We start from the raw sequence: 61,450 nt of genomic DNA, 5'->3' as shown, positions 1-61,450 counted from the left end.
AGGGGATGGGGGGGTGTTATTTATGTGAAGGGGATGGGGGGGTGTTTGGGGTGGGGGTGGGTGGGTTATACTTATGTGAAGGGGATGGGGTTGTGTTTGGGGGGGTTGGGATGGGGTGGGGTGGGGGGTTATATTTATGTGGTGGGGTGGGGGGGTGTGTGTGCGGATGGGGGGGTGTTTGGGGTGGGGGGGGTGTGTGCGGATGGAGGGGTGTTTGGGGTGGGGTGGGGTGGGGGGGTGTGTGCGGATGGGGGGGTGTTTAGGGTGGGGGGGGTGCGCGCCGATGGGGGGGTGGTGTTTGGGGTGGGGTGTTTGGGGTGGGGTGGGGGGGTGCGTGCGGATGGGGGGGTGGGGGGGGCTGCGTGCGGATGAGGGGGTGTTTGGGGTGGCGGGGGGGTGCGGGTGGCGGGTGTTTGGGGTGGTCACCTAATCATGCATGGGGAAAAAAAAATACCGTCAAATACCGTGATACCGATATAATTTTGAAAAATACCGTGATATAAATTTTTGGTCATACCGCCCAGCACTACGCTGTACAATAATTCAAATGACAATATTACTAGAAAGAAAGGGCTGGTAATGTGTAGTTATATAGTTATTAATGGCAAAAAAGAACATATTTACTCTTCTACCAGCAAAATATGGAATTCTCTGTTTATCTAATCAAGGCTGTATGTAGGTCCATTTCCACCCTAGGCACCGGACCTTAATGTGCACCTCAGGTTATGGGAGTGACATCACATGCATGTTGTGCGCATGTATTTTTTTATATTTGTTTGAAATTTCACATGGGGCTAGCCATATTCTTCATTTCCTAGGGTGCCACAGCCATGTGACCTGTGCTCTGATAAGCTTCAGTCACACTGCTGCGCTGCAAGTTGGAGTGATATCCCCCACCCCCTTCCCCTGGCAGCCGATCAGCTAGAAAGGGAGCAATGGGAAGGGAGCAAGATAGCAGCTCCCAGTAGGTATCAGAATAGCACTCAATAGTAAGAAATCCAAGTCCGGGTTGGGACTCCTCCAGGTACATGGGAGTAGGAGAAACAATAGGTTAACTGAAAGCAGTTCTAATGTGTAGCGCTGGCTCCTTCTGAAAGCTCAGACTCAGGCACAATGCACTGAGATGGCGCCTACACACCAATATTACAGCTACAAATACATTTGTCGGTTCAAGAATAACATTTTAAATGTACCACAGAGGGCAGTAGCAAGTCGTTACCCTTAGCTCAGACTATTCCATGCTAGAGTAAATTACATTTCTTACATTGTTTGGCTGCAACAAAGGGATATTTATGCCAAGAGTCTCTGGTCTTTTGTTTTTTATTTACATTCCCCAGGATTCTTAGAAAAAATGATTGACAGGAGCTATATGTCAACAAGGGTTTATTGGCTACTTGGCATATATCCCCAGTACGGCTGCCTGGAATAAGGATGAGGTTCATTTTCTATACATTTCCATGAACTGGTTTGAGTAGGTTATTATTATTGTTTATGTTGCTAAACTGCAGTAGTTACTGGGCTTGTTTTGTGTAGCTTTTGCTTTTTAGAACCTTTTACATTTAATTTTTCATTATATCTTGATTTTTCATAACGATCCTTATTATTCCTTGATTCTCATTGTTCCATAATAAAAAAAATAAAATAATTATAAGCAGTTAAAACGTTTAGTGGTTTTTTAAAGGTATTTGTAAATGTAATTGCTATTGAAAGCAGTATTCCTTTCAGTTTCCTGGTTCTGACTCATCAAACAATATAGCAGAAGTCACTTGTCATGCAGGCAGGGCTGTGGAGTCAGTATATAAATCTTTCGACTCTGACAGTAACAGTAACACGAAAAAATAAAAAAGTATAAAAGTAATTAATATACTGTATTATGTTCTGTTTCCCTGCACTGGTAAAAGTTGTGTGTTTGCTTTAAATCCCTCCTATAATTTATATAAATAAGCTGCTGTGTAGCCATGGAGGCAGCCATTCAAGCTGGAAAAAGGGAGAAAGTCACGCGAATGGGGGCGGCCTCGGGGCACCTGGATTGGAGCAGCTCTCAGTACAGGCACTGTAGGATAGGAACCAATCAGCAGCTAGGCTGACGTGCTAGGGAACTGAAGCCTGTCTTTGCTTGTGACTGCAGGGCTGTGATTGGCTCTCCCCCTCCTGCTTTGCTTCTGGCTGGGACCATTAGGACACGCCCTCCCCTCATTAGAAACACAGACAGAGAACCGATAGGATCTATAGGGAGCTCCAATAAAGGGGCCATTTTTAGATATAGGATTCATTTTTAGCCCAAAATGAAAACAGCACCTTATATTATTTATATTTGCCTACAAAATTAGGGCTTTTCCCATTTATCCACTATGTCACCTTTAAAACATTTCCATTCTTTGGTGTTATTGTTCCTTTAATATACTAATGTATTTCCATGTTAATTGAAAGAACATAACATACAAGGCATTTCATCACTGCCAAAGCTCAGTGAACCAAAGAACTTCTAACTGGGAAGCTGACGCATTAACCTATTGGCCATCCAAACCTGGCACTGCCAACATGAATGAGCATACTGTTGAATTTTGGGTCTATATCTATAACTAAACCCATGTCATTGTGACTTTGTTTATTAAAGAAACTAGATACATTCCCTAAACCTACAGTTTAAACAAAAGACAAAAATATGAAAACAATAAAGTTATAATAGCTCAGCAGGGCTTCCCACTAGTGAAACAACTACACACTGGGCTGAGAATTACTTTATTATGACTATTATCTGGGAAATAGGACACTGTAAAGCTGGCCATACACGGGCCAATTGTAGCTGGCAATATCGGCCCATGTAGGGGAAACAATGACTGGCCTGCCCGACCGATATGAAATTGGCCAGATATTGATCGGGCAGGTTAAAAAATTCAGTCGGATCGGGGACCGCATCGGCTCACTGACGCAGTCCCCGAACCGACTGCGCCTATTCCAGTCTTTATAATTTGATCATTTGGCCCCAGGGCCAAACCACCAAATTAGCCTAAATTCCACCGATATCGCCCACCCGTACGTGGAGATATCGGGAGAAGATTCGCTCGCTTGGCAAGTGGATCTTTATGTGTATAGCCACCTTAATATACTGCCGTGGGGGCCAAAGCAGGGGCCACTTGGGGGATGTGGGACCCCTGGGGTGGCAGCTACATTGAGTCCTGCACCCCTCAGTCCGACCCTGGAGTCAGTACCCAAAATGGTATCAGACTCCTAATCTCTGCCTGTAGGTTTCATTAGCTGGAAACTGCTACACTGCTTGAGGCGTGCAGAGATAGACAGACAGATCCTGATTTCAACGGCAGTTACACTTACAATTACATTTTGTACATATTTAATGAATGTACACTGGAAAATTACATTTTTCCCCCCAAAACTATTTTTTATGGGAGTAGTCCCCCCGTAATGGCACCTCGTGCTGCAAAGAGTTCAGCATTCTCATGCACCAAACACTTCCAATATACTGTGTATATGAGCTCTATAACTGCTAGAAGGATAAAGGAAAGCTGACAAAAGTTTATTGCTTCATACTCAAGTTGGACAGCAATTCAGAGCTTGTGTGAGCTTAGGAATAAACAGAGGCTTTTTCTATAGAAGGAGTAGCCATGACAATTCCCGGCGTAATCCTTATTTTTTAGCCAGTTTGACATATTTTGCCCATATAGCTGACAATCTTGATTCTTTAAATCACTCTCTGCAAGTTACAAGCACTTCTGTTCTTGAGATGAAAGAATTGTAGCTTTCCATTACTAAGCCAAGCCACAGATAAAAGTCACAATGACATGGTTAATGTTGCAGAGCCTGTGAATGTTTGGGTTACAAATGTTTAAAGCTTGAACGGTTATTGCTTTTTCTGATCTCTTGAATATCAGGTTGATATGACCCTATCCTCCCAACTTTAATATTCAGCAGAATTATGGTTGAACATGGAATAATAATATCCCACCAAGCATATCTATATATGAAATAAAACTATTGCTGGCTTTTGGATTGTAAGACATTTCTCTATTCATTTACATTGGTCAGCTTGACCAAGAGGATATGTCATAAAAGGTGAGGTGGGATGAACAGCAGTTTATTTCCTGCCTGAATGGACTAGGTGCCCTGGCTGCTAGGCAGAAGAAATCATGCCAGTGAACATGGTCAAAGGGTGTAGGGATTGGCCAGTTTGGGGAAGCGATGTCAATGAATAAACAGTTCCAAGTTGGTATCTATTCTAGAAAAGGCCTCTCCTCCACCTACAATATACAGCTGGTGCCAAAATGGCTGAGGGTAGAGGAGTGCTTGGGTGATATTGCCAGCACCGTGAAGGGGTCAGCCGTAACAAAGTCACAGTACAGGGAGTAAGCATTACCATTAGAGGAGAAAGTTGGCCCCAGAATTCAAGGGATGATACCAAGAAGCAGACAATGTCAAGAACACAGGCAGTAAGAGATTCAGCTCTGTGGGGAAAAAGTCATAGGAAGCAAAAAACACAAAATACAAAACCAGCGCACCTTGATCTGCTATGGCCACATACCTGTCCCCGTGTTCAGTTTTACCAGGTCCTTAAACAGAAAGCAGCCTGCATAAAAATACAGGGTGGGCATCTAATACTGCAAGGACTATGTATAAATGTATAAGGGGATCATATAATAACCTCTCTAATGCTTTATTTACCAGTAGGTCCTTCCAACAGACACGAGGGCACCCACTCCGTTTAGAAGAAGGGAGGTTCCGTTTAAATATTTGGAAAGGATTTTTTACAGTGAGAGCTGTGAAGTTGTGGAATTCTCTCCCCGAATCAGTCGTGCTGGCTGATACATTATATAGCTTTAAGAAGGGGCTGGATGGCTTTTTAACAAGTGAGGGAATACAGGGTTATGGGAGAAAGCTCTTAGTACAAGTTGATCCAGGGACTGGTCCGACTGTCATCTTGGAGTCAGGAAGGAAGTTTTTCCCCTCTGCTGCAAATTAGAGAGGCTTCAGATGGGGTTTTTTTGCCTTCCTTATAGGCATTATGGTTGAAGTGATTTAAACAGCTGTGGACACCCAGATTGCAAATGTGGCCTCTATCATTATTCCCAGATGCAGCACAGGGCCATTCCCAATGCAGTTAATCAGGCTCATGTTGATGCCGCTTTGCAAGAGGTAATTCAATCACTCCTTAAAATTAACATACTTTATAGCAATGCTAAAAGTGGCATTGATGTTTCTGCTACTGTGCCTGGCACTTCTCATAGCGCTGGTGTGTGTCGGAGGCAGGTCGGCATTTGTAATATTACATTGTTAGCTTTCCACTTATCTACGGCAGTGAAGGACCAAAATGTGCCAGCCTCAATTGATGTATTTTCTTTATTGTCTTCTGTTAAAGATGTTATTAAATAAAGAGAAAAAGATGAGAGTGAGAAAGAAAGGAACATTTCTGTGCACAGAAATGTCTGTATGTTGGCAACTATTCTTTTAGTCAATAAACCTCATGTAACTGCCAATACTGTACAAGAATCACATAAATCATATGGAGAAATCACATTTCCTTTATGAGGATACATTTAGAAGGCTAAAGCTTTAGAATGCTGTACACTTGGGCTTTGCTGACATGAGGCAAATAAGATCTATGGTGTTATCCAAGCACTAACTGCATCATGAACGGAGCAAAAGTCAGGAAAATTGGGAGACAAGCCCAGTACATGCTGGTTCTTAAAAGGAAAGTCACAATCGCTGGGGGGGATTGTATTTACTTACCTGATACCCCAGGCTGGTGCTCCTGTTAGTAGAAAACTATACTAGTCAGGGGACCTTCCAGAGAGCACATGGAGCGATCCTCTTCTTCCTGCTTCTCCTTTCTTCGCTACTCTGGGGCAGGCACATGTAAAGTAGAGTGCAAAGGACAGATTTTGGCTTTTTATCCAACTGCACATGTACAGCAACACAAAGAAAGAAGAAGCAGGAAGAGAATGGCTCTGTGATACGCAGTAAAAAGAACTCCAGGAGGTGTGGTTTTCTATTAACAGGAGCACCGACTCGGGGTATCAGTGTTTACAATCACTGATGCTTAATTATTTGCACCCCCACCCCCAGCGATTGCGACTTTCCTTCTCCTTTAATGACGCTTGTTCTAAACGGCAGGTCATAAATATGAGCGCCTCTCTATTCTCGCTTAAGTTCCCTACCAGTATGACAAAGCCTTTTACTGAAAAAACATTACTAATAAGGCAAATGATAAAAAAAAAAACAAAAAACAATATCGCTAATAATTTAATAAAAAGATGAAGAAAAAAATGAATATATTTGTATAAGGTTTTGACGAAGGCTTCATAATCGCAGTGTCTGCTGTAATGCCAGAATGCTTGAAACCTGTACAGGAATTGGACCCGTTTTCTTGGGACCTCAGGTTTTCCAGACAACGAAAGAATCAAGAACTTAGAATTAAAAATCCCAATGAACCAGTCATTTTTTCTTTTGCTCTATTAGCTAATTTATTTTACTATTTTCTGTATCATGCCACTAAATAATTTGAAATAACCTTCCTAAATGAATTCCAGACATAATTTATAGCGACCTGACTCCAAAACCTGTCTTGTAATTGCTACAATTAATACCCTCACAATTTGCCGGAATGTGTTGAGCAACTTTGAGCAACAGAACGCCAGTCAGCTCAGTGGGTAGGTAATGCCCAGTGCTACAATCACTCAAAATAAATTCTTGCTCCGCGATGGAAATCACATGGGTGGAGAAAGTATTCAGACAATTAGTTTCCAGAAGATAACATTTTTGAAATGCCCAGTATTATTGTTCTGAACATTAGGATATGGTAAATCCCAGTTCTAAATAGTATATTAACAGTCATTAATTCAGCATCACCACAAGGGCAATGGCACAGGGAAAGTTGTTAGCAGAAAGCTTTACCTGCTCATATCGGTCAAACTGTCAAGTAAGAATTCCAGCGCAGGGAGGGAGGGATTGGGTATTTAGGAAGAGTTTAATGGGCACGCATGTTGCCACCTTTACTTGTTGGAAAGTAAAGCACTGTAGTTATTCACTGATGCTTCCCAGCTATGAAGTCGTATTTCAGAACAGATGGATGATAAAGACTTGATAAAGAATATGGTTCTCTCAGAATTCTTTCTGTAGAGTAGCGATTTGGAAAAAAATAGTGACTAGTGATATTCATTTATTATGACAACATTGGGTGGTTGGAGTCATAACCTTTCATTAGATTCTACTTAAGTAACAGATTTTTTAAAGAATAAGTAAACCTTTTTTTAAAAAAAAATTCTGAAATTACACTGTACAGCCCCCAGAATAGCATAGCCCTCTCCCTGCATGCAGATTTATTTTGTTTCTCTATTGCAGCCAGCTGAACTGCAGCTCTTTTACTGACTTCCTCGTCTAGCATGAAGCTCCACCCTTTTTTGCTCTCTAAGTCCTCTTTCTTTCTCCAACTATAACAAGCACAAAGAGGTACCTACTGCACATGTCTGATTAATTTTAATTGGAGCAGAGGCAGTGAGCATGCCCTGTAGGCACCTCTTTGAGGTATTCAAGCTAGACAAGGAAGTCAGTGAAAGAGCTGCAGTTCAGCTGCTTGTAATAGAGAAACAAAATAAATCCGCGTGTGGGGGGAAAGGTACGTTATTAAAGGGGTTGTTTAGAGTAATTTTTGGAGATTTTAAAATAAAAGACTTACTAATCCTTTAAAAGTGTAGTTCACCTTTAAGTTAACTTTTAATGTTATATATTGGGCAATTCTAAGCAACTTTTCAATTGGTCTTCATTTTTTATCTTTTTATAGTTTTTGAATTATTTCTTCTTCTTCTGCCTCTTTCCAGCATTCAAATGGGGGTCACTGACCCCGGCAGCCAAAAAGCTATTGCTCTGTGAGGCTCCAGTTTTATTGTTACTTTTTATTCTTTATCTTTCTATTCTCTACTATTCATATATCAGTAACTCCCTCAAACCACTGAGAGAGTAAATTGGACCACAGCAACCAGATAACTGCCGAAATTCCAAAATGGAGAGCTGCGGAACAAAAAGTAAAACAATTAAAAAAACTAACAGTAATAAAAAATGAAGACCAATTACAAACTGTCTCAGAATAACTCTGTATACATCATACTAAAGAGAACAAACTCTTTAAGAAAATTAGGGCAATGCCACATTAGTGCTTAGTCAGCATTTTCCTGTAGTTAAGATGGATCCACATTCATTTGGATTAAACAGTATTTTTAGACGCTTTGTCATACGTGGCAACAAAGTAATACGAGGGTCATTTTTTATACCACCCTGAGCAAACAAAACAGTTGTATTATATGGGAAGAGTTGCTTCACACATGCCTGACAATAGAGGCAATTAAAAGATGCATAGAGAACATTCGATTTTGTACTAAATTGCAGAGAAAAAAAAGCATTGCACTGACATTGTGATAACTATGCAATTTATTAAAGGGCTCAGAAAAATTGATGTAAAGAAGGACACAAGGAGACCCGTCTCAATGCTAGAGAAAAGAGAAAAGGCATGAAAAAAAACAGTTGTGAGGATGAAGATGTGACAGTGCTTAGCGTATAAATTAAGACTTTGTTTTTCATTGCTTTGAGGGAATTGGGATACTTTATCTAAATATGCTTAACCCAATTAGTATTATGTGAAATTCAATTTCATAATGATAAAATAAGCTAAAAGTTGGCAATCATCTACAACAGCTCAGAGTGAAAAGGAAGCAATTTTATACTTACAGTCTGCAGGTTCATTAGAACGGCATTGTGCCACCTGCTTAATTATATTGGGTCTATTCATTCCAGTGTAAATACCCAGAGCCCCAGTTTGGTTCATCGGCATTACATCTGTTCAGGTTCCAGTTATCTGAAAAGTGTTTAGCAGCAGAGAGTATTAATTCTGGCGATTACAAGACACATTTACTCAGGTTTTGGGAAGCAACAAAGGGCATTGTTCATGGGATTGGAGCAATCAAATTTGGAGATAGGATTCAGGTCATTATAAATCCTATGTCAGACTGGAACAAATCTCATGCCTCAAGTGGGGATATTTTGCTCTGAAGCAGATCCTTCATTCATTTTGTTGTCAGATGGTTTGCAAAAAAGGCTGTAACTAAGTTCACAGATTGGTCATTTTTTTTGCACTTTGCTCACTGTGTTGGGCATTGTGCAAATAGCCACAGGCCAGTGTGCTCCATTTTGGAACGCAGAGACCTGTGGACTGATGATTGAATCTAGTGCGGCCTGCTTTAGGCATTGCTAGATTCAAAAGGGAGAGGCAAGTAGGCACCATGTCTCCAGTACTCAGTGCAGAGACCAAGAAGCCCTGGAGGTGTATAGGGTTGCCACACAGCTGGTATTTGACCAGCCTAACCGGCCAATTGCCAGCTAGCCAGATACAGCTGCTGGTAAATTTATACCTATCTATAATCCCTCCCTTGACTGACTCTATATAAAAGGGAGTGATCTGTTGTGGATAGAGACCAGCTTTGGCCCCGCCCATCCGCCCCTTAAGGTTGGGCTGAATAAACACTACAAACTATATACTGAACTTCATGGATGTGTCTTTTTTCACAATCGAAATGACTATGGCCAAAAATATGCAGACATGCCTTCAAATTGTTGGAATTTTTTTTTTTTTAAAGGAACAGTTCAGTGTAAAACTGGGTAAGACAGACTGCGCAAAATAAAAAATGTTTGCAATATAGTTAGTTAGGCAAAAATGTAATCTAAAAAGGCTGGAGTGGGCAAATGTCTAACATAATGGCCAGAACACTACTTCCTGCTTTCAGCTCTCTAACCTCTTAGTTAGTCAGTGACTTTAGGGGGGGCACATGGGACATAACTGTTCAGTTAGTTTGTGAGCCCACAGGTCAGATTCAAATGCAAACTAACTTAGCAGTTATGTCCCATATGGCCCTCCCTCAAGTCACTGACTGCTAATAATTTAGAGAACTGAAAGCAGGAAGTAGAGTTCTGGCTATTATGTTAGACATCTGCCCACTCCAGCCTTTAAAGATTACATTTTTACAAACTACCTATATTAGAAATATTTTTGATTTTGCTCAGTCTATCCATTTTACCCAGTTTTATTTTTACACTGAACTGTTCCTTTAAGCCAAAGCAACTATTGCCGATACATCAAGCAAAGACATTACTGACATTCCTCCTACTTTGAAACAACAGTTTGGGGAAGGTGTTTTTCCTATTTCAGCACAATAATGCCCCCAAAGTGAGGCCCATACAGGTTTGCTGAGATGGGAGTGAAATAACTTGATTAGTCTGCACAGAGCTCAATCTAAGTGAACAATTGTGAGATGGACACCAATACAAGCCAAGCCTGACCAGCACATCAGTGTCAACATCTACTGGAAAGTCTTACCAGAAGAGCAGAGAGTAAAAACATCAATCAAGAAAGGACCAACTAAATACCTTGTGTTAATATCCTTTGTTTTGTAACAAGATGTAGGACAGGCTGACATGCACATACTTTTGGCCACAAAGTGTATCTTACTGTGCAACTGTCTGTTTTCACATCACACCAGCTGCAAATAATGACAGTAGCTCCTGGGTAAAAACAGCAAGCAAAATACCCCACATAAATACGGATGCCAAAGGAACATTCATACTGTGTTTAGGCAGCAGAAGTGTTTCATATGGGCCCTAGTCTAAGCATCGTTATCTTAACTCATCTGCCAGTCTTGCAAACATTGACCTTCATCTTTAATTCACTGTGGGCTGATATAGCTAGTCGCATTTACAATGATAAACTCACTTATCAGTGCTGGGAACCTCTGTGGCTGCTTTGCCTGCCCAAATGAAATGTTAAGTGCAGCTGTCTTCCCACGACTGTGCTGAAGTGGCAAAAGATTTATCTGTGCCTTTATAATAAAGAGCTAGGCACTGGTAGTTTCTAACATGCTGAGGGCTACAGTCTGATGATCCATGATGGGATATATGTTTAAATAAGCAAATTAGGATAAGCTTTATTATTTGGTACAAGCTTTCATGATGGTTTCATCATTAGGCCAAAATACAAAAAATGCTACAGTATATTATATATCCACTAAAATCACCAGTACTGAGTTGACTAAAGAAGGGCAATTAATTGAATGGGACAGTCAAATAAGGATAAATAATGCAAAGTAAGAGCTTGTGGCTTAAAGGAAAAGGAAAGTTACAATCACTGGGGTGTGCCAAAAGAAGATTTGCTCGCCTGCATTAACCCCGGGCCGGTGCAGTTTTCTCCTAACAGGAGCACCAGCCTGGGGTATAAGGTAAGTGATTACAATCATTGGCGGGTGTCTAATATTTTGCACCCTCAAGTGATTTAGTCTTTCCTTCTCCTTTAATAAAAATACCCATGTAGCATTTATATTATTTAACGTTTCGGCTCAAAACTTAAGATGTCTTCAGGACAGACGGATTATGTTTTGAGCCGAAATGTTGAATAAAACACCATTTTTTGCTTTGAATAAGTCCCGAGAGTGTTTTTTTGTGCTTAATTATAATGTTTTGATAATCCTGCATAATATATAAGATATATAAATATATAAAAACAAGTGCCTAATTTTAAAAACATTCCTTTGTTCATTCACTTTTATTTTCTTTCCTTTGTTCATCTTAATTTTGCAATTAAATATTATTGTTACAATATCCCATTAAAACACAGAATATTTAAATCTTGCATACCAAACACCACAGCCTTCTCTTATGTCTTTGGACACATTATAGAACAAAATCCAGTAATGAATTAGATGCTGATTGTCGGCAATCAGTAATTTTTGATATCACAATTTCAGCTTGCATTGTTAACCTTGATACTGTTCTTTACAACTGAGCTTTGGCTTTGTTTGTTGCAACTGCTCCGCGGGTTTGGAGATCAGAAATTTCCCTTTGGCTGAAGCCATATTCTGCGAGTATCTCATGCGTGTGTTCTCCGACCAAAGGATCCCTGCTGGTGTTTGGAGCTGCAGGTGTTCTAGAGAGAAGAGGAGCAGGCCGTGGGCTTAATTCCCCTTCATCGTTGCATATAAAAGATCCACGATCCTCATTGTGTTGGTGTAAGGCAACGTCACTAAAGCTGAGGACTGGAGTAACACAAGCATCGGTTCCATCAAATATTCGGCACCATTCTGCCTGTGTTTTCTCTCGGAACTTTTGGGCAAAGATTCTCTTCATTTCGGGCCAGTCCGAGAAGCTCATCTGATGAGGTAATTCAGAGGCATCAAGCTCAAGTCCTGTTTAAAAAAAATTAATCTCAGTCATAACAAGGATTGAAATCAACACTATGATGCTAACGGCTTTACATGAGGAGTAGAATAAGAAAAATTCCATCACTTTTCATTCTACATGCTTCCATATGCTGTATTAATGTGCCCTACCCAGGCTTTAAAGGACAATGAAAGGTTAATATAAATTAAAAGTAAGTCTAAAGGCATTCTTTTTAAGTACTTACTGCATATCTAAATTCCCAGATCCCTGCTTGCTTCTCTGAGATATGGTGCTGGCAGCCTACAGCAGTGTGAAGCCTACAGTGACTGAAATCTCTCTCCCCTTCCTGTAGGTGCCAGCGGCAGCCTTCCTATTCTCTGAGCATGTGTGTAACTTGATCCTGTCTCCTGTTCTGAGCTACACATGCCCACCAGCCAATCAGAAGCGAATCTGGCAGAGGGGGGGGTGGGAGGGAATGAAACACATGTGCAGTATGAAGCAAGGAGGGAAAGGAAGGGAGAATACCTTTTTAGAGATGGCTGCCTGTTCTAGAAAATGTGAAGTAAGTGTGACTGAGTAAACATTTGATTAGGTGAGCCAAAAGTGTGACGTTTTTACTAAATAATAGGAGGACTATTGGGCAGTATGCTTTTTATATTTTGACTTGCATTCTCCTTTAAGGGTAAGAACCCATGGAGTGGTCCAGTTGCCCGCAATAGATATCTGTTATCACAGGTGACCAACCCCTCCAAAATGGCTTTCCACCAGCAACAACAGGAGTCGCCGGTGGAAAGCCCTTCACGCTGATTAATTTTCCAGAGGTGTGCGAAATTGCCTGCAAGAGGAAACTTTGCACAATTTTGGATTACTAAAGTGCTTTCCACCAGCGACTTCTATTATTGCCAGTGGAAAGCCATTTCAGAGCGGTTGGACGACTAAACCTCCACATTGGGCATCAGTCTAATGCAGTAGGCACACAATCTGCCCCATCTCTGATCTTATCTCTAGATACCAACCAACCCGCTTGTTACGCTCCTCAACTCCTCTATCATTCCCTACTCACACACTTGAATTTAAGACTTTGATGGGCTGCCCCCCTTCTCTGGAACCGATTCCCATGATCTGACTTTCTTCCAATCTTCCTGCCTTCAAAAGATCTCTAAAACCCATTTATTTAGAGAAGCTTACCCTCATTTAGTTTAGCTTCATTTCTAATTACAAGTAGTTGTATGTTTTTATCCTAGCACGTTCGGGATACTGGCAAAAGAGAAGATTTGTTATCCGGGGTAAATCTGTGCTGCCGTGGGTGACAAACCTCCCAATGCCTTTCCCTTGCTTAACCTTTGGATCGCTGCATGTAAAACCGATTACTCACAGTGATCCTGCTTAACTGTGGGAAAATGCAAGGAAAAGTGATTTTCAGGGTATTTTTTGCCCGTTGTAGCATTGATTTACCGCTGGCATCGAATATCCTTGTGTGACAGTAACCTAATGGTTAGATACTAAATATATATGCAGATAGAAGCAAATAAAATAAAATGTTAATCAGTCACATTAGCTAGGTGGTTATTGTTAGTGAATGATTTAAGTGAAATGTATAAATAAAGAGCTGATGCAAGAAATGAGAAAGATTATATGATACATGAACCTCCCCTTCCTTTCTGTACCCTTCCCCACCCTCTTTTTGAAAATTAATAAAGAAAGATTGTTTAAAAAAATAATAAAATATATATGCAGACAAAACACTTGAAGACTTGAACCCCCTGTGCCAATGCAGCAAATTCATACACAGCGAGTGGCTTATTTAGAATAATGCCTCATTTAATTTCACAGCACTTACCTAAAGGTACTTGGATTTTTTTAAATGTTCTAATAGCACAGAGAAAAAGCGGAGTCTCTGAATTTATGTGAGCTTTGAATAAAAATAAGTCATGTTTAAGAGCTAAAGAAAAAAATAAAGCATGCATGATTTGTAAATTCACTTTCATAAACAAGAATGGATTGGAAGTCTTGGGTCCCAGTGGAAAAGAATGACAGCACTGAGAGATGCTCAAAACATTTCAATATCCTGAATTCTAGCAAAACAAAGCAGAATGCTGATTTAAAAAATAATTCACCTGTAAAACAATTACCTGAGTCTCATTCCCAGGGAGTACAAAACACTGGGCCCAAAGGCAAACTATGATGCTATCATTGCTAATTATCTTCCCAAAAACCTTTAATAATTTCAGTCACCACTTTCCACTGGAATCAACCCTTTTTCTGCAGAATCATTATATGTTATTAATAAAGCAGCATTTTTCATAATGCAGAAAAAAAATAAACATTTGCTATAGTACAGAATATAACTTAATAAGGATGGATTGAAGGCTTTGCTTGCAAGAGATTCTCATCTTACAGGGAGTGATACAAAGGCCAAGTGAATGTGAACAACTGGCTTATACATATCGATCTAAAATAAATTACTAAATGCGCCATATGAAATTGTTTCCTAAAACTTCCTATAAAACTTACAGCAGGGATCCCCAACCTTTTTTACCTGTGAGCAACATTCAAATGTAAAAAGTGTTGGGGAGCAACACAAGCATGAAAAAGGTACCTGGAGGTGCCAAATAAGGGCTATGAATGGCTATTTGGTAGCCCCTATGTGGACTTGCAGCCTACAGAAGGCTCTGTTTGGCTTTACACTGGGTTTTATGCATCCAAAACTTGCCTCCAAGCCAAGTATTCAAAAAATGAGCACCTACCTTGACGCCACTGGGAGCAACATCCAAGGGGTTGGTGAGCAACATGTTGCTCACGAGCTACTGGTTGGGGATCACTGCCTTACAGGGACACAGGAGTAGGGAACAGCATCAATTTAATCTACACCAAAAGAACAGTTACCTATCCTGATTTTTTACTTGAAGCCAAAAGGGTAATGGTACCCAAGAAGGCCTCCCTTGCAGTCATATTTGTCCATTCATATATGTCTCTTCAGTTGTCAAGAATAGTTTTAATTTTTCTGAAAACCATATATTTGTTTTGCCAGCAACATGCTTCAAAAAAAGTTGAGACAGGGGTGACATAAGACTGGAAAAGTTGTGTAATGCTTAAGGGAAATAAAAAGACACCTGATGGAACATCTCACCAATGGGCAACAGGTCAAGAGTGGATCCCAGAGAGTCTGGGTCTCTTAGAAGTAAACTGGCAGGGGAACACCACTCTGTGGGAACATTTTGCAATAATTTAAGTATAATGTTCCTCAATATAAATTTGCAATTTGAATTTCATCTACAATATATAATATCATGAAAATATTCAGAGACTCCAGAGAAGTAGGCAAGGGACAAGGCTGAAAGTCAGTACTGGGTGGCAGTCATCTTAGGGCCCTTAGGTGGCACTGCATTAAAAATAGATGCATTTCGATATTGGAAATCACTGCATGCAAAGAAGAAACCATATTATAAACATTATCCAGACACGCTGCTGCCTTCTCTGGGCCCAAGCTCACTTAGGATGTACTTGAAAACTGTCCTGTGGTACCCCAATAAAAATGCAAAATTATTTTTGAAAATCAAGAACGCTGCATCCTCTGGGCCAAATGTGTGAGTCAGAATGTGTGATCTGATCTACCAGCTTCCAGAGCTGCAACAGGGAAGCTACGGGAGACTGTTGCTGCTATCTTAAACAAACGGAGGGAGCTTCTAGGACTCTTTACTCAGGTATGGTAAAGCTTTCTGCAGAATAAATATAGCGTTCTAGGTGACACTAATGTGGCAGTAAAATCCCAAAATGACTTTCCTTCTCCTTTAATAGACACATGGGAGATGAAAGGGCTAGGGCTACCTAATGTACTATGCTTTATGCCTTCATAAAGTTCACTGACATTCTTGCCTTAAAGACAAAGTTCTAAAACAAGCTATTATACAGATCATGAGTAATGCATAAAGTTGCCCTTCATACTGGGTACATTAAAAAGTCACCAAAGTATAACTTTTCCATATTTTATGGATTTCAAACTCTTCATCAAGACATCTTGCTCTCTTCCCTTCTATTCCACCAACCACTCACTCTCTCTCCTCCCAAACTAAATTCAATGTATTCTACCAGTCATTTCCTTCCCTCTTCCCTTTAGCAAAATAAGACAAATGCTCTCTAGAAAACTTCCAGAAGAGGAAAATTAGACACTGACTTTCTCATGTGTTTAATAATTATCTAACAGAGGTTTGCAAATACCATTTCTCCATCCAGTCTGACCTTTTGTTAATTTCAGTTTAAACAATTATCTTTATTTCATTCGGTAGAGAGAGAATAATGTACAATTTGCTTTCCAGCAAATCAAGATATGACTTTGTATGAATCAGAGAATTATTTCAATATATCATATTGGCCTTTGTGAATTTATTCCTCTAACATTGTCCCCTGTTGGGGAATGGTGCACAGATCTGTAACCTCTTGAGACCTAGAGTTAAATGTAGATTGCTGTTATAAGTCTCACATCTAGTGGCAGCACAAATATATATCTGGTCATTTACCTTTTAACAATTCGGCATAGAACTTGGTTTCAAGAGGGCCCACTGCCATAAATTTTCCATCTGCCGTCATGTATGTGGTATAGAAAGGAGCTCCCCCATCCAGCAAATTTTCACCTGGAGAATTACTCCACAGGCCCAGTTTCTGGCTCTTCCAAATAAAGGATCCAACATATGCAGCGCCTTCCACCTAAAGAAAATATTGTAAATGAATTGAATGTAAATGTTATACATACACACAAATATAAACATATATACAATCAACTGATCCACTATTAATCAGTATACTGTAATATTGTTTTAGGCTAACAGAATAACAGCTGCACCTTTTTTGTCTAGTGACCCATAGCAACGGATTATTAGATACATGTTTCAGTTTATAAATGCCAAGACCAACAATATAGTGAATACAAATGTGCAGAGAATCTTCTGAAAATGCAAGAAGCTATGCAAGAAGTGATTTTTCAATGTGTTGCCAGCCTGCCATGCTATATGCTGGCTCAGCGTACCAGTGATTGAGGGCTGTTGCAGAGGTAGATAATATTAGATTATATTAGATAAATACTTTCATACTTCAGGTGTTGGAGCAGCATGACTAAGATACTTGAGCCAAACTGAGAAAGATGCATCATTTGTAAAGCTGGCCAGACAGTGAAAGATCCATTGGTTTAGTGAGGTCGCCAAATGAGCAGATCTTTCCCCGAAATGCCCACCTTGAGGTGGGTGATATCAGGCTGATCCAACTGTTTGGCCCTAAAGCCAACGGACTGGGTCACAACAACAGGGATACAGGCTGTCAGGGCGAGGACCGCTACAAGCCGACGTGGTTATGGCCCCAACAAGACTTTTCAAACCTGCCCAATTGACATCTGTCAGAATACCCGATACAAAGGCAGATAACCTGCCCGTATATGACCACCTCAAGTCTGTTGTAGGCTTTTGGTTGTACAGTACAAACACTATAATATCAATATATATCATGTTGTCCCATGACGGGTACAGTGTACTTAGCAACCATATAATTTAATGGGCTGCTGGAAGTTGCACCTCTGGGGTCATCAAAGGCATTACTTTTCTCTATAATAGGTTTGCTGACATTTCCTACTACAGTCTGCTAAATTATAGTTATTTTTGGCACTCATGTTAATGGCTTTAAAATACATATATTGTTGTCTCTTTGTTGGCACTTCCCCTAACTATTGGTGCTCTTATATTCTTGGCAATGCAAACAGAGATTTTAAGCGTAATGTTCATGCACTGCCATGTTCTGCAGATTACATTATACACCAAGAATAACCACAATGAGCATTAACATGAGGTATAGCGCATATTGCTCCATTCTCAACTGAATACAGAACAAAATGATACTAAGCTTCTCTACCACATATTAAGCATTATAACAGACCCGTGCTACCATAACAGGATTTCTATCAAAACTGACAATTTACAATGAAAGAGTCTGTACGAGATAAGCTCACACATTCGGCAAACTGATCCTTCCTCAAATAGTGACTTTCGTGTTTATATTGTAGCCGTCTGCCTAAAGTGAGAAAATCAGTTGAAGGAAAACAAAGAATTAGGATAGAAATATTACATCTTATGTGCTTAGCTCTACCAGCCTAAATCCACCAAAACCCTTTAGAAGTGAATATCTTTGTTTTCAGAGATGCCTCCTGAAGCTCCTTGTTTTCTGTAGATTCACAGCATATAATCTGGACTCCTGTCAATTATCCGAGATTAGGGACAGATTTACCACATACTGAATATACATCTATATGAAAGTCACGATGATTACTAATGAATTCAGATTTATTCTGGCAGCAGAGAAACCAGTGTGTATTAGACCTAGTTTATAATCAGTCTGGAAAGGGACTATGGGATAGCAGGTATAGTAGGGAGAGATGGTGCCTATAGTAGCAGTGGGGGGATAATAGCCTCTGGGAAGGGACTGGGGCTGTGGGATAGCAGGTATAGTAGGGAGAGATGGTGCCTATAGTAGCAGTGGGATAATAGCCTCTGGGAAGGGACTGGGGCTGTGGGATAGCAGTTATAGTAGTGAGAGACTGTGCCTATAGTAGCAGTGGGATAATAGCCTCTGGGAAGGGACTGGGGCTGTGGGATAGCAGGTATAGTAGGGAGAGATTGTGCCTATAGTAGCAGTGGGGGGATAATAGCCTCTGGGAAGGGACTGGGGCTGTGGGATAGCAGTTATAGTAGTGAGAGACTGTGCCTATAGTAGCAGTGGGGGGATAATAGCCTCCAACATGACAGCTAAGGAAAAGGCCTATTGTGTTTGGTGCTATAGGGAGAAGAGTACTAAGGTGAGCTAAAAGTGCCTGGCTATAAAAAGTACAGGTATCGGACCCCTTATCCGGAAACCCGTTATCCAGAAAGCTCCGAATTACGGAAAGCCTGTCTTCCATAGACTCCATTTTAACCAAATAATTCAGAATTTTAAAACTGATTTCCTTTTTCTCTGTAGTAATAAAACAGTACCTTGTAATTGTTCCCAACTAAGATATAAATAATCCTTATTAGATGCAAAACAATCCTATTGGGGTTAATTAATGTTTTATTGATTTTTTAGTAGACTTTAGGTATGGAGATCCAAATTACGGAAAGACCCCTTATCCGGAATACCCTTGGTCCTGACCATTCTGGATAACGGGTCCTATACCTGTATTATAAAAATTTATCACAATCAGAACTAAAAATGTAACATCTTAATGTAATAAAAACCTATTGCATCCACAGCAACATTATACTAATTATAATGCTATATTAAACACCAACAACAGAATATGACTTACCATACTACAATCAATGACTTGGCCTTTGCCTGACATAGTGCGCTCATACAGCGACATAACAATTCCCAATGCACATATCAGACCACCACCAGCGAAGTCTGCCAGAAGGTTAAGAGGTGGGGTTGGACTGTCATTTTTGACTCCCAGTTTTGACAGCAAACCTAAAAACAGCAGAAATGCAAGAACAAAATGTGTTTATAGAGAAGCAATGGCACTTAATTGTTATCTTTTTAGATCACTTCCTCGAGACAGCTACAGGGACCAACAATTCTGTCATGGAGTTGTTCACGGAAGAAGAAGTAACTCTACTGACAAGGTGCTTCTTTTAGCTGGGGGACTGCCATTGTAGTCAATAAGAAGGCCGGCCCTTCTTTAAGGGACAGGAAGCTTGGCTCTATAGCACTAGGCCCTTCGAACTACATCTTGCAGCAACTATACTGCACAACAACTACTATAACCGTCAAGTCTATTGTGGGATCTTGTTTTTGAGCTACAAAAAAGTGTGGCACTTAATTATCCAAATTAAATCACTAGAAGGTAAAATTTAATTATATTTATCATTATGTTCCAATGGCTATAGTTAAAACACCTTTACTGCTACAGGCCCTGCTTACCTATTATTGTTGTTCTTATTTACATAGCTCCAAGACATTGAGTTGGCTCAGGTAACATGTTGGTCCAGCCCTGTGGAAGGTCTAATTCTACTTCTAGCCCCATCCACATGCAGAACTGTTTTACCCTGACACATGCAAGCGCCTTAACAAACATGAGATGATCCTCAATTAATAACCATTTCCATTATACCTGACATTGAGACATAATTGATGTCATGACCAGCTGATTTTGCATATTTTCCACTCTGGCCAAATCCAGTGAGTCTTGCGTAAATAAGCTGTGGGTTTTCTTTAAGCATAATATCGGGTCCGAGCCCAAGGCTCTCCATGACACCTGTTACACAAAACCCAAGGCATCAGCAAAGACATATTTTTATGTTAAATGAACCACCAACACCATGCAATACACAAAACCTTATTTTGCACCATCTAACATATCAATCAGTTTCTTTTTTAATATTTTGCAGCGTTATTAGATGGGCCCTACCATTAAACACCTTCTTATGATGCCTTCTTACTGGCACAGGAAACCCTAAAGATAACTGGTGTTTTTAGCAGAGGATACCAATTCCCCAGTGTTTTGCACCAACAAATAGGGCTCTATCAACCTCCAATTGGTTGTCTGAAACCCTGCAGGACAACTTGTGGAGTTTTAATGCAGGGTCTTGTGATACCTGGTTAGCATCACAGGAACTTCTTAAAGATGGCTGTCCTCCACCCTGATGGTATCTCCTCCACCCTGATAGCTACTGAGAATTCCAGAACCTGGTGTCCATAGCTACCTCAACAACTCCTTGAGCTAACTTAAGTACATTGAAGCTTAAAGTAAAGCAGTTTCTAAAATAGAACTGGTCTCAAACGGAAATTTTTGATGATCTACATGTGCACACTAATTAAATCTGGTTGTATGTGCCAAGTCTGGTTCATTTTATGGCTCACAGCTGTTTTCTGGTTGGTTTACAACTTCATAAGTTTGTATGTAATAATTCTCCTGAAAAAGTAATATGGATAAAGACTTGCTATAAACTTTATTGTTGTAGGAAAATCATTTATTTTAGCAATAATGCCTGTCTACTTAATTGCTTGATACTCCAATAAAAACTCGAGCACCCTAGGTCCTTATTTAGCGACGTCACGTTTGCAGGTGTCAGAACCCATTAAGCTATACAGTGTAATTTTTCCAAAGCTAAATAGCATTAATTTTTTCCCAGAACAATTAAGTATCTGAATAACATTTGCTCCTTCATTAGTCCATATTTGCATACATCGTAATAGACTTGTAAGAGCTAAAAGCTGAATGACTACAATGACTGGACCACGCAGGCCACTGTTAATAGATTCTATCGCTGGCTGATTCATTATTGGCGTACTGCTTACCATGACGGAAAGGCTCAATCAAGACATCAGACTTTTTGCATAATTTCTTCAATACACTGATCCCTTCCCGGTTCTTGAGGTTCACAACTATAGATTTTTTTCCTCGTGCCATGGTGTCCATTATTACATTGCTACTACTTTTATCCACTCGGATCACTTTGGCACCAAAATCTGCTAGAATCATTCCGCAAAATGGCGCAGGAGCAAGACCTGCCAGTTCCAGAACACGAACCCCAGCTAAAGCCATTCCTACAAAGATAAAAAGTAGTAAATGAAATAGAAACCTGAAAAAGTAGTCTTAGGTCATTCCTGTAACTGAGCTTTAAAGTGGCACTAGATGTGTCATAACTGATCTATAAAGTGCATAAACCTTTAAATCCATAATCTCCCCAAAATAGTAAAACCTTTATTTAATGGTCATGTGCCCACCATTTTTGTTTGATCTTTGGCCCTAGAGCCAAACGATCGAATTAACCTATCGCCCACCTTAGGTGAGCATATTGGGAGAAGATTCACTTTTTTGGTGACCTAGCCAAACGTGGATTACAACGTTTATGGCCACCTTAAGCTAGGGGCTGGCAGGAGGTCAGCAGCAATGTAGTAGGTTGAGGCTGAAAGAATAATACAGTACAGGTATCGGACCCCTTATCCAGAAACCCATTATCCAGAATGTTCCAAATTATGGAAAGGCCTTCTCCCATAGACTCCATTTTAATAAAATAATTTACATTTTAAAAATGGTTCCCTTTTTCTCTCTAATAAAACAGTATCTTGTACTTGATCCCAACTAAGATATAATTACCCCTTATTGGGGGCAGAACAGCCCTATTGGGTTTATTTCATGGTTAAATGATTCCCTTTTCTCTGTAATAATAAAACAGTACCTGTACTTGATCCCAACTAAGATATAATTAGCCCTTATTGGGGGCAGAACAGCCCTATTGGGTTTATTTAATGGTTAAATGATTCCCTTTTCTCTGTAATAATAAAACAGTACCTGTACTTGATCCCAACTAAGATATAATTACCCCTTATTGGGGCAGAACAGCCCTATTGGGTTTATTTCATGTTTAAATGATTCCCTTTTCTCTGTAATAATAAAACAGTACCTGTACTTGATCCTAACTAAGATATAATTACCCCTTATTGGGGCAGAACAGCCCTATTGGGGTTTTTTCATGTTTAAATGATTCCCTGACACCAGGCCCCGAGCATTCTGGATAATGGGTCCCATGCCTGTATTTATTTCAATAAGGAAATTAAAAAAAAACTCAAGAAAATCCCTTGAGAAGTGTACCTATATTAATTTTTATTAAATGCTTGTTAAAAAGTGGAACACGTTCAGCAGACTTGGCATCGAAAGTGCAGAAGAAAAACCAAAACCCAGCACTGGCAGTGAGATTCAAGCGCCATGCATGGTATCACGCAATAAACCACGTCTGATGAGGTTTTCATCTGAGTAAATTAAATAAGTGGTTTCCAGGCTAATTTAATTGTAATTCAGTTTTAATTCCAAAAAACTCTGTGGTGCATCTCTCAAAGTGCAGACACCTTTGTAAAAATCCACTGGAAAAGCACTAAAACCCAACATCTTTATAACAATATACCTTTTAACTTAATCCTTATATTACAGGTATAAGACCCAAATAAATAAAACCCAATATTGTTTTGCCTCTAATGAGGATTAAAGGGGAACTCCGCCTTCCAAACCAAAATGTCTTGCTTTGTATAGGCATTTCTCCAGAACTCACTATCTAGTTACTTTTTTTTCTCTACAACACACTGCTAAACAGAAATGCTTAAATCAAAAAGCTGCATTCTATTTGCTTGTCTGTTTTTTTTATAGGTCAGCGATGAATGAATTCATTATTTGAAAAGTATACAGGGCTGGAGAAAATCAGGTTAGGAATTAGTTGCCACTTTATTGCAGCAGATGTGGAACTTTGAACAGCAGAGAGGGATTTTCAAGGCAATTTTATCAATGATTAATATGCCTTAGGTTCTGTACGTGCCCATAAATATTGAAATATAAGCAAAGAGCCTTAAAAGGAATTAATACGAAAATTCAATTCTATACGTACTGAATAAAAGATCACAGAAACCTAAGATGCTAATGGAAAAATGAAAGGATTTTTATTTATTTAATGCAAACTTTGTACTTGCATTAAAAAAAAAAAAATACCCACAACACCAACACCAAAGTATACCCATACATTCTTCAGAACCTTGTGATTTCCAGCCGGTCAAACAGGAGGCAAAATGTTTGAAGTGAATGGGTCAGCGCACTTGCAAGCAAGACAGCTTACTGATAGCAAAACGCTTAAGGTAGCCTCGCTTGGTGAGGTCTTCTCCCAATATCCCCACCTATGGGTGGGAGATATCAGGCTAATTTGGTTGTTTGGCCCTGGGGCCAAACAATCGAATTAGAAGGATGGGTATAGACACAGTCAGTTCAGGGACCGCATCAACAAGCTGATTTGGTCCCCGATCCGACTAAATTTGTAGACCTGCCCGATCGATATCTGGGCGATTAGTTGTTAGTGCCCCTACACAGGCCGATAAGCTGCCGAATCGGTCTAAGGGACCCATATCGGCAGCTAGAATCGTCCTGTGTATGGCCACCTTTACAATTACCTTGTCTCATTGCCCTAAGGCCATACTTGGGCTAATACCTATAAAATATTCTAAATAACGATTGACCCGTGGATTGGGGGGACGGACACCATACAAGCACCATGCAAGCAGTGTATGATTCCCTTTTCTCTGTAATAATAAAACAGTACCTGTACTTGATCCCAACTAAGATATAATTACCCCTTATTGGGGCAGAACAGCCCTATTGGGTTTATTTAATGGTTAAATGATTCCCTTTTCTCTGTAATAATAAAACAGTACCTGTACTTGATCCCAACTAAGATATAATTACCCCTTATTGGGGGCAGAACAGTCCTATTGGGTTTATTTCATGGTTAAATGATTCCCTTTTCTCTGTAATAATAAAACAGTACCTGTACTTGATCCCAACTAAGATATAATTACCCCTTATTGGGGGCAGAACAGTCCTATTGGGTTTATTTCATGGTTAAATGATTCCCTTTTCTCTGTAATAATAAAACAGTACCTGTACTTGATCCCAACTAAGATATAATTACCCCTTATTGGGGGCAGAACAGCCCTATTGGGTTTATTTAATGTTTAAATCATCTTCTAGTAGACTTGGTATGGAGATCCAAATTACGGAAAGATCCCTTATCTGGAAAACCCCAGCTCCCAAGCATTCTGGATAATAGGACCCATACCTGTATGCCAAAAGAGCAAATATGATCCACGATTCCCCATTTTTGCACAATGGCAACTGGTGGGGGGTTGTTATGTAAACCATATATGCACCCCCCCCCCACACACACAACCAGGTCTGCAGGAAGAGGGTCTTATGGAAGCAGCCACCAAAGTGGCTGAACCCCCTATATGAAGTTTTGTAACAATAACAACAATATCAGCAGAAAGTACAGAGCAGCCCTATTACACACCTGCACGTCACATATGGCTGCTAATGCGCACCCAGTCCCGCGCACCCAGTCCCCCCCTCTCTGCCCCCCCCTCTCTGCACCTTACATTACAGCACACAAGGGCAAGCTATTCCTCCATGTTTAAAATAATACATTTTGTAACCTTCTCATATCCTTGTGTGACAAACCCCTTTCTGTAAGTGTTACAGTGCAAATTGCATCAGAAAAAAAACTGCATTCAGTCGCGTTACCTCTTATTCATGTAAATCTATTAGAGCTGCCAGCAGTACCCCCAACTCACTGTCTGGGCTGAACTGAGAGGTGGGCGTGTCCTTTCATGCTCTTATAGGAAGTGATCATCTCTGTGAGGGACAAACAGCACCGAGCGATACCAAGCCAAGCACCGCCCACATGTCTCTGCCCCGCCCCCTGTCTCTCTGTGCCCGGGCCCAGTGTTTGGGCCTGTGTGGGTAGTGGAGGTGCGCAGCTTTCTTTGAGAGTTGCGTTTTGTCGTCATTGTTATGTTCTTACTTGTATTCTGTGCCTAGCAGCTTTACTGTGAGGCGAGCTGCCTGCATGTAATGCATTAAAGCACAAACTCCGATAGAATACTGTGCAGAGTTGTCAAACACCCCCCCCTCTTTTTTTTGTGATTTACTCGATTTTCCTTCTCTCCCCTGTTTTCCAGTCAGCCAGTAGTATTCTATTTATTTAGAGAAACACCAAAATGGTAAATAAAAGCTGTTTTTAATTTGGTTCTATGGCAGGTGTGCCAAAAAAACTTTCTATAAATAAATAATATTCCCTTTGTAAACTACACAGTGTGAACCCCACAAGACACTATAGCGCAAGGTTTTTTTCTACTTTAACCCAGTAGTATTCTGACAATATTTTGACTCCCCCCCCCCCCCCCCCCCCAAAGTTGATGTAAAATTTCACAAGAGCAGTTATTAATGACAGCATGTAAAGCAGGGGTGCCCACACGTACATACGCATACCCCATAAAAGCGCACTTTCGCATTCGCGCCACACTTTACATTACATTACATTAACATTTATTTATAAAGCACCAACATATCCCGCAGCGCTGTACAATAAGTGGGTTACATACATTGGACATACAGAGTAACATATAAAGCAATCAGTTACCGATACAAGAGGTGAAGAGGGCCCTGCCCAAAAGAGTTTACAATCTACACTTCCGCATTTCAAGGCTTAAACGCGGTCCACCAGAAGTCCACGGGGGATCGAGTGGTGGGCCGTGTTTCGACGGTTTGGCCACCCCTGATCTAAAGCATTTGCACATGCCTGAGTAGTGATCTTTCTGCTTTGCGCATGTACGTGACGTCACTTCCATGTATAAGGAAAGCAGTTTGGCGGCCCACGTCAGGTCCCCTGGGTTTGAATGCGTTGACTATGGGGCACATTTACTAAAGAACAAATTGTCTTTTTTTGTTGAAAATTAGCCAACGTGACAATTCACAGTGCATTCACCGATTTACTAAAAGGCGCATAAGACATTTCACTAGCAAAAAACTTCAGCGCTAGTAAAATTTGTGCGCTGCTTTGCTAGGCCTGGGGATGTCTAATGACTTTACACCACCTATGATTATACCTTTCCTTCTCCTTTAATCTCAGCTTGAGGGTCACCATCTGAGACACACAGAACTACTAGTAGCAGCTACTTGTCACGGCAAGTAGCCATGGAGAAGTAGCTGCTACTAGTAGCTCTGTGTGTCTTCACCCTTATATGTATTGTGGTGGATGTCAGCTCTGATGATTGTTTTGAGGGGGCAGTGAAGCTAAAGTAGTAAATAAATGAACACTCATCTAAACATATTATATACAAGACTAAGCCCTGGCCACTATAAGAAGATTAGGGGTGTTTTATCAATGAGTTTGATGGGTGACTGACAGCACATCTGCCTTCAAGGTTTCACTAAAATCTTTTTTACATTAATAAATATGTGCATAAGTCTTTGACTATTGGCAATAGTCAGCTGACATGTTTATACATGATTGTTACCTTTACAGGAGAGCCAGCAGGCAAATCACATTAAATTGCATCAATATCTTAGCTGTCAAGGATTACAATGGGCCCAGATTACGGCACAAATGGTGCAGAGTAAAATAGGTTTAGCTGCAAAGTTGACTCCCGGAGTAGGCAACTGTATATAGTGATGACATTATCATAATGAGCTGTGTAATTGAGAACGTCCCTCGCAACCTGTGTCAGTCAGACAGTGGTGTAATTTATCGAGAGAAGTGCTGGGCTCATTAGACTGGCATAGAACATTCCCTAATGGTGTTCTGAAAAGACCAGAGGGTGCATTCACCATGTCTCACGCAGTGTGCAAAGTGCAAAAAGAAGCTGTAATTGGCCACAGCATGAGGCATTGTGTGAATAGCTGCAGGCTTCTGTGCTCCATTTCAGATGGCAGAAACCTGCGGACTGAAGTGGCCTGTGTTAGGCCACACTAGATTCAAAAGGAGCTGGTGGGGGTAGGCATGTAGGGGGCAGGAGGCATAGGCCATAAAAGGCCCTGTCCTTACACTTGCTCTAAAGGTGGCCATACATGTTGCAATTATGATCCATTGGTCTCAGGAAAAGATTGCTCGTACCCTCCACTAACGTTCAAAGCTGAATCGTCAGAAATTGGCATTTAAACAATAGGAATTCTGTGTTCCATCCAGGGAATGTCAGTGGCATGACCCAGCTAGGTAGTGGGTGATGAGCAAGTATTCCATCCAGGGAATGTTCATATTAAACATTGCTTTCATGATTAAGGCTACTGCTTCTTGATATTCTGGGTCAATCAAAATTCCTGCTCTCAAAGTGCCAAACATACAGACTTGAGTGCTCACAATCAACTAATCAATCAATCTATTTAATGCACATGAGGCCACCATAGATAAACATATCTGAAAATGTATCTGGGGCCGGTCATCACACATAAACATATCTGTAAAATTGTTATTTAGATAAAAAAATATAATTTTATATAACAGTCTGTACAGATGCCTCTTCACATAAAGCAACTTGTTAAGGGACTGCTGTTCTCCTCAGGAAAGTTGTGTGGAAAAGCAGGAAAGCAGCGCTGTTGTCCACATGCCTGTGGGGCTCAATTTAACACCCCCTTCTGAGCTGCAAATCTAAAGGGAGATTAATCTGCTGCTTTATAAAATTATTTTTCTGAGATTACTTTGTTGCGTGCGTTGGACAAGTGTTCAAAAAATTAAAGATTCAGTAAATTTATACAATCTTCATTTGGAATACAGTCCTCGAGGAGGGGAGAGATAGACGGGGGGAGGTTTTAGTCCTTGTGTGGATCCATATGCATTCACAGTTAGGGGATTCTTTGTTCTTCACTGTTCCATTGAATAGAAAGGTATCATACAGCTTAAATTATTTTTAAATTCAAGGTATCAGGTTTAAATTAATATAAAAGGCATTATTTATGCTTTATCAATGGGAAGAGGAAATGAGTCCTTGAAATGGATGATGTTTTAGTATTACATGGGTTCTCTTCAGCTTCAGGGACAAAAATCAGTGCTAGATGGTGAACTATTCAATGAAAACTAAAATTAGCTGAAAGTATTTTTATTAAAGGAAAACTATACCACCAGAATGAATACTTAACTAACAGATAGTTTATATCATGTAAAGTGACCTAAAAAACTTACCAAACTGGAATATATATATCAGTAAATTTTTATGCAATATATTTTTATAGAGACCTAAATTGTTTTGGGGGTATAGTTTTCCTTTAAAGGTATTATTTATTCATTGGGAAAATGAAATTGATGCTGTTTTACCCAAGTATCAAATGGATTGTCTTTCAGGAACAAAACCAGTACTAGTTGGTTAACTGTATAATGACATTATAGCTGAGGAATGCTCATGGCTAAGATCCTGCTGGATCCTAGGATGTGCCCCCCTACTTTCCCCCTAGTTTTACCTATGTAAAAGGGGTCTCAAAAAGATGCTCCTGGCCTGGACTAAGGACCTAGGAAGAAAAAAAAGCAAAATGAAGTTGTAATGGTACTTTCATCAGTTAGTATCCTACCTTGTATGATGCCATGAATAAAATGCTTGGCAAGCCTAGCTGCCCAATGGTTTTATTACCACAGGTAGAGTGAAGACTGACTCATTTGGGACTCACATTTGCCAAAACATATTGTTACAGAGCACAACTTGTTGATGATTCAAGAGGATGTGCTGCTAATGTAGAAGTTGCCATGGAAGTAAACAGGTCAGTATGTATAGATAGGTGCCTCTATATATATAGGGAAAGAGAAAATAGCAAATCAATTAATTCCACTAAATATGGAGCTAATGTATATGGACAGAATCAATGAAAACATGTGTGAAGGGTTTCTTACTCGTATTTCATTGTCCGAGAGAAATAGGCATGTGTAGCTCTAGATATAACTAGATGTAATTAATATAAAGGAACAGGGCCAAGGAGAAGTAGTTTAAAGGTTATTGTTGAAGCATTATTGCCTTCTAAGTGTTCATTTTACCTCAAGATTAGGGGTCATACCACTAGATAGGAGCCTGTTACGTAGGGGTAGAGACAAAGGATTGTGCTGGAAGGACAATTATCTACTCTGCTTTAATTTCCCCTAGCAAATAAGGCCTAATAGATATGGATTAACGAGCACTAGTTGAGTGGCTAATATATGGGAATAAGAACAAGGGGAAATGGTTGGAAGAGTAAAGGTGGCCATACACGAGCAGATCCGCTCGCTTGGCGATGTCGCCAAGCGAGCGGATCTTCCCCCGATATCCCCACCTACGGGTGGGCGATATCGGGGAGCATTTAGGTAAAAAAAAAAATAATCCGATCGTTTGGCCCTGGGGCCAAACGATCGGATTATGTGGGCGGCAATGGGGCAGTCGGATCGGGGACCGCATCAACGAGCCGATGCGGTCCCCGATCCGACCGGATTTTCTAACCTGGCCGATCGAGATCTGGCCAATTTCAGGCCAGAAATCGGTCGGCCAGGCCGCTCTGCTCTCCCCATACACGGGCCGATTAGCTGCCGAATCGGTCCAAGGGACCGATATCGGCAGCTATAGTCGGCCCGTGTATGGGGACCTTAATTCTGTTGGCACTGCTTTCATTTCCCTTACGGAATCAGAGACTGGTAGCACTAGATCGATGTCAAAATTAAAGGACAGAGATAGGGGAAAATGCTGGAAATGTTACTGGTTTAGTTTCTTTTTTACAGAAATAAGGATTGCTAGTACTAGGCAGGTGCGGAATATACAGACATAGGGGCGTGTTTACTAAGATTGGAGATAAATATCACCAGTGATATTGCTTATAGCAATCAATAAGCAATTAAATGGTCACCTACAAGTTAGAAATCAAAAGCAAAACTCTGCTTGGTTGCTACAGGCAACATCACCAGTGATATTTATCTCCATTCTTAGTAAACATGCCCCATAGTTTGTTACAGGGCATTTGTACAAACCACCGACAAGTGACACCCATTTTTCTTTATACTATTGACAGTTCTGGGTCTTTGATTCCTATGTTCTGCTGGTTCTACTAGGCATTTTCAAAAATGGCATTTGGCTAGGGCTGGCTAACCCCATGTCCTGTTGTCCATGCGTTGCTTTATCACAGAAGGCAAAAGAGACAAGCAACTCTAGAATCACTCTAGGCCAATGTTTTTTTAGGCTTTTTTATACTGAAACACCACTTTTTATCTCAGTAATTCATAAAACTCCCCTTAATTTATTATAAAATTAATGATAAATGTATATAAAATACTTTGCAGTATCAAACCACCCTCCCTCCCCACCTCATAGATCTATGTTAGCATTTACAGTGGCTTGCAAAAGTATTCGGCCCCCTTGAACTTTTCCACATTTTGTCACATTACAGCCACAAACATGAATCAATTTTATTGGAATTCCATGTGAAAGACCAATACAAAGTGGTGTACACGTGAGAAGTGGAACGAAAATCATACATGATTCCAAACATTTTTTACAAATAAATAACTGCAAAGTGGGGTGTGCGTAATTATTCAGCCCCCTTTGGTCTGAGTGCAGTCAGTTGCCCATAGACATTGCCTGCTGAGTGCTAATGACTAAATAGAGTGCACCTGTGTGTAATCTAATGTCAGTACAAATACAGCTGCTCTGTGACGGCCTCAGAGGTTGTCTAAGAGAATATTGGGAGCAACAACACCATGATGTCCAAAGAACACACCAGACAGGTCAGGGATAAAGTTATTGAGAAATTTAAAGCAGGCTTAGGCTACAAAAAGATTTCCAAAGCCTCGAACATCCCACGGAGCACTGTTCAAGCGATCATTCAGAAATGGAAGGAGTATGGCACAACTGTAAACCTACCAAGACAAGGCAGTCCCACCTAAACTCACAGGCTGAACAAGGAGAGCACTGATCAGAAATGCAGCCAAGAGGCCCATGGTGACTCTGGACGAGCTGCAGAGATCTACAGCTCAGGTGGGGGAATCTATCCATAGGACAACTATTAGTCGTGCACTGCACAAAGTTGGCCTTTATGGAAGAGTGGCAAGAAGAAAGCCATTGTTAACAGAAAACCATAAGAAGTCCCGTTTGCAGTTTGCCACAAGCCATGTGGGGGACACAGCAAACATGTGGAAGAAGGTTCTCTGGTCAGATGAGACCAAAATGGAACTTTTTGGCCAAAATGCAAAACGCTATGTGTGGCGGAAAACGAACACTGCACATCACTCTGAACACACCATCCCCACTGTCAAATATGGTGGTGGCAGCATCATGCTCTGGGGGGGCTTCTCTTCAGCAGGGACAGGGAAGCTGGTCAGAGTTGATGGGAAGATGGATGGAGCCAAATACAGGGCAATCTTGGAAGAAAACCTCTCGGAGTCTGCAAAAGACTTGAGACTGAGGCGGAGGTTCACCTTCCAGCAACGACCCTAAACATAAAGCCAGGGCAACAATGGAGTGGTTTAAAACAAAACATATCCATGTGTTAGAATGGCCCAGTCACAGTCCAGATCTAAATCCAATGGAGAATCTGTGGCAAGATCTGAAAACTGCTGTTCACAAACGCTGTCCATCTAATCTGACTGAGCTGGAGCTGTTTTGCAAAGAAGAATGGGCAAGGATTTCAGTCTGTAGATGTGCAAAGCTGGTAGAGACATACCCTAAAAGACTGGCAGCTGTAATTGCAGCAAAAGATGGTTCTACAAAGTATTGACTCAGGGGGCTGAATAATTACGCACACCCCACTTTGCAGTTATTTATTTGTAAAAAATGTTTGGAATCATGTATGATTTTCCTTCCACTTCTCACGTGTACACCACTTTGTATTGGTCTTTCACGTGGAATTCCAATAAAATGGATTCATGTTTGTGGCTGTAATGTGACAAAATGTGGAAAAGTTCAAGGGGGCCGAATACTTTTGCAAGCCACTGTATTTACTATTCAGCTGTATGCTGAGTATATATTCTTATTCAAATACATATATGTGATTATGAAAAAGATAAAATCGTTATCTCATCACTATTCTCTATAACTTGGAATAACAGTTACTACTGTCATCCATACAATTGTGCAATGAACCCTGTATCCGCCATGAGATTTGATCATACTTCCTCAAAGGTTTTTTTCAAAGAGCTTGAAAAAGAAGAAAATACAACAGAATTCTCTCTGGCTTTAAAAGTAGCTGTGCAAATTTTGAACGTAACAAAAATGAAATTCATTCCCTTGTGTCTTCAGTGAAATATTGCCGGTGTAGGTGCCGCTGATTCAATCACTTTGACATTTCAAGAGAATAAGAAAAGGGAAAGGATTAAGTTGTTACCAGTTCAATCAAAATGTTTCCTCGCTGGCCATTTGGGATTGAAAAATGAATGGCAATAAGGGCCTTTCATCTTCCTTACAAGCCGCTAAGATTTTGGAGAGACAATGCGTACATGTTGCTTACGGTTTGAAAATAGCATTTTCATCTTTCTTGTCATCAGGGCAATAATGCTGTATAAAAGAACCATATGTCTTTACAAAACTGAGGTTTGGTGCCATCAGGGAACCTGTTCTTTTGTGTTTTTTGTGTACAAGAGTAAAACCACAACTGTTCCTTAGGAGCAGGCTGAAAAGTATGTGTTTGTTGAAACAATTTTAAAAGTTAGGTAGTTGAGAAAAGCATTGCCTCATTATTATGTATAGGTATCTGCTCTCTTGGCTTGAGATACAGTGTGGATAAATCTGAGGTGCACCTGGGATTTAACAATATGCAGCCACTTAAACTCTTGATCGGAGTAAAGGTGGCCATACACGGACCGATTTTTTATTACAAACGACCGATTCCCGAACGATCCGATGCTATCGTTAAGTTATCGTATAGTTGGTGGTGTACGAACGATCGTCGGCCCACTAAACGAGCCGACATTATCGTCCCCAAAATCGATCGGCCAGGTTTAAAAATTTTTGTCGTTTAACGATAAAATCTGCCAGTTGGTGTGAGTGTCAGACATTTGTCTTTCAACGATTGTTCTCTGCGCATGTCACGATTGCCAGCAACGACATCGATCGTACGTAGATGAACGATCATAGGTATCTTACGATAATGATGCGACAAAATCTTTCCCGAATTATCGTTGCCCGTGGATGGCATATCGTATGGGAACTCGATCGCCATACGATCGTTTGTCGATATAATCGTTCATCGCACAACGAGCGAAATCGCCTCGTGTATGGCCACCTTAAGTTAAGTAAATCCTTGATGGAGAAGGGCCAAGTGAATTGTAGATAATAGTGTAGATACAACTTGCCAGTGCCTAATAGACCAGATAGTCTTTAGTTTACTCCCATCATGCTACTTCATGCATGCAACTTAATCCCGTTTAGTAGAAGATAGAGATTGGCAGGCAGGACAATGCAGAATCAGACTGCAAAGTCAATATCACTACTGCCTAATAAATTGCCCTTTTTACTGTAAATATGTGTTGCCCTGCGTCCCAATCTCTAGCTTCTACTACTAACAGACTTATAGATACTAATTTTGGCTGTGGCAAACTTTGCTAGTCAGCACCAAGGAGAGGAGAATTCTTTCTCTTTACAAAGCACTTATGAGGCCCCTTCTAGAATATACAGGGCGGTATTGGCCTCGAGGGATCAAAACTAATAGCACTGAAATAGGGATTGCCAAAAGATGAATGAGTAAGCTGATAAAAGGTTGAAATATCTCAGTTATGGAAAGGTTGGTCAAGTTCCTTAGGTAGAAGGGTGAAATTTTTGTTTGTGGAAGCTACCAATAGAAGCCTTTGTACTGAAGAACATATAACTCTGTATATGAACAATTTTACCCCTTAATAACTCCTGTCTGGCTTCCTTAGTTTAATTGTACAAAGTGAGACCAAGAACACTTTGTGGACTGTGAAGGGAATTGAGAAGCTGTCTCTCATTTTTGGGCTTACTCTACTGTTGACAGCTTGCCTCTATTACAAAGTTACAATAAGAATTGACGGATTGCGGGGATATATTAAGAGTTTATCATAATGAATCTGAGCTGCCATGTATGATTATGAAATATTAGACGTTACTGTATATAATAAGTTGTTTTAATGCTATTATTAGTGCTCTGGCTGGCAAGTTCTTTTAAGTGTGATGAATTTTTAGTATTGTGATATAGGGCAATAATAAGTCATTTTTCAATACATATCTTTTCCTATAGTGCTAAGATATTATATATAGTATTTCTGTATATGAACACTAAGCAGGGCCCTCTTTCCCTCTTGTATTGTTCCTATTTTTGTATGTAATATGTCTAGTGATGGACAGTTTTGTACCATTTCACTTCGCCCAAATATTTGCCAAGGACAAAAATTCCCCGTTCAGCACACAATACATCAGAGTCTATGGGTGTTTTTTTTGTTTTTTTTGTTTTTTTAGCAAACCTTTCGAAAAATTTCACTAAATGTATGCGATATGTGTTTGATGTAAACACCCTTCTATTGTACAGCTTTGTGGAATGTTAACGCTTTATAAATACATATTTATAGTAATAATAATTATTTGGGGAGAACTTTTTAGCAGCTGAGAAAGTATAGGGTTACTGAAATAAACTCTTAGTTGATACAGGGACTGGTGCTATTTCCTTCTTGAGTCAAGAAAGAATCTACTGCTAGATTCTGTCCCACCTTGTTAGTACAGGTATGGGATCTGTTATATAGAATGCCTGGAACCTGGGGTTTTCCAGATAAGGGGCCTTTCCGTAATTCGGATCTCCTACCTTAAGTTTTCTAAAAAAAAAGGTATTTAAACAATAATTAAACCCAATAGGACTGTTCTGCCCCCAATAAGGGGTAATTATATCTTAGTTGGAATCGATTACAGGTACTGTTTTATTATTACAGAGAAAAGGGGATCATTTAAAGATTAAATAAACCCAATAGGATTTTTCTGCCCACAATAGGGGTAATTATATCTTAGTTAGGATCAAGTACAAAGTACAAGGTACTGTTTTATTATTACAGAGAAAAAAATAAACCCCTTTTAAATTATTTGATTAATGAAGTCTATGGGAGATGGCCTTTCCGTAATTCGGAACTTTCTGGGTAATGGGTTTGCGAAAAAGGCGTCCGATACCTAATAGGGACAATAACCATTCCAATGTCTCTCATACATTTTAAATGCAACAGTCACCACTGAAAGAGTTACTTTTGCCTTATCTCCTAAATTAGAATATTATTTTGACAAAATGCACCATCTGATTCTCCTCCTTTTCTCCCCATACATGGATCTTAATGCTACCAAATTGTCAGTTGATGAATAATGTAAGAGAAAATTGAGTTCTCACAGTTCAAATAGCCTCCCTCCTGCGCATCTCTTCCAACCCAGTTTCTTGCTTTCCAACTATGAAAAAGGGAAAAAAATCAATGCTATTTCAAGTTAAATATGGTCAAAATAATTTGATATGCTGCTGAGTTTGATGCAATCTGATTTATCCTACTTTATGCAGTGTTCGCTTCTCTGCTGAACTTTGAAAGGGTTCTTGTAGCCTGATTTAATCTAAACTGTGAAGTGATACTGAGGGGCTTGACTGTTACCAACATTAGGAAATAGACCCTGAAGAAACATATATCTTTCTTCTCAGCATAATTTGGTTAAATGAGTAATCCTACGTGAAGGGAAAAACAAATCAATTTTATATAAATGGTTTTTAAATTACTGTATGATTCCAGTTGGGGTATGGAAAGAAAGGTAATAAACACTGAATTGGAAAACAATATATCTGTCTATCTAGCTATCTATTTTACCCAGACATATAGGATTCCTCAGATCTGGGGTAAACCAAATAGAAAAGGACATAAACAAAAGTAATAGAATATTTAAGAGCAGACACTATAGGGAATGCCAAAATTCTATGCTATGGTATAAAACATTGAAGATAAAAAAAATACAATAAAATAAGTCATTTTTTTAAAAAGAACATGGTATTTCTAGAGACATATTTAATATATGACTATATGATATTTTAGTTTGAAAATCCCCTGGGGGGGGGAGGTTAACTCAAAAGGATTACATCATTACCATCATTTTTATGGTATTTTTTGAAGCTGTAATATTGGTGTGTAGGCGCCATCTCAGTGCATTGTGCCTGAGTCTGAGCTTTCAGCCAGCGCTACACATTAGAACTGCTTTCAGCTAACCTATTGTTTCTCCTACTCCCATGTAACTGGAGGAGTCCCAAGCTGGACTTGGATTTCTTACTATTGAGTGCTATTCTGATACCTACTGGGAGATGCTATCTTGCTCCCTTCCCATTGTTCTGCTGGGGGAAAAAGGGGGGTTGATATCACACCAACCTGTGCAGCGGTAAAGTGTGTCTGAGGGCTGAGGGCACATAGGAAACTAAAAATATGGCTAGCCATATGTCAAATTTCAAAATTAAGTATAAAAAAATCAATTTGCTCTTTTGAGAAACAGATTTCAATGCAGGATTCTGTTAGAGAAGTGCTGTTAACAGATGTGTTTTTAAAAAAAGACAGAATCCCCTTAAGGCCCACGACTGCCTTATGCCATCAAGTTAAATGGAAGACATGCTGAAGCACAGGTGTCAGTGCTTTTCTGCTCATAAGTTGTCACGTGCGATAGTAGCCTAATATGACTAACCAAAACTGAAGCTGTCAAATTTAACAACTGCAAATTCTTAAATTTGGAAACCTTGAGCCTTAGAGGACTTAGAAGAATAATGGACGAATGCAAAAGGTAGATAAGCATTGGCAAGATAGAGCCGGATAAAAACAGCAACAGGGAGAATGATTAAGAGAAGGGCTGCCAGTGCTAGAGACCAGAGATAAAGTGCAGCTGTTCAGAATCCCTTTGTTCTAACAGTTGGATATCAATCCTATTTAAGGGAAAGGAAGATTTAATAATGAATCAGTGCAAATGTATCTACTGCACACCGAGGGGGTGATAAAGTTATATAAAGAATGGAAGCAATGTGCTAAACGTTAATGAAAACTGATATGAATTAATTTGAAAGGAATTAAATGATATAACTAAATAGGCTCTCTGCAATTTATTACGTGTATATAAGATGAAAGCACCCTCGGCCATCAGTAAAATACAAATCCCGCTGCGTGGAAATGTGGCCTGGGAAGCATTTATCTGATCCGTGCACAAAATCCAAGGTTGAGCAGCAAGAAAAGGCAGAGATTCAAGTCATTATATAAAATGAGTCACTATATGGGAAATAAAGGCTTAGAGAAATTATTTTTTTCCAACATTGTAGTTTATCAGTAAGTGGAAATCTCCCACCTCCTGCATGCATCTAGTTAAGTCAGTTCACACAGTGGGTGGGATTCTGTATGCTTCAATAGATTCTGTATGTCATAGAGATAAAGCAATGGTAAATTCTGCATTCTAGTGTCAACTACTAAACTCATTGTGGTGAATAAGTAGTTCACTGTTACAGGTGGAATGTTATGTATTACAATAAAGTCCAGTTATATATGTGAAATGATCCTCTATCTGTATATGTTGTAATTACATAAAGGGATTCTGTCATGATTTTTATGGTGTAGTTACTATTACTAAATTACACTGCCAAATAATTCATTCTACCATTTCAAATGTTATCCTTGAACCAATAAATGTATTTTTTTTTGGTTGCAGTATTGGTGTGTAGGCAACCATAATACAACTGCTTTCAGATAAGATATTGTTTCTCCTACTCAATGTAACTGGAGGAGTCATGGCCAGACTTGGTGTTTTTACTTTGATATTCTCATACCTACCACTAGGAAGCACAGGAGTATTTTTAGCAATGCAGGTGTCAGGGAACTGTTATCTTGTTACTTTCCATTGTTCTGCTAATTGGCTGCTGGGTGATAAAGGGGGAGGGGATTAAAATTACTTCAACTAGAGCCCAGTATGATTGCTGCCATTTTTCTAAAGGGCAAGTTTGCTGTTCCTGGCTAAGGTTATAGCATATATTTAAGTCTAGCCTAAAGCAAGTTTGCACAATAAATTGTATATGCCTAAAATCTTCCCACATTTGGGCAAATATCAAGGTGGCAAAAAGCCAAAACAGCAAGCTATGTGACCTGATTTGTGTGAATGTGATAGGAACCCTAGACTGTAAGAAAATTTGGATCTCCATATGTCAAGTCTGCTAAAAAATAATTTAAACATGAATTAAACCCAATAGGATTATTTGGCGTCCAATAAAGATCGATTATAACTTAGTGGTAATCAAATACAAGGTGCTGTTTTATTATTACAGAGAAAAAGGAATCATTTTTAAAATCTGAATTATTTGATTAAAATGAATTCTATGTAGATGGCTTTCCCTATAATTTGGAGATTTCAGGATAATGGGTTTTTCCAGATAATGGATCCAGGAAATAAATTATCTTGACGATGAGCTCAAGTCCTGACGATGGTGATGGAAAACTAATAGGAGAATGTAACATCTATTATATTCAACTTGTGCAAATAAATCTCCACTACTAATGATATTATTGATTACTGTAATTAATTATTGATTAATGATATTTTTTATTTCTTCCTCATGTAGGAGGAGCCTAGATTTGGGTTAGACTGCTGATGAGGTTCATGGCACCATCTGCAAGTCCAGAAAACTTATGGGGAATATGCCATAAAAATTGATATTGCTTGTAATAAACCTAGAGAATAAATAGTATTTCCTGCTCTGTGTATATGGGATTTTGTTGGCACCGCCTTATTAGAGGCAATAGGTTTTTTTTATAGATTGGAAAGGGCATTGCTGAAAGACCATCAGACATTCTCACTGACTGCACATGAATATCAGTCTTCTACTCACGCCTATTTACAAAATCTTGGTTCTCCATTAAATTAATTCAGGGGTTTCCCTCTTCTAACTCTTGCTCTGCTCACACTGTCCCTTTAACAAGCATCTATAACTCCAAAAAATGCAAGAAATGAAAAAAACTTCTCCTACACTGTGTTCTATTCATCAATATATGGAAGGTTTCCGTACCATGAAATTGCAGGCACCATTTGCAGCTGCCTAGAAAAGTGCTTTTCTTTTTATTCACTGTTCACCCTTGAAAGTATTTGATTGTAGCGTTTATTGACATCGTCTATATATGCACCGGCATACCTGATAATGGAATGGAAAGTAGGGCAGAAGAGAGAGAGCGAGAGAGAGACGCCTGGCATGTTATAAACTCTGGTCCATGACCAATTACAGTGATGAAACAAGGTCACAAAGAATATAAAAAAGTATTAACAGCAGGTTAAATAAAAGTGAAGGGTTTATATACAAGGAAAATGCTAGCTTTGTATCCTCCTCTCTGCCTTGATACATCCGTATGGAATACTCTGGGAGAAATTGCCTCAGTGCAGTAAAGCATCTTACCTGCAGCAGACTCATCATAGCCGGTTGCTAATTGGTTGCTATGGGTTACTGCTGCGAGGCAATTGTGCCTCATTTTAGTAAATGAGTCCCACTGAGTTCCAGAGAGAGACCAAACTGGTGTTTTAGCTTTGTAACATAGCAATTTCTCAATTTAAAGATGCCACCGTGTTCTTGGAGCTCAGACAAACCACAAAAATATGAGACTAAGAAGGCAATAGAATCACACATACAGAGAACTTGATGCCAAGGATTCTTATGCTTTATTCAGAAAGAACAAACAAGTAGTAAATAGCGAAATCCTCTTAAAGGGATACTGTCATGATTTTTATGGAGTGCCTTTTATTTCTAAATTACACTGTTTACACAGCAAATAATTCACTTTCCCATTTAAAATTGTATCCTTGAACCAATAAATGTATTTGTAGCTGTAATATTGGTGTGTAGGCACCATCTCAGTGCATTGTGCCTGAGTCTGAGCTTTCAGCCGGCGCTACACATTAGAACTGCTTTCAGCTAACCTATTGTTTCTCCTACTCCCATGTAACTGGAGGAGTCCCAAGCCAGACTTGGATTTCTTACTATTGAGTGCTATTCTGATACCTACTGGGAGCTGCTAACTTGCTCCCTTCCCATTGTTCTGCTGATCGGCTGCTGGGAGGGGGGGGGGGGGGAGATATCACTCCAACGTGCAGCGCAGCAGTAAAGTGTGACGGAAGTTTATCAAAGCACAGGTAACATGGCTGTGGCACCCTGGGAAATTAAGAATACGGCTAGCCCCATGGGAAATTTCAAAATTAAATATAAAAAAAAGTGTTTGCACTTTTGAAAAACAGATTCCAATGCAGGATTCTGCTGGAGAAGCTCTATTAACTGATGGGTTTTGAAACATATTTTCTCATGACAGTATTCCTTTGAGCCGTCCCACGGTACCAGTGTCAGACTGGGGCTCTCAAGCATGAAATAAGGGCCAATCAAAAATTCCGAATACTGATATTAAAGAGAAGCATGGTGGTTGGCTGATATAACCAATATATAATGGTGTATTCATAGTTCTTTCTATTGCACCTACACAACAGAAATTGAAATGAGACCCAAAATAAGTGGCCCACAACAACTACAGCATCATTTTCCAGTATCTTTCTAATCATAAAAACTCTTTGTAACAGTGACTGGAATGTTAACCGTAACTGCACTATTTTTTGAGTCAGGTGGCGTAAATGGTAATGGTAATGGTAGATATGATAATTCATGAACCAAGACAAAATTGTTGCCACAATTAGGCTAAAACACAGGCTGAGACCCAATGCATAGCTACTGTACGTTTAGAATTGGTTCAAATTAGGAAGGGATTGGACATGATTATCAGTTTAAATGAGTCCAAATAAGAGAGCAAGATTGTTTTCAGTAACACAATAGGGGTTATTAACTATTAGGAAGTCAGTGTTCAAAGTGAAAGAACAGGTTTAATATGTCCTTTTTTTGCTGTTACACATTGTCTTCCTTCGGAGCACAGAGACCTTCAGCTACACTGTCTACACTGTCTGTGTTTGGCAGCACTGTATTCATGAGGGGTGGGCACCCCTAGGCACACATAGGCACCCTAATTTATGTTTGGGAGTGGCAGAGACTGATGGCCACAATGAGACCCTGCCCTAACTTGCCCTATGGCAGAAGATATGGACAGGGCTGTCCTAGGACCCAGCCAGACCCAGGAACTTCTATATACATAGCATGAATGGTTTGTAGTTTCTTAGTCAACCTTAATGTCTGTACCGAAGCACAAAAATACAGACAATTACTTAACTGAAGAATTTACCAACATAGTCAATTTAAAAACAACAACAAACCCATGGAAAATACAAAAAAAAGAGCAAGCACCCAATGATTCCAATGAAAATGCCACAGATCTGAGTGCAGTGAGGGTGAGAATCTGAGAGCGCATAGCGAGAAGAAGCGAACTGTCGTATCTGAATAGATTCATATCACTGTCTCGCTACATGCCTGCTTGTAACATAACCTTTCAGACGCTCTCTGCCATCTCCGTTTATTTATTGCGAGGCTGGATTCCCAGTGAATTAATAACTGTGCCCTTTCGCACATCTTCCAGCATCGAGGGGGAAAAAGCCCGGCTGAAATAATATCGCCAGCATCAGGACTAATATAAAATGCAGGTCTAATGAACACCGCTATGGAAATGCAGCTGCAGATTCTTTTCCTGATATAATTCTGCGGTGATGGCTAATAGATACATTCATAAATAGCTGGCTAGTCATTACCTTGGGCTTTGCCCAATGAATTGCTTTAATACATCAAGGCAAGGCTGGCATCCCACTGACACAACTAGATACGGCGCTTTGCCTGCACGCAGCCTTGTTTATCTTGATTCCGTGAGAGTTTAATTGGAACAATGCTAATAAGCTTGGATAAGTGATGAGTTATCGATGCTTGTATTTTGCAGACATCACTTTCTCTGCCTTTGTAAGTCCTCTCACCGTCTACATGTAACACAATAAAGCGCATCGCCTTGGGTGGCAGACCATTGATAAATTGCCTACGGTGAACATGTGCTAAAGGGAGATAGTGATGCACGGAAGTAATTGACAATAAAGAAATGGAAACTTCACATGCTGACACGTGTACCTGACTGCCATCCTCCTCCACGCATTTCCATACAAACGGCTACAAAGACACAACTTGTAGAGAAACAAACCAAAAAACAATGGATGGATATATTTATTAAGCAGCACATTGGTTACTTATTTGCTTTGCCTTGGTTTGCCTAAAGGTCCCCATACACAGGCCAATTCTAGCTGCCGATATCGGTCCCTTAGACCAATTCGGCAGCTAATCGGCCCATGTATGGGCACTACCGACTGGCCTGCCTGAAATCGGCCAGATATCGATCGGACAGGTTAAAAAATCTAGTCGGATCGGGGACCTCATCGGCTCATTGATGCGGTCCCCGGACCGACTTTGCCTGTACCCTGGGGCCAAATGATCGAATTAGCCTGGATTCTCCCGATATCGCCCACCCGTAGGTGGGGGATATTGGGAGAAGATCCGCTCGCTTGGTGACATCGCCAAGCGAGTGGATCTGAAGGTGTATGAGCACCTTTACGAAGAATTTGTAAGGTTCGGATACAGACATGGGATCTGTTATACAGAAAGTTCCAAATTACTGGAAGGCCATCTTCCATAGACTCCTTTTTAAGCAAATAATTCCCTTGATTTCCCTTTTCTCTGTAATAATAAAACAGTACCTGTACTTGATCCCAACTAAGATATAATTACCCATTATTGGGGGCAGTACAGCCCTATTGGGTTTATTTCATGGTTAAATGATTCCCTTTTCTCTGTAATAATAAAACAGTACCTGTACTTGATCCCAACTAAGATATAATTACCCCTTATTGGGGGCAGAACAGCCCTATTGGGTTTATTTAATGGTTAAATGATTCCCTTTTCTCTGTAATAATAAAACAGTACCTGTACTTGATCCCAACTAAGATATAATTACCCCTTATTGGGGGCAGAACAGCCCTATTGGGTTTATTTAATGGTTAAATGATTCCCTTTTCTCTGTAATAATAAAACAGTACCTGTACTTGATCCCAACTAAGATATAATTACCCCTTATTGGGGGCAGAACAGCCCTATTGGGTTTATTTAATGGTTAAATGATTCCCTTTTCTCTGTAATAATAAAACAGTACCTGTACTTGATCCCAACTAAGATATAATTACCCCTTATTGGGGGCAGAACAGCCCTATTGGGTTTATTTCATGGTTAAATGATTCCCTTTTCTCTGTAATAATAAAACAGTACCTGTACTTGATCCCAACTAAGATATAATTACCCCTTATTGGGGGCAGAACAGCCCTATTGGGTTTATTTCATGGTTAAATGATTCCCTTTTCTCTGTAATAATAAAACAGTACCTGTACTTGATCCCAACTAAGATATAATTACCCCTTATTGGGGGCAGAACAGCCCTATTGGGTTTATTTAATGGTTAAATGATTCCCTTTTCTCTGTAATAATAAAACAGTACTTGTACCTGATCCCAACTAAGATATAATTAATCCATATTGGGTAAACCACATTTAATGGGCGTTCCTTCATATTTTGATCATACAGTCAGACAATCTGGTCCGAGATGCCGGTAGATCTGGGGATGGAGTCTGTGGCCAAAGATGACAGTCAAATAAACAGATCATGCCAGTTTGGCCTGCCAGCGAGATAGTCTAAACAGGGCACTGATTTGCGGGTGTTTGGACCTGGCCAAACAAGCTGATTTGTAGCATTTGTAGCCAGTTTATTTGGAATTGTAGAAATTACCTGCACAGTCACTAATCTCTGCATCCCCCTCTCACACAAAGAGAGAATACAAGCTGCTACTTGTAGCCTAGAAAGGACACCGTTCCTTACTTGCACATCTGAATGATAGGTGGGCATGGTGGTGGACACCTACTTTTATATATATGTGGGCGTGTGTGTCTATAAGGACACCAAAGCAGTACACATGGAACAAGGTGCATACAGATGCTGTGTGTATTTCTGAGCCAATGTACTCTCAGATTAAAGGATAATAAAAGAATACTGACGTGGGAGAACATGTTATTTTCAAAACATCTCAGTTAATAGAGCTTCTCCAGCAGAATCCTGCCCTGAAATCCATTTTTTTTTTAAAATATTTTTTTTTTATATTTAATTTCGAAATTTCACATGGGGCTAGCCATATTCTTCATTTCCCAGGGTGCCACAATCATGTGACCTGTGCTCTGATAAACCTCAGTCACACTTTACTTCTGTGCTGCAAGTTGGAGTGATATCCAAGTCCGGCTTGGGACTCCTCCAGTTACATGGGAGTAGGAGAAACAATAGGTTAGCTGAAAGCAGTTCTAATGTGTAGCGCCGGCTGAAAGCTCAGACTCAGGCACAATGCACTGAGATGGCACCTACACACCAATATTACAGCTAAAAATACATTTGTTTTTTCAAGAATAACATTTTAAATGGCAGAGTAAATTATTTGCTATATAAACAGTGTCATTTAGAAATAAAAAGTACCCCATAAAAATCACGACAGAATCCCTTTAAAGAGGGATGTGAGTATTTGAGGTTGCGAAGCAAGGGTTCTTCTCCCGAAAACCCTTTCTGCGGGTGGGCGATATCGGGCTAATACAGTCGTTTGGCCCTGGGGTATAGGTGGGTATAGGTGTCCGCTGTTTCAGTCTAAGGGATCAATATCGCTAGCTAGAATCGGCCCGTGTATGGCCACCTTAACTCATTAAATCACCAATCACCTAGCCCTGGTCCCCAACTAAATCCAGCAATAAGGACTCTTTCGGCCTCTGGACCCTCAGCTCTCCCAACTGCTAATCAGGTAGAGCACCAAGAGCCTAGCACAGGTCATCCCTAAGGTGGAAATTATTGACCGTTTCTGAGCGATTTCCTTCTATTAGGCCCTTTGGTAATAGACAATATCACTAGAAAATAAAAAAAGTAATAGCCAAGATACTATTTGCTTATTTATTTTTTTTATTTATTTTGAATAAATATGGCTTTTCTTTGTCATTTTCCAGTTTGAAAAAATAAAATAAAAAAAGTGTCCAGTTAAAAAACAATACAGATACATTTTAATGTCTATTTCATTATCTAGACCTTGTCTTTTATGTTTTTCAGTTTATATTTTCCCTTTGAGCAACTGTACCTATTCTCTGTCTGAATATAATTGCTGCCGCCCCCAGCCTCTGTTAACTGCTGACACGACAATATCATTTTGCAATTAAATGAGATCCAGGACAAACACAATGTTAATTTCATAACCTCTCGATGAAAGAGTGCAGGTTTGTAATGCTAACCTGTCAACAGCCTTCATTTAAGCGAGTGTTGGTACAGCGGGAATTCCACCCTGGATACAGACATCAGCAAAGAGACAGTGCGAGACGAGTTTTTAACAATAGGTACAATAGATACGGTGTATGGAATCATTGTGTGACACCTTTATTGCTACCCTAAGAAAATAATATGTTAGACTTTTACAGGACTTACGATGATTCTACTTGTGCCAGCCATTAATCTAGAGCAGCAAACATGTATTATTGGGAAGTGCAGGTGAGATATACGGGCTTTTGTATATAAATACAGTATAGGGAGATATTCACATGGTACCTACGCTCTAAATAATATAAACGCAAACTATCTACTAAATGGTAGTGTGTTGGGGGTTTCCTTAATGGAGAAGGATCTAGGGGTTTTTTGTAGATAACAAGTTGTCTAATTCCAGGCAGTGTCATTCTGTGGCTACTAAAGCAAATAAAGTGCTGTCTTGTATAAAAAAGGGCATTGACTCAAGGGATGAAAACATAATTTTGCCTCTTTATAGGTCCCTGGTAAGGCCTCACCTTGAGTATGAGGGGCAGTTTTGGGCTCCAGTCCTTAAGAAGGATATTAATGAGCTGGAGAGAGTGCAGAGACTGCAACTAAACTGGTAAAGGGGATGGAAGGGTTAAACTATGAGGTTAGACTGTCAGGGTTGGGGCTGTTTTCTCTGGAAAAGAGGCGCTTGCGAGGGGACATGATTACTCTGTACAAGTACATTAGAGGGGATTATAGGCAGATAGGGGGTGTTCTTTTTTCCCATAAAAACAATCAACGCACCAGAGGCCCCCCCTTTACATTAGAGGAACGGAGCTTCAATTCGAAACAGCGTAGGGGGTTCCTCATGGTGAGGGCAGTGAGGTTGGGGAATGCCCTGCCGGGGGATGTTGGGTAGGGGGTTCCTCATGGTGAGGGCAGTGAGGTTGGGGAATGCCCTGCCGGGGGATGTTGGGTAGGGGGTTCCTCACGGTGAGGGCAGTGAGGTTGGGGAATACCCTGCCGGGGGATGTTGGGTAGGGGGTTCCTCACGGTGAGGGCAGTGAGGTTGGGGAATACCCTGCCGGGGGATGTTGGGTAGGGGGTTCCTCACGGTGAGGGCAGTGGGGTTGGGGAATGCCCTGCCGGGGGATGTTGGGTAGGGGGTTCCTCACGGTGAGGGCAGTGAGGTTGGGGAATGCCCTGCCGGGGGATGTTGGGTAGGGGGTTCCTCACGGTGAGGGCAGTGGGGTTGGGGAATGCCCTGCCGGGGGATGTTGGGTAGGGGGTTCCTCACGGTGAGGGCAGTGAGGTTGGGGAATGCCCTGCCGGGGGATGTTGGGTAGGGGGTTCCTCACGGTGAGGGCAGTGAGGGGGTTGGGGAATGGCCTGCCGGGGGATGTTGGGTAGGGGGTTCCTCACGGTGAGGGCAGTGAGGTTGGGGAATGCCCTTTCTAGTGATGCTGTAATGGCAGATTCTGTTAATGCCTATAAGAGGGGCCTGGATGAGTTCTTGAACAAGCAGAATATCCAAGGCTATTGCGATACTAATATCTACAGTTAATATTAGTGGTTGTATATATAGTTTATGTGAGTATATAGATTGGTAGGTGTGGGTTGTATGTGCTGGGTTTACTTGGAAGGGTTGAACTTGATGGTCTCTGGTCTTTTTTTCAACCCTATGTAACTATGTAAATCAATAAAATAACAAAGTATACAAGCATAAATAAGTAACTCAGCATCAATAATAAAATACCTAATGTGGTTTTATTAGTGTTCAGGGTATAGGTTTAGCCAAAAGCAAATTGTTCGTTCGCTCTTCAACCTGCTATTATAATATGCCCCTTTAGTGAATTATGAAAAAGTTACTGTCAGTCACAAAGGGCCTAATAGAATAATACACGGGCCGATAGAAGCTGCCGATATCGGTCCCTTGGACCGACTCGGCAGCTTATCGGCCCGTGTAGGGGCAGAAACGAGGGGCCTGGCCGAAATTGGCCAGATATCGATCGCCCAGGTTAGAAAATTCAGTCGGATCGGGGACCGCATCGGCTCGTTGATGCGGTCCCCAAACTGACTGCCCTATTGCTGCTGTTAGAATTCGATCGTTTGGCCCCAGGGCCAAACGATCGAATTCGCCTACATGTTACCCGATATCACCCACCCGTAGGTGGGGATATCGGGTAAAGATCCGCTCGCTTGGCAACATCGCTAAGCGAGCGGATCTGCCCGTGTATGGGAAGCTTAAGTATAAGGTTTGAATAATTATTAAAGCAGAGATATTTCATATACAGGTATAAGACCTATTATCCAGAATGCTCGGGACCTGGGGTTTTTTCGGATTAGAGATTTTTCTGTAATTTGAATCTCCATACCTTAAGGCTACTAAAAAAAATCATTTAAACATGAAATAAACCCAATAGGATTGTTCTGCCCTCAATAAGGGGTAATTATATCTTAGTTGGGATCAAGTACAGGTACTGTTTTATTATTACAGAGAAAAGGGAATCATTTAACCATGAAATAAACCCAATAGGGCTGTTCTGCCCCCAATAAGGGGTAATTATATCTTAGTTGGGATCAAGTACAGGTACTGTTTTATTATTACAGAGAAAAGGGAATCATTTAACCATGAAATAAATCCAATAGGGCTGTTCTGCCCCCAATAAGGGGTAATTATATCTTAGTTGGGATCAAGTACAGGTACTGTTTGATAATTAAAGAAAAAAATTAAATCATTTTTAAAAATTAGAATTATTTGCTTATAATGAAATCTATGGGAGATGCCCTTCCTGTAATTCGGAGCTTAAGTATAAGGTTTGAATAATTTTTAAAGCAGAGATATTTCATATACAGGTATAAGACCTATTATCCAGAATGCTCGGGACCTGGGGTTTTTTCGGATTAGAGATCTTTCTGTAATTTGAATCTCCATACCTTAAGGCTACTAAAAAAAATCATTTAAACATGAAATAAACCCAATAGGATTGTTCTGCCCCCAATAAGGGGTAATTATATCTTAGTTGGGATCAAGTACAGGTACTGTTTTATTATTACAGAGAAAAGGGAATCATTTAACCATTAAATAAACCCAATAGGGCTGTTCTGCCCCCAATAAGGGGTAATTATATCTTAGTTGGGATCATGTACAGGTACTGTTTTATTATTACAGAGAAAAGGGAATCATTTAACCATTAAATAAACCCAATAGGGCTGTTCTGCCCCCAATAAGGGGTAATTATATCTTAGTTGGGATCAAGTACAGGTACTGTTTTATTATTACAGAGAAAAGGGAATCATTTAACCATTAAATAAACCCAATAGGGCTGTTCTGCCCCAATAAGGGGTAATTATATCTTAGTTGGGATCAAGTACAGGTACTGTTTTATTATTACAGAGAAAAGGGAATCATTTAACCATTAAATAAACCCAATAGGACTGTTCTGCCCCCAATAAGGGGTAATTATATCTTAGTTGGGATCAAGTACAGGTACTGTTTTATTATTAAAGAAAAAAATTAAATCATTTTTATTCGGAGCTTTCTGGATAACGGGTTTCCAGATAATGGATCCCATACCTGTATATTAAAGGGTAATTTTACTTTTTGATAGTGTAGGCAGTAACATTTCTTTTTAATGTGTATGTCTAGAGATTGGCATTTACGCTTTTATCTTGCCAGGCTCACTGACCCCAGGCAGTTATCTAATGGCAGAATGATGGATGAATAGGAACGGTTTATGTATTAGCAAAGGAAATAAAAATCTAACCGCACATTCAGTCATTTTTATTTATTACTTTATAACTTTATAATTTCAACATCTTGTAGAAAGAAGCAACAGAGCAACCTCATACAGTATGGACTTAATATTATATCATTGGGCTACACAAAAGCACCTTTAGTAAACATTATATACAATAACAGCAGTCCTCTACATAAGGTCATCTCTGTCTTTTTATGAGGTTATTAATACAAAACTGAGGATAGTAATAAAATCAAACACCCCAAATGTCATGGAGATGGAGCAGCAGGGATTCTGTCTAGAGCTTTATCTTAAAGTCAATACGTTTTCAGATTGGAAAAATGATCCCCTTAACCTGGCTGCCAGCACCCTCATATCTCTATGGCAGAAATCCCTTCAGCTATAGTGGGTGGTTGGGGGTATTTGCTAGATAATGTGGATGCTTTTAAAGTGATACTGACACTAAAAAAACTACTCTTCAAAATATTAATGTATTTTAAAGTTCCCTATAGGCCATGTTGATCATTCCTCACTGTGGGGGCTGCTTTTGTTAGTAATTGTTACTTGAAGTTCCTAAACCTGACTGTTTTGCCAACCTGACTGTCCCTTCTCAGCCTGTCAGTTATAGCTTCTAATGCAAATGGACAAATATGGCTGCCCCCTCATAGCGGAACATGGAGGATCTGATAGGTAATGTAAAAGCATTGGGCAAATACTTTTAAAGGAGAAGGAAAGGTCAAAACTAAGTAAGCTTTATCAGAAAGGTCTATGTAAATACAGCCATAAACACTTACAGTAATGCTGCACTAAGTCCTCTATCAAAAGAAACACAGGATCATCCTTAATTCCAGTGGCCAGAGTCTGCGCAGTTCTCTCCTCTCTCCCCTCTCCTGCTCCCCCCTCCCACGAGAATGCTAAGAACTCCCTCCGGCCCCCGTTAGGAATGTGTGATCTCAGCTATAACGGCTAGACTGCAGCCAGGAAGCTACTTAAAATGGCAGCTGCTATCTAAAGCAAACGGAGAAAGCTTCTAAAGCTTTTTACTCAGGTATGGTAATGGTTTCTGCAGAATAAATATATATTGGCACGAATGTGGCAAATCTATTAGCAGCAAAATGCCAAAATGACTTTCCTTCTCCTTTAAGGCAAAATTGTAAATAGCATGCTAAGACAATGTTTTGATAGATGTTAAAAAGGTTTATTTTTTTTTGGTGTTAGTACCTCTTTAAGACATTATTGATAAACCCTTGCTATAAGGAAGTATTCTGATGAACTGCCCCCCCAACCAATGTGTATAGAATATTTCATTTCACTTACTTGAGCAGAATCATAGTCAGCATGTATTTGGTTGCCAGGGTTGCTCTTTTTTTGCCTTTGCCTTGGCCTGAATATTAAGCAAATAATTTAAAAAACAGAATATGAATATGTTAATTGAAACCATATACGTGATTAGTAGTCATTTATCCGAAATGGAATTCTTTAGCCTTTCCGTTCTAGAGAGGAAGCTTAGCAGTTGGCTGTAGCACCATCGGAGATAGCCGGAGGCGTCTCTTTTGAACATGGCTGTAGCTGAACATTGGGAGAGAACATTTTTACATTGTTTTTAGGATCAAAGGGGCTTTATTCCCCCCAAAAATGGTTCTGTTGCTTTTAATCTATATGTTGAATAGATCTAATTCGAGTCTGATTTTGACAGGTATTAAAAAAAGAAACGTCAGTTGAATTTCTCACTTTCCTCCGTCTACAATTTACTTACTCAATGCTGAAAATTCCGCCTCTTTTGAAATGCATAGATATCACGAGAACCCCCCTGGCTGAGAATTCTGTCATTTGAATGCTCTCGCTGTGAAGAACCCTTTCCGTATTGAAATATCTCCATGACCTTGTTATCTAGCGGCAGCATATCCTCTGCTGGGCCAGGGTTTCTCTGAGTGCAAGCCTAATTCCAAGTGCATACAATTATAGGTGTATTCCTATTTTGATACAAAAGCATACAGTATGTGTTGCTTCTGTGATTTAGAATTGTTGCATTCAATTTGGATTCTCATTCATATGGGACTGCTCAAAGTTTCATAGTTTTGCCTTAGATTCTAAAATCTTCATCTTTACAGAAGTTATGTTTTGTAAACGCTTTACAGTCGGCATTGCGCTGTCTTTGTTTTACACCACTTTTTTCCTATTCACTTCTTTTGCTTGGTTGCATTAATTCTTCTCCAGATTTGTTTGCTGTTTAGCATTAGCATTAAAGGAGAAGGAAAGGGAAAAACTAAGTAAGCGTTATAGAAAAGTCTATGTAAATACAGCTATAAGCACTTACAGTAATATTGCAGTCCTCTGTCAAAAGAAACAGGATTTCTTGTCTGTTTTCCTGTGCCAGAGACACGCCGCTCTCTCCTCTTTCCCCTCTCCTGCTCCCCCCTCCCTCAAGAATGCTAAGAACTCACTCCCTCCCCCTTATTAATGTGGATCTGAGCCAATCAGCAGGAAGCTTCCTCATAGTCTTACAAACTGAGCATGCACGCTGGTCTTGGTGCAGGAGTGAGGCATTATGGGAACTTTCTTTACACTGCTCAGTGTAATTTTCCTGGCTCATCTGAACAGGAGAAATATGGGGAGACTTAAGGGCACTATTGAGAGAACTGAAGGTATGCCTGCAGCTTGAGATTAACTCTTTATTAGCCTTTCCTTCTCTTTTAACAACCTCTTCCAGGATTTTATTAGAATTATACCTCAATTACTATTAATTATCTCATATCATCAAAGTGAGGGATTATTAACAGATATCCCTACAAAACACCAGAACTTAAAGACAGCAGGATGTATGAAAAGTTGTATTTTTGTTTGTTGGATTATAAGTTATCATTAGTGATGGGCGAAATAATTCAGTAGGCATGGATTTGCGATGAATTTCCATATTTCGCCATAGGCGTATTTATTCATGAAACAGACGGCAAAATTTGGCGTGGAAAAATTTGCCCGCATCAAAAATGTACTGTGTCAAAAAAAAAAAAAATTGCCGAATGCGGAAAAGAACTTGCAACTTGCATCGTTTTGCAAATTTTTTGCCGTTGCACAAATCTTTTCAAAGATTTGCAAAATTTTCACCGAAGCTAAACGGGACAGATTCGCTCAACGCTAGTTATGATTTAATTGCAAACGAGAACTCCAGGGATATATTTATCATGCTGTGTAAAAAGTGGAGTGAAGCATTACCGGTGATGTTGCCCAGGGCAACCAATCATTTCTAAGGGATGGGGGAGTGAGTTTTATGAATTCTTATGGGAGGGGGGAGCAGGAGAAGGGAGAGAGGAGCAGACTCTGGCCTCCTGGGAATGAAGGATTTTTCTGAGAGAGGAAGTCAGACACCCTAGAACATGTTTACAAAAAAGGAGACATGAAATCCTGTGTTTCTTTTGATAGAGCACTAAGAATCTGGGTACTTGGTTAAGGACTAATGTGTGGGCTGTAAGACCTGCGGATGCTTGCTTATAGGCAATACTTTTTCCCATTCTCATAATAGGAAAGGGTTTATATTTGTTACAGACATATCTGAACATGCGATTTACTGCATTATGTGCCCTTTGGCCTATATTTTGTGAGTAAATGTGTAACATCTTTTGGTACCCGTATTCGTATTCATTTGGCATTAGCCAATGGAAAGTCTGATATTACCCTAGGAAGGGGAATATCGCTTCACTTCCCGTCTCTACCCTGACCACAATCCTAGGTGGATCGAAACGCGTTGATATAGGTACCGAATAAAGATCTGTGAACATCTTATGCAGACCTGAAAGCCGTGAGTGCTTACAGCTGGGATAAAGTGTTTGTGAAGGGAAACTGGGTCATGTTCATGTAATTGCTTTTCTAGCAAATTGCCTTTTCAGCAGCCAATGACATGCAACTTGACCTCTACTCCCAACTGATATCTCAGTAGCATCAACTGCTACCTGGGGTTAAAAGGTAAAAGATGGCTTCTGTTTACAGATCCTGCCTAAGCCTTTAGTTTGATCTTGATCTTCCTGTTTTTGACCTGGTTTTGATTCTTGCCACCTGCCTTGTTCTGTAGCCAGTTCCCAACTATGATATTGCCTCATGCTTGCCTCCTGGTTATAATGGAGTAGGTTCACCTGACTCCCAGGGTCCCTCAACAACAGGTTGTTACACTCTTTATCAGCAATCTGTCCTTTTCTTGCAGAAGTCACAGTCAGATTAGGTCATGTACATTGCTGTGTACATGTGCTTAGACAGTGTGTTAGAGCTAACTGTCCTTCAAAATAACAGACTCTGACACAAAGCTGCATGTAGAGAGACAGATTGCTGAGCGTGGGATACTGTAAATTAATTTGATTATTCCAAAAACAGTACAGGCTTTTAATTGGTTATATTTAGAAATACTCTTATTTCCATTAGATGGAGCTGATTGTAATTTTTTTCACAGTAGTCCACCTTTAAAGGAGAACTAAAGCTTAACCAAAGAAGTAGGTCAGAAATGTTTTATATTATGTTTTGTGCTTCTGTACCAGCCCAAGGGACCTACAGCCCTTTAGCAGGGAAGATCTGTGCCTCCAAAGATGCCCCCAGGGCCAGGCATGGATTTGCGGCAAATTTCCACGTTTCACCATTGGCGGATTGTTTTGCGAAACGGATGAAAGAATTTGCCGCGGAAAAATTTGCCGCACATCCAAAAATTGTCACCCGCGCCAAAAGAATAGTCTTGCGTCAAAATAAATAGTCGCAGGCGTCAAAAGAATAGTCTTGCGTCAAAATAAATAGTCGCGTGTGTCAAAAGAATAGTCGCGCATCAAAAGAATAGTCGTGGGCGACAATTTTTTTTTGTCGCGCAACATTTTCGACGTTTCCCAAAATTTTCACCATTTTGCAAATTTTTCGGCAAAGAGAAACGGGACAGATTCGCTCATCACTAGTCACAATACAAGGCTGATTAATAAATAATAAATATTAGTACATGGCAGCTCTGAAACCAGTAAAATTAGCATGATAATTTAATAATCAGCCCTGTAGCACCTGATTATATGACAGGCAAACCTCATTTTTTGCTTGATTATTTGTGACGATCCCTAAGTTTATCTTCTCAACTGCCGCCAGAGTTCACTGAGCATGTGCAGTGCCACTGACACTTATAACAAAATCAAAGATGGGAATCTACTTTGGAGACTTTGGAACATGAGCTGGAATGGCCACCTTCTTGCCTTCTGGGACCATTTGGGTAGAAACATTTAATGCACCTGCAAGTAATTTAGCAAGTGCCCCTTGGGGTTCTTATTTGAAAGAGTTGATTGGCCAGAGCAAGAGGAAGAAGAACAATCCAGGCCCAAATTTGGGATCCAGGAGCCAGACTTGCCAGAACTTTAGTACATCAATAGCCAGGGGGCTGTAAGATACACATAGATCTGTGTTTGCAATGTAAAAGAACTGGTGTTATGTAACAGCTTTCGGCATTTTTAGTCAAAAAATTAATGTTTTTGTATTTTACTTCATTTTAATAAATATAATACTCTAAATGGCCATTATTTCAGCAAATTGCTTTTCTGCCCTTTTACCAAGGTGAAGTAATGTGACTTATCACAAAGGGTACAAAGAGACCAGGCTAATTTTCCAGTTTGCAAAAAGGGCGTTCAATTAAGGATCAAGCATTTATTAAAGGAAACTTTTTGTGCTTGTAGAAGGAAAAAAAAGTCTAAACTCATAAAATCAGACATCTTGTCAATCTGCTATTCATTTGAAAAGAATACATTGTACTCTTGATTAATTGCTACTTTAGAGTAGTTTCTACTTTTATTATTTTTCTGTTTTGCCCATTTTACATTATAAAAACAGTTGGACCTTTTTTAGATAACTATGGTAACCTGATTATCCATTTATTATTCTGGGCCTGGGAATGCAATTTTACTAATCTTGAGCATAATGCCATTGCAATATGGACGTCAGCCTAGGTATATGGAATGATTGCTCATTGTGTGTTAGCAAATAAAGGAAGCTTGAAAAGCAAAATATATGATTTTTTTCCCAAACCAAAGTTTTATATTCTTTACATTTATTTTTTACTCAGTATAAAGGAGCTATTTTATATCTGAGCAAAAAGCTTTTACAAGTATGGAATAAAAGAATTAATAAATAAAATATATATGAAAAAACATAATTAATACATTTATTGGAATTGCATTTTATGGAATGTAGTCATATTTAAAAACACTATAAAATCAATACATTTTATTTCAATATTTCATTTTATGCAAAGTTTTTGTTCTTTAGCACTATTTTTTAGAACAATTCAATGAGTTTAGGTGCAGGCAATTGTACACGGGCCGATTCTAGCTGCCGATATTGGTCCCTTACACTGATTCAGCAGATTATGGGCCCCTGTATGGGCACTAACAATGTGCCTGCCCGACCGCCATCTGGCCTGAAATTGGCCAGATCTCAGGCAGGTTAGAAAATTAGTCGGATCGGGGACCTCATCGGGGGCCTCATTGGCCCCAGGGCCAAACGACTGAATTAGCCCGATATCGCCCCCCAGGTGGTGGTATCGGGAGAAGATCCGCATGCTTGGCAACCTCGCCAAGCGAGTGGATCTTAGCGTGTATGACTACAAGGGCGTGTTTTTCTGCCTCCTAAAGGGTGAAGAGAGACAAAGCTACTTAGTAGCAGCTACTTGTCAGGGCTACAAAATGCCAGAAAATACCCGGCCATAGACAATACTGAGAATTGCCTCTCATGTAGAGACATGTAGCAAAGTGTATTTTCTGTTGATTTTATAACGATTTACAATATATACATCTGCTTTGATATACTAAATGAATCAAATCTTAGGTTTGAGTCAAGTAAAAGCAGCAGATTTGGGGATAGCTATTGTCCAATGTTCAAGGTACAATGTCTTTGTTCTATGTGTAGTGCAGGGTAAACAGAAAACACAGGTATTGTTACCCAGCAAATATCCTTGGAATTAACAAACCGACAGCAGTGTATTGTGATAGACAATACACTCTATGTACAACTTATTATAGCAACAAATAGGCCTTCTACAAAGTTAGTTAGATCTTTTGTTAATGACAAAAGTTTGCACATAATATTGCACAAGTCAGCACTTGGCATTGGGGGGTTTGCTAAGAATTCTGGTATAAAAGGGAGCCTCCACCATATGATAGAAGCTTCACCTAGGACTCCTGAATGAGTGCCAGGACATTTGGATCATCACTTGAGGGTCTTGCACCAAAACCAAAGTTATTGCTCACTAACAGTTTATCAGAAGGTTTTATCATTGGTCCTGCGTATGTGTTAATATTTGTTATTAATGTCAATGAATACAAATGATTAATATTAATAAAGGTTCACCCTATTTATTCAAGATAATTATCAGTAAATTATCAGCACTTGTCATGACAAGTAGCTGCTACTAGTAGCTCTGTGTGTCTTCACCCTAAGACATACTGTACACACGTTGTGGCTCAAATGACTGAAGATAAATCAGATATAAATAGAAGAGAGTTTGGATATAAAAATGGTGGAAAAAATATCAATAACACTAAAATTCTAGACTCAGGATTAATAAGATAGCGTTTCATGCTGGTGCAAGGATCTATTCACTGGGGGGGGACTAAGCAACAGCTCTGTAAGAGAATAACCCAATACAGGAGTGCTAACTCCTCAGGACTAGACTCTATCTATATCTAAAGGACAGCAATATCAATAATATTTTGAACTGGGAAGACAATGGTTTGACAGAGGTGTGAAGGTGTGACATGCTTACTGTGGCAGTATCACATTTTCCAGTACATTGGAAAAAGACCTGACTGACTTGATCACCCTTTCATCCCCTTGTGAGTTTCAGCCAACACCTAACTGAATAGTTCAGTAGAACCAGTGTGATTGGATGTTGGTTAATGTATTGAAGAAGATGCTCAGTTGAGTGGTGAAAGGTTTTCAAGATTCAGATACTTTAGGCAAGATACTTTAGACTTATTTCTACTCGATGCTATCTAATGTTCAACCACCAACTCTTCAGCTGTCTCCCTGGCATCTGAAGAGCGATGGGTGTAGTAGTTACTGATAATGACTTGAAGATCAGAAAGTGGACATCTCCTTCTTCCATTTGTTTTTTCCTTTTTTTATTCTCTCCAGATAAAAGTCCCCCAATGGTGAAAGGTTTTCAAGATTAAGATACTTTAGACTTATTTCTACTCAATTCTATCTAATGTTCAACCACCAACCACCAACTCTTCAGCTGTCTCCCTGGCATCCGAAGAGCGATGGGTGTAGTAGTTACTGATAATGACTTGAAGACCAGAAAGTGGACATCTCCTTCTTCCATTTGTTTTTTCTTTTTTTTATTCTCTCCAGTTAAAGGTCCCCATACACGGGCAGATCCGCTCACTTGGTGATGTCGCCAAGCGAGCGGATCTTCTCCTGACATCCCCACCTACGGGTGGGCGATATTGGGAGAATCCAGGATAATTCTATCGTTTGGCCCGTTATAACAACGGGCATAGGAAAAGTCGGTCTGAAATCAGCCAGATCTCGATAGGGCAGGTTAGAAAATCTAGTCGGATCGGGGACAGAATCAGCTCCCCGGACCAACGTTTCCTATGCGGTCCCCGATCCGACTAGGTTTTCTAACCTGCCCTATCGAGATCTGGCTGATTTCAGGCCAGATATCGGTTGGGCAGGCCCGTCGGTCTAAGGGACCGATATCAGCAGCTAGAATCGGCCCGTGTATGGAGACCTTAAGAGTCCGTTTATAACACTCATGGCTACTTGGATATATAAGAATAGACAATTCCCACCCACCTCTGGCAGCTACTGACTATGTAGGGAACACATTTTATCATACGACCTTCTGGCCAGCAAAAAGTTTTCCTGAAACTAATTGAATTCAAACTAACTGAGTTTGTTTAACAATGTCCCAAAATTAGTAGCGTTAGAATAAAAGAACATGAATAATTTAGAAATGATTTGTTTGCCGCGGAAAATACATTTTATTTCTAGCGCTGTGAGACTCTTCCTAACAAAAATGTATTGCATTATTTAGCAAATGTCAGCAAGGGAACATTCATGGCACATACTGTATTTATAGCATTTTCATCAGGCACCCCTTACCAAAATACACATCTGATAAACATAAGCAATTATTTGAGCGAGAGGTAATAATAAATAACAGTATAAAATAAAAGAGAGAAGAGTGACAGTAATCAAAGTTGTTTCCACGTGCAAGACATTTAATTAATGAGAAAGATTCCAGCCCTTCAGATTTTATTGATGGTGAATAATTAGCTTGTCCTTTAGGCATTTGCTATGCAAAATATTCTCTATGGAAAAAAAGCTACTAAATGCTACATGTTGGGAAACCTTTTGAAATCCCTATAATATGCTGATTATCCCCTGCATAATCCCCTGGATAATATCTTTAAAAAAGCACTTTAAGTATAGTAGCATATCAGTAGTACTTACCCCAAATATTTAAAGTGGAAATAAAGGCTTCCCATTAAATACAGATGTGTTGTGTTGTGGATCTAAATCTGCTCTAGGAAAGCCTGGGAAGGCTGAATTTACTGCACCAGCCTAAAGTTTCAGCATCTCAATAGCAGCAATAATCCAAGACTTCAGACTTGTTACAGGAGCTCCCCATCTTGGAAAGTGTCTGTGACACTGCACATGCTCAGTGGGCTCTGGGCAACTGTTGAAAAGTTGAGCTTAGGGGTCGTCGCAAATTATCCTGCAGAAAATGATGTTGACCTGTCATATGAACTGATTCTACATGGCTGATTATTACATTCTGATGCTACTTGCACTGGTTTCTGAGCTGCCATGTAGTAATTAGTAACATAGAAACATAGTAAGTTAGGTTGAAAAAAGACACACTTCCATCACGTTCAACCTTAATGCCTATGTATAACCTGTCTAACTGCTAGTTGATCCAGAAGAAGGCAAAAAACCCATCTGAAGTCTCTCTAATTTGCAGGAGAGGGGAAAAAATTCCTTCCTGACTCAAAGATGGCAATCGGACCAGTCCCTGGATCAACTTGTACTAAGAGCTATCTCCCATAACCCTGTATTCCCAATTATTTGTATTAATTACTAAATAGCCATATAATGTGACATATGTATTCTATATATACAGTATATAGTGAGTGGGCCCCTAAGCTCAGGTTATACTGTGACATTTATATTGTATATATACAGTATATAGTGAGTGGGCCCCTAAGCTCAGGTTATACTGTGACATTTATATTGTATATATACTGTATATAGTGAGCGGGCCCCTAAGCTCAGGTTATACTGTGACATTTATATTGTATATATACAGTATATAGTGAGTGGGCCCCTAAGCTCAGGTTATACTGTGACATTTATATTGTATATATACAGTATATAGTGAGTGGGCCCCTAAGCTCAGGTTATACTGTGACATTTATATTGTATATATACAGTATATAGTGAGTGGGCCCCTAAGCTCAGGTTATACTGTGACATTTATATTGTATATATACAGTATATAGTGAGTGGGCCCCTAAGCTCAGGTTATACTGTGACATTTATATTGTATATATACAGTATATAGTGAGTGGGCCCCTAAGCTCAGGTTATACTGTGACATTTATAGTGTATATATACAGTATATAGTGAGTGGGCCCCTAAGCTCAGGTTATACTGGGACATTTATATTGTATATATACAGTATATAGTGAGTGGGCCCCTAAGCTCAGGTTATACTGTGACATTTATATTGTATATATACAGTATATAGTGAGTGGGCCCCTAAGCTCAGGTTATACTGTGACATTTATATTGTATATATACTGTATATAGTGAGTGGGCCCCTAAGCTCAGGTTATACTGTGACATTTATATTGTATATATACAGTATATAGTGAGTAGGTCCCTAAGCTCAGGTTATACTGTGACATTTATATTGTATATATACAGTATATAGTGAGTGGGCCCCTAAGCTCAGGTTATACTGTGACATTTATATTGTATATATACTGTATATAGTGAGCGGGCCCCTAAGCTCAGGTTATACTGTGACATTTATAGTGTATATATACAGTATATAGTGAGTGGGCCCCTAAGCTCAGGTTATACTGTGACATTTATATTGTATATATACTGTATATAGTGAGCGGGCCCCTAAGCTCAGGTTATACTGTGACATTTATATTGTATATATACAGTATATAGTGAGTGGGGCCCTAAGCTCAGGTTATACTTTGACATTTATATTGTATATATACTGTATATAGTGAGCGGGCCCCTAAGCTCAGGTTATACTGTGACATTTATATTGTATATATACAGTATATAGTGAGTGGGGCCCTAAGCTCAGGTTATACTGTGACATTTATATTGTATATATACAGTATATAGTGAGCGGGCCCCTAAGCTCAGGTTATACTGTGACATTTATATTGTATATATACAGTGTATAGTGAGTGGGCCCCTAAGCTCAGGTTATACTGTGACATTTATATTGTATATATACAGTATATAGTGAGTGGGCCCCTAAGCTCAGGTTATACTGTGACATTTATATTGTATATATACAGTATATAGTGAGCGGGCCCCTAAGCTCAGGTTATACTGTGACATTTATATTGTATATATACAGTATATAGTGAGTGGGTCCCTAAGCTCAGGTTATACTGTGACATTTATATTGTATATATACAGTATATAGTGAGTGGGCCCCTAAGCTCAGGTTATACTGTGACATTTATATTGTATATATACAGTATATAGTGAGTGGGCCCCTAAGCTCAGGTTATACTGTGACATTTATATTGTATATATACAGTATATAGTGAGTGGGCCCCTAAGCTCAGGTTATACTGTGACATTTATATTGTATATATACAGTGTATAGTGAGTGGGCCCCTAAGCTCAGGTTATACTGTGACATTTATATTGTATATATACAGTATATAGTGAGCAG

General features: G+C 39.8%; 1 protein-coding gene across 1 annotated transcript; it reads right to left on the bottom strand.

The window, feature by feature from the left end:
- Window positions 1–11,578: 11,578 nt before the first annotated feature.
- Window positions 11,579–25,347, bottom strand: amacr (alpha-methylacyl-CoA racemase). Its single transcript, NM_001007885.2, has 6 exons — window positions 25,283–25,347; window positions 21,523–21,771; window positions 20,336–20,479; window positions 19,532–19,692; window positions 16,725–16,911; window positions 11,579–12,233 (listed from the first exon to the last, which is right to left on the bottom strand). Exons 2-6 carry the CDS (start codon window positions 21,767–21,769, stop codon window positions 11,824–11,826), a joined length of 1,149 nt encoding a protein of 382 aa, NP_001007886.1. The 5' UTR covers window positions 21,770–21,771; window positions 25,283–25,347; the 3' UTR covers window positions 11,579–11,823.
- Between the last annotated feature and the right edge of the window lie 36,103 nt (window positions 25,348–61,450).

The sequence above is a fragment of the Xenopus tropicalis genome, chromosome 1 (genome assembly GCF_000004195.4).
Source record: "Xenopus tropicalis strain Nigerian chromosome 1, UCB_Xtro_10.0, whole genome shotgun sequence".
Classification (NCBI taxonomy): Eukaryota; Metazoa; Chordata; class Amphibia; order Anura; family Pipidae; genus Xenopus; species Xenopus tropicalis.
Note: the sequence above shows the minus strand (reverse complement) of the source record. Positions and strands in the feature narration are given on the sequence as shown.

Coding starts and splice junctions, on each gene's coding strand:
- amacr (NM_001007885.2), bottom strand. CDS start 21,769: ATGGCTTTAGCTGGGGTTCGTGTTCTGGAACTGGCAGGTCTTGCTCCT. Junction 16,912..19,531: donor AAGTCATTGATTGTAGTATG/GTAAGTCATATT, acceptor TATTTTCTTTAG/GTGGAAGGCGCTGCATATGT. Junction 12,234..16,724: donor CTATGCCGAATTGTTAAAAG/GTAAATGACCAG, acceptor TTTTTTAAACAG/GACTTGAGCTTGATGCCTCT.